This window comes from Calliopsis andreniformis, chromosome 12 (genome assembly GCF_051401765.1).
Source record: "Calliopsis andreniformis isolate RMS-2024a chromosome 12, iyCalAndr_principal, whole genome shotgun sequence".
NCBI classification, from domain to species: Eukaryota; Metazoa; Arthropoda; class Insecta; order Hymenoptera; family Andrenidae; genus Calliopsis; species Calliopsis andreniformis.
Genome location: NC_135073.1, coordinates 6,909,504 through 6,981,592, shown reverse-complemented (window position 1 = coordinate 6,981,592; position 72,089 = coordinate 6,909,504). Strand labels below are relative to the sequence as shown.

General features: G+C 39.8%; 1 protein-coding gene across 1 annotated transcript; it reads right to left on the bottom strand.

Annotated features, from left to right (window-relative positions):
• Positions 1 to 50,843: 50,843 nt before the first annotated feature.
• LOC143185709 (uncharacterized) lies at positions 50,844 to 71,467 on the bottom strand. Its single transcript, XM_076388917.1, has 5 exons — positions 71,128 to 71,467; positions 64,574 to 64,812; positions 55,708 to 55,848; positions 55,255 to 55,392; positions 50,844 to 54,349 (listed from the first exon to the last, which is right to left on the bottom strand). The coding sequence occupies exons 1-5, from the start codon at positions 71,465 to 71,467 to the stop codon at positions 54,137 to 54,139; spliced, it is 1,071 nt and encodes a 356-aa protein (XP_076245032.1). The 3' UTR covers positions 50,844 to 54,136.
• Between the last annotated feature and the right edge of the window lie 622 nt (positions 71,468 to 72,089).

Sequence of the window (72,089 nt, the reverse complement as noted above, 5' to 3'; positions counted from 1 at the left end):
ATCATCATACGGTCGAATCATCGGTAGGCGCAAGCTATAGTGCCCACAAAAATCCCGAGGCGGGTCTCCTGGATGGAAACCTGAGACCGCGGCCGTCGAAAACGTTTTAGAAAAACGCCCGTGAGTCGTCCGCATTTATGAGTCGTATGAATATAGGCTGCCAGGTATTCCACTGTGCGCATGCGACGTGGTGTAACCTTTGTTCCACACGCAAGAAGGTGTTCTCAACGAAAGGGGGAATAGAGCGCAGTCTCGACGGATGTCAAGATGTTGCGCGTCGTCTGTTTGATCACCATTTTCATACTTTAACCCCTTACACTTCGGTTTTTTAAAAATTTTCTTTTTGGTAACTCCCTATTATTTTAGGTCAATTTAAAACTGTCGAGGATCACTCGATATAGGAGTACCTGTGAAGAAAACTGATGTGTAGTTACACTCGATATAACAATACGCAGTATTGACAGTATGCTGTTGGATTGTAGAGGATCAGAGAATCACACTTCTTCTCAATAGTGTGTTAATTTACCTATGTTTGTCAGTGCTGTACTGTTTCCTATTGAGACAGAGTAGTAGACTACGGTAGTTCAATAAATTAGAGAGTGAGGTGACGAAAACAAACCTCAGTGACTATTAGTAGAATGGTAAAGGCTGATACAAACTTGGATACAATCCCTGGGAACACATGATAACTTGACGGCAACAACAATCGTCTTCCTTTTAATGAATAAGAAGAGAGTCGATGTACATAAGGGTGTCCTAGTAAAAGTTACTACCTTGATTATCTTTTAAGCTGTAAGAGTAATAGAACAATTTTTTAAATAAAAATTGTTTGATATTAAAGAGGTCAGTTGTAGGTGGAGTCACTGAAGACATGTGAAGGTTACTTCTATTTTTCTAAATGGCATCCTACATTTTTCTATTGAGTATCTGATAATAGCTCTCAAGACGAATACAAATACCTATAACACGAGATCAGTGAAGATCATGCAAGAAAAATAAGTAATAAATAAACTCATTTTTTTAGATGAGTTTAAAATGGAAGAGTTTAGATGAGTTTAAAAATTAAAAAAATGTTCTATTACTCTTACAGTTTAAAAGATAATCGAGGTGGTAATTTTTACTGGGATACTTCTTGAACTTTAGTTCAAGAAGCATTTCTCAATTTTATATATTCATAGAAAGCATTTGTACATAAGGCATCGTTAATATTCAATCAAAGAATGTGAAGGACAGTGAACCATTCGGAGAATAACTTTACCAAAAATAACATGACACGAATTTAGAACTACCGTGTCTCAGAAATGCTTCTATATGGCTAAAATTAGCAAAGCGGCAGATCGATATAATCTGGTCTAAATTTATAAGTGTCCTCTACATTCCTAGCAAATTACAGCTTCCTTGGACCTCGAACCGCAAAATACCCTATGTTGCCATCGCGAATACATTTCTGATCTAAGAGGATTAGGTAGCTAAAAGGACTGTATGATTAATCTCAAGCATATGTGGCCTTGCAAATTGGACGCATATTTTCTAGCTAAAATTACGCATTCAAATATGCGCTGGCTTTTAATTTTGAGATCAATTGGTAGTTGATACTCAACTCGTATGTTTGCATCCGACGCGTGTGCATCCCGATGTGCTTCGCCGACCGGTGAATCACGTGGCCTACTAGCCCACGTGCTCGACCCAGTCGGAAAAAGTTTTGTCCCATCTCGCACCGCGAGCGTCGCGCTCGTGGCATCAACCCAGGACCAACTTCACCGCTACGAGAGCATTATGAAGACGTCAATCGTCGATGCGAGCACTCCCACAGAGAAAGGTCACGCGTGCTGGTTGTGATTTGAAGCAACGTATGTGCGACTCTGCGGCGGAAACGACAGAAGTAACCCAGCCCTCGAACGGAATAAAACCGAGGGCGGACATAGATCTATCGTTGCCCGGTGGAAATCGCCAACGTGGCCTGCTGCACCGTGGCATTCTTCTCGTCTCGGCTTTTCAGGTGGGAGAGGAAAGTAAGAGTAAGCAAACGGCCCTCGAAATTTCAGGACCACCGGTTGCGAACACTACGAAAACTAAAATTTCTAATAGGATTTTGGAGTAACGGGTAGTATTATGGCTTGTATGAAATGTTTGAGTTAATCACAGTTAGATGAGAGCTTTTATTTGTCGCAGAAAATAAAATGCAATTTGGAAATATTTCGTTTCTATTTTTTATTCTTCTTTTTCCGTACTTGGAAGTTATACGACTTAGGAGATTAAGCCAGTCCTAAGTCAGACCAGGGCAACATATACAGGCAACTTCCTCCTGTGTATGTACAGTGCTTTTTCTTTTGCCTTGAACATATTCTAGTGTATGTTAAGATTATAAATATGCAAATTTTCACTTTTGGGTGAAATGTTCGGCTGAATGTTTTATTTTTGATTTTATACTAAAATGATGAGTGTACATATAGTAGTAGGACGATAGTTAGATATATATTTCTTGTACATTCTTAGCTTGTTACATGTACATTATTTATCAAATTATACATTCCTGCTCATTAGGGGGCTAATGTAGACACGTTAACATACTTGTACTTGGCACTTGCAATTTTATAGGCTGAACATACTACATCAATTAGAAAACCTGTTACTAAAATATATTCATCCTACATTTATCAGATAATTGCTTGTAATGGCAGGTAAATGATTCTTCATACTCACGACTATCTCGATGTACCAAGCTGGATTCTCGTCATCTTATTAAGACATGTAGCTAAGTAGCGGACAATTTCTCATAACTGGAATATTACTCGTTATCATATTCAGTATGATTATTTGAATGTTGAATAGGAATAATATTAACTTTTCATAAAGCTGTCGAAAAATGTAAAAATTGTGGTTCACAATTTACATATATCTGTAGACTTATAGAGTCATTAGGATCTTTGCAGAAAGTCTCATTCTTCTAAACTTAACATTCTCCATATAATTACCTGTTTCAAAGGAATTTTTATTTAATTATAAGACTGGAATAATAATATTAGCAAATCTGAACATATCAATTTCAAAGATACATTCTGCTTTAATTTACTACTTGCTATTATCTACTGCATCAGATTTTTAAAATATTCTGTGTGCAATATCTACAATTCTCTGAAATATTGAGCTAAAAATTTCTACTTAATAAATACTGGATACCCTGGTGCATACATACATATATTAAAATTTATCGCTTTTACTTATACGACTAATACTAAAGATTCAGGGTTCCAAGTGACAGCAAATGAATTATGATCTGAATGGTACCACTTCCAAAAGACCCGTTTTTTAATTTCTCTGAACCGTATTTCTACACAACTCTCAGATATCACTCATTCCTCCACATGGTATCAGATCTCAGACAAGATATCAGCCATCTATCGATAATATTCTCCTGATTCCATATTCTGGCAAACAAAAACAGCTTTAAGCAAAATCTCCCAGCAAAAGCTCCTCTTCGAACTTCACACGCCCGCAGCAAAGGCGCCAACGCATTCAAGAACAGAGCCACAGAAAAAGGCGAATAAAGCAGGAAACGAGGAGCCACAATCTCGTTAGGGTCTCCTTTAACAACACAATTATCGATCCCTCGTGGCAGAATCCCGCTCGGCAGAGATCCACCGAGGCGAATCGCTGAGCGATACGCGCATTCCGAATCCGATGTTACCCCCGTCCTAATGGCGAAATAAACGCGCAAGTATCTTGTAACGAGGAAGGCGATCGTCTGTCGTTATTAAGACGAGCAACGACGGGTATATAAGCGCGGCACTTGGGCGGCGGACTGGCCCATATCTCGGTCGCCCACACGTCGCTTCGCTCCGCATTGTCGTCGTCGAGTTTTACGTCAGGCCATTAACACTTCCACGACAAATGAAAGCCCTTTCTTCTCTTCCTGCTGGCACGGTGCACCAAATGCACGGCCACAGACGCACAGCCCCGGCTACGTGACACCTATATCGCGACGCCCCCGGAACGAGCAATTACGGGGACGCGTGTACGCACACCGGGGCCTGACCCACGACGCTCCGAGAATTATATCGCGGCAGCACGGGATACGGTTTTTACGCTTGAAATTCGCGACGGTAATGCTCAGGACGAGCGCACGATAACTGCATCTTACGTGTACCTTACGACCCGGTTTCACGGTTCGAGGGACGAACCGAGGGGGAGTGACACCGTTCGTAGGCGGAGAATTCATTCTACTCGAAAAATACGCCGAGTTTTGTTAATGTTTTTGTTCGCAAGCTGGTAATGAAATTTCGACCGGGAAAGACCGCGAGGGGAATTAAGGACCACTAACGGTCGATTTTTGCTTTTTAGTCGCGGGATTGCGTCGTTTCATTTGCCAATGGGGGATTCGCCAAATGGAGTTACAGGATAGAGATCACTTTTTTGAGGAGGGTCTTCTGATAGCCTTTTTGTGTTCTGTAGAGGTTGATGTCAAGTGAGAGATCTTGTTTTAGTGTATAGCGTGGGTACTGGGTAACAGTGATCAATTATGTACCTATATTGTTTTAATCATTAATATGCTATATCTGCTTCTAATTTACTTTTCTTTTAATTTTGACCATGGCCAAAAGTACATATAATTTTAAGGTGTACGTACATTTTGGTAGAATTATTGTACCAACTTCTAGCTAGGGTCTAGCATTCATAAATTAAATTAAACTATCTTGCACAATACCAGGTATTTTTTGAATTATTTGGTTTATATAATCATTTTCAAAGGACCGTATTGTACTGACTTTATGAATAGTTTAAGAAAGATATTTTCTCGAAGAATATTTGCAAACGCCAGGATATATGTGATATATTTTTAAAGTTATTAAATTAGAAACTACGTTACCGTGCAAGAATTCCTCGACACGTTCTAAAACTTTAATCAAAGTCACCGTCTACGTTATTACCTTTCCCCGTCGTCGTCTTACTTCATACACCGCCACATGATTACTTTAGTTTTATTATCCGATATCAGCAACTAAATTAGCAAGAATGCGTTTTCTACTCATGAATCATTTATAGAATGTCTCGATCTTGGTAGCCTATGTTGCTGCCCTTTCGCGCGTATCTCGCTGCGTCCTACACATTGAAATCACTGACTCATAAATAACACCTTTGAACCACTACGAAGAAAAGGCCACGAAATCAATGTGAACCACTAATTTAGACTTCCATATGTATTTTCCTTTTTCTACGACTGATTAATATGTACAAATTTCAAAGCAACATTCATTTTCTTTTATAGTTACAAAAATACAAGTAGCAATTATACGTGCATGTATAAAATATGGGCGAGAATAGAATCTACTTTTCAGATTAAAATTTTCCAAGTTATTAAAAAGGAATTTTAAGTTAACTATTAAAGAATTTATGAATACACAAAGTTATCACTTTAGCGCACGGAATTTTAGAAAATAAGAGGGCCATGTTGCACAGACATTTTATTTTTATAAAATTTAGCAAAGTAGGTTTATTTTACTTATTAAGGAATTGTTGTGCTTCAAGTAATTTTAATTTTTCAAGGTAGTATGAAAAATATTGCACTATGCATATTTAGATATTAAACAGGTGGGTCACTTTATCTCTATTGTGTTCCAAAGAGTTGTACAAATAATATATTATTGTTCCAATTATTTTAAACGAAGCAACATAAGTGTTAACACAAGAACCAGAGACACTATTCGTTTCTCTCTCGCAATTAACCAAATAAGTAGTCAGTCACAAGTTCCGATTCCCCTACTGCAGCTTAATGTGCAATTATTTGGACCGTGAAATGGATCGATAATCGGCAACAACAAGTAAGACAACCGTTTCAGTTCTTCAATCACGAGTAACCAACACGGATGGACAAGAAATAAGAAATGTTTCGGTTTCACTCTAGTTCGTTACGCGCAATAATAATCGAATGGTTTGCGGTCCAGGCCACAGCGATCGCTGCTTCCATTTCTGTTCTCTGGCCTTTTTGTGACGTTGAATTATTTGTGCAATGTACCCTAATATGCGGAAACTAATTAGACGGTGTTCGCGTTGGCGATCTCTGAAAAACGCATGACAGCAGCTTGGTAGGATTATACGAAATGAACACTTTTACCGCGTTAAGGGAATTTCGTGCCTAATTTCTGCAGCTCTTTGTCTTTCGACTGGTTTTTACTTCGGGTTTATGAAAGAACAAATTGGTTGTTAAGTAGGTTTATATGTTTTCACATAATTTGTGCTGCGGCACATGTTGCTTCGCTTTATAAGCGTTTGTTTCTGTTAAGGCTGGAGTTGCACGAGTGGTTTTTTGATGAACAATGCATATGTCTTTCTTCGTTTTCCTAGTTGAAAATAATGAAGACAGACGTATAATCGTCCGCTTTTTCAACGCTCGTGCAACCCTAGCGTAACTTGTTCTTTTATGGGGAGAATTGTCTAAAATGCCTTTAAATAATCTAATTAGAATTTTCTCTTAGTGGTATGCTCTGTAAATTAATCATTAGTAATTTGGCTCAGAAGTTTCAAATAAGCTAACAGGAAAATATATATTATGGGAAAACCAATATTACCAATAATGAATCATAATGGATATGATTAACAATTAGATGGTGAATGATAATAGAAAATTGACAAATGATCATGACGATTAATGGTAGTTAACACAGTGAATGTCAACATGAACCAAGACTATTAAACTGTATTGTTAGTAGGTCAGTTTATATTTAATCCTGCAGTAAATGCACACACAGCTAATGAATACTAAACGTTTGCTTTCATTGCCACTGGAACGTTCACAATGGAATCTATTAATGTCATAAAATGTTTTCCTCTCGATGAGCGCAGTTGTTAGAAATTGCATATCATTATCTTTAAGAATGAAACAAAAAGCGTTGCGTAAGCGCGTTTGACGGTAAGCAGGTATGTACAATAAATTGATAAATGAAAGTGTGTACTGATGATAGTTGATACCATGAGCTGTGCTCGCTTGTATGTGTACTCAAAAGATTATAAAATTAATGATATGTAAGCTTTATCCCATCTATTGAACATAAATAGTCCTCGAACTTCTTGCACCGTGTAACTGGATTTTTATTCTCTTAATCAATGTAGGCAAATGAACATTAGCTGCACACCTGAATGAAGTAATCACTGATATATATTCATTTTTTCACAGATAGGATGTTATTAATAACGTTTTAAAATTCAGTGAATTAACATTTGTAATAAACGGATGCTATCTACGTAAAAGATTAAGTTATAGGTATGCAGTAGCAAAAACACTAGTACTGTCAGTTGTACTAATGATTATCAGAATGTTTTCTTTTCATTTCAACTTTTCTTAAGGAATCATTATTTCTTAAAGCATGAACATATTAGGAAGGAATGTACATATTCAGAATGATTTACCACAATTCATATTCTAGGAAGTTATAAATTAATAATTCTCTATTCGTATTATTGACAGCAACAATCACGTGTATATAAAATATGAAAATATATAACTGAGAGTATCTAGTTACCAGCATATTTACTCCAAAAGTATATAGTCCTACTTCGAAAACATTTCAAATTTTCCATAGTCCTAAACGCAACAAAAGTCGCGCAAAATCACATAAACAAAGATGACCAGGCCAATGCTAGGGTTAAATATACTCTGTGTCGCATTAAATTGAACGAAGACGTATCTTATCGCGCAACTCCATATACGCACCATTGTAACAAATTTATTCGTCGTAATTCCGTTCTAGAGGATTCCCTTCGGCGTTTTATCACCCGCGCGCCATCAAATCCTACTTTTTCATCCATTGAGCGTAATCGTGATCGCTTTATCAAAGTCGTACGGTGGCGTATAAGGGAAGACGCTCGTGCACAAGAAGGTGTTGATTACCGAATGCAGTAGTCCCCCGTTGCATACGTGCACACGCACACCTGAAAGGGACCCTGTGTTTTTTTCGTTATCAAGGATCACGACCACCGGTACGACCTGGCCAGACAGGCTGGCAACATGTGTCGCCCTAGGCAAATGACGTCAGTCCTTGTAAACATACACTGAATCCTGCTTTCCTACGGCGGCCAATCTCGCCAACGACCACGCACGCTTCGGCAAGCTTTGAACACCATACATCCATTAGATCCTTCGATAATCGAACGACTAGAAATTAATTTGAAAATAATACCTGATATCTATGTCGATTATTGATTCCCTTAGAGGAGGACTGGAGACGTAGGCGGCCCCACCCTAAATTTAATTGGATTTTCATTTTTGGTTTTGGAAATGTGGATTTCTTTAGAAGAAAATAGAGGGGCTTTTGCATGTCAGTTGTTTCAATTAGGCAAATCAAGTTCAGAGTTTATTAGGTGGATGAAAATGTATATTGAAATTCTGAACGTCAGTCAAATTTAATATACTTTTCGTAATAAAGTTAAAAAAAGCAGGTTTCAGAGAACTACCTTATATTGTAATTTTGTGGCTGTAGAATTTTTAAAGCTGAAAAGGTTGAATAAGAGAAAAGCGAGGAATGTTAAAAAGCACCTTTACAGAAGAATTCCATGACATAAAGTCTCTACTATAATTAGATACAGCTATATGTTAGAGGTTTCAGTTAAAAATGAATTGATTCATCTTTAATTATTTCTAAATATACAATTTTAAATATAGTATGTTTAGCTAGTAGCCTAGTCGACAAGTTAAATTGTTTCTCAACTTCCTAACTCATTCACCAACCAGAAATAGATACGGCAAGCGATTTTACATGACATAGGAACGATAGATACAATTCCGCGATAAATTCAATCCCAGTCCCACCTCTTAATTGGTTGATTTAGCGGGGATCGCGGCGGTAGCCTAGCCGACGGACATTTAGCGGTGCTTTCCATCGGACAGGTATAAAAATGACACACCTGGCGAGGAGCAACGCGCTGAACGATACGATCCCGTGCAGTTGGCAATGCTAATTTAATTGCCCCACGGTCAGCCAATGACTTTCGAATTGAGACATATTAATAACCATTTAAGCAGGGACTAATTTACTGATACGCTAGGTGTCCGCAGGCTAACTAGTTGACGGCTCGAAATGAATCGCACACGGATACACACTTGTACATGTGTTCCGAAGCTAGCGCCGATAACTTGTAAAATTAGAACTGATCTAACCGACAGAATCCCATAGGGTCCGATACCTACGCGGGACGGAATCGTGCTGGTTAGTAACGCGATTATCGGGTGTATTGAATGTCAGTGATTCACCTGAAATAACCTCGACTGGTGGTCTTCGCCTGTCAAAAGGACCTACCGGATGAATCAGCTGAACCCGACCAAATTAACGTGTTCTGGAAACTTTAGCGATTGGTAAATTAATATTTAGATCGTGATACACTTACTTAGGGTAGTTGAGGTAGTTAGAAAGAATTAGGATAGTTAGGGTGAAATTAATCTTCTTTTCAGTGTACAGGAGCAGGAGAAATACATATTACGTTAACGTAATCTTTTTGCAGAGACATCGTGAACTGATAATTTAAAAAATATATTACTATGTATTAATTCTTGAAGCTATAAGAAATAAGGGTTAGAAGAGGCAAAAAATGGAATGGAAAAAAGAGAAAAGGCAAGTGAGAAGTAGGTGTGCAGTGGTAGGTTATAATAGATGGGATTAGGTGATAAAGACAGATGCTTAGGAATCCTTCAGACATGGGTCACAGGTAAAAGGTCACATCTACTGAAACTTCTTATGGGGTTGGGTAGAGGCCAAAAGTAATTCAATAATTTAAGAAAACTTTATGTTTTAAATTTATTAAATCCGAGTTCTATACAAAATTAGATATTGTTATGAAATTCAATTCAATATTGTTATAAAGTAACTGTAACATTTCTGCTAAATTAGTGAAAATTAGGAAGAAGCCATAAATTTCCAATATACTGTTTGTAGTATTAGAGTCTCTCTACTTTCGAGACTGTACATATCAAAATCAAATAATCTAGTAGACAATGAGACATTAATTTAATAGATAATGTGCAGGAAATTGACAACTTTCCAGTTCATTAGTTTTTATGTTTCTATGGATATTTTTTATACAAAACATAAAAAGTTCAATTAATATAATTACTAGGAACCCACCAAATCAGCCAAGTGATAATTAAAAGCACATATAATCGTATACATATTGAATAAAATTATTTTCAGTACTATATCGTGCCTTGTAGTGAACATTTTTTAAAACATATAATTGTAACAGACGTGTTGAGTACTTTTTATATTATAAGTGAACTTCTTTCATATCATTTATAACGAAGAGAAAATATTTCTTTACACAAGGTGTTTAAATAAACTGTTTAATACCCACATTATTTTAAATTTGCACACTATCTTCATCCTTTTTCATGGCCTTAATTATTGCATCTTCAAAACGAATTAATTTCATTTGCCAAATATGAAGGTGTTTCCGAATGACGAGTTAGCTTTTATTCCCCCAGTTAACAGGTTAAATGACTCTTGGTGGCGTCTCGAAGCACTCGCTGTGACTGGTTTAATGAATATTAATATGGTAGGTCGCTGTGGCATACATATTTTCAGAGAATTTTAGCTCGTGCAAATAATTTGTTTGAAAACTGATATTGCTCACAGCTTTGTGCTGAGGAAGTTGAATATTCTTGTTGAAAGTTGCACAGGAATCGTCGTGTGCTGTATCGTATTTTTATTGAATTAAATTATTCCTCGATGTATTTGAAACGAGGAAGAGCGACATGAAACAAGGTGTGTAATAAGGTGTGCTTCTTTATTTCAATTTTGTGTACTCGTTGCATATTTATATGCAAATCTTGAGCGACATGTTCTGTAATAAAGTGCATCCGATAAGGGAATAGTATAATGTGCAAACTTTGCATCTCTGGCAAACAGTTTCTTACTTTACTTTATTACATTATTTTAGTAATCTTAGATCTAATCGATTCCAATTCATTCTATCAATATTATATCAAGAAGAAAATTTTGAGTAGAACCAAGAATGATAAATCGGGCATAGGAATATTCAGAAATAATTCGTTGCTAAGTTTGACAACATTTTTGTTCAAACCTCAATAAAGCAACTCTGAATCAATTAGACACGTAATTATTGTTATATTCTTCATAGATGTGTCGACAAATCAAATGTTCTCTAGATGCATCATTCATTAAAACATAGAAATGTAACTTTCACATTAAAAAATAGAATCTAGATTAGAATTGAACACATTTCTGAAACATTCCATTAAACTTACCTCATTCTTGCTTTCAACTTCGTATCTTCCTTGGAATCTACGTACATAAATTGAACTAATAATGTGAATCAATGATATCTCACTTGTTGTCACTGCCAAGAAGTACCTACTTACGTCTGACCTCGGGACTGAAACTCAAGAAGACTCGGATCTCAATAAAATCGTTTAATCTGACGTCGTCGAGAGCGTAAAAGAAAATGAAAAAGGAAAAGCAATAAAAGTGACACGAGACACGGAATTCGTGCACGGCCGGAAACTGATCGCGTCGTTGAAAGCGGCGAAAATCGCTCGCACACGCCCGCGCGTTATGAATCAGCCGGTGGTAATTGCGGTAAGATCAGACATAATGCCTTGTTGCGTCGTCATTTATCCGCGAAAACAGAGATCTGGTGCAACGCGTGTTTACAAACGATCAGCACTGCGTGTTTTGTATCACAAAGTTCTAGGTAACAGGTATTAATTACACGAGCTAATTACAGGCATCCTTGCCTACGTGAGCGACGTTTCAATGATAGAGAAAGTCCGCGTCGAACGTTCTATCGATGTGTCGCAGTCGAATGAAAGGAAACTGTGTATTTAGTCTGTTTTGTTTTTTTCAATCCGAGAAACGTGTTCATTCCCTAATAAGACAAAAAAGAATGCTAATTGCGTTTTCATGTGTATTATTAAAGCGTTGCAACTTCCGTTGTACGATCTACGCCTGCCTCAAAAGAGGAAGTAATGGTACGAAAAAAAAATTCAGGTGTAATGGTATATCTTGCGATCGTGAGTTTTTCAATTTTCTTGGATATCTAGAAGATATTAGGCATTAGATCTAGAGGATGCTAGACGAGCCTCGGAACTGTTAATTTCAGAGCCTGTGCATGATCAGCGCTGTGCATAGTTTCTTGTGCTGTTAGCGCTGCGGTGATGGTATGTGGCGTCATATTTGTCATTTACTGAACTACTGAGTGATAAAGTGGAGTATTCTTCAGCTGTAGAATGTTATAAGGAACCGAAAAAGGTATGCATATACTAACATATAGTGCAATCATACACAGCCTCACAAAACAAGAGCAATGTTATTTATAATATATCATTATTAGTCATTAGTGTACATAACATTAACGATGGCAGATCTGGATCAAAAGTAATGTAGATACTCCCTGTTTAAAAACTTAGCAGTAGGAATTGTAAGTTCACCACTGGCAGTAATTACAAATTGAATATTTTCACACTTAAGTGGTATGGAACCAGTATCATAACATAATGTGATACACAATTGCTGCTACATATTTCATTACCAAAAATAATTAATAATAGTGAGCACAGAATTCACAACTTTTCAATTTATTATTACCTAACTATAAGCAATTCACTTGTATTTCACATAAGTAATATTAAAAATAAGAATAAATGCTGTGACCCCACTATACCACTTAAGGGACAAAATACCCAAAATTAAAAGACGGTAAATATGACATCACAGTCAACCACTTTGGACTATCCCCTGTCTTCGCCAACCCTAGAACCCACTAGAGAAGAGATCTCTCCGCGAATTTGTCCTTCCCATCCCCCGCTGACACTCGCACCGCCCTATAACCGTAAGTGGACACAAAAGATAGCATTCAGGGCAATCTGAAAAAACAACGTGACAGAATGGAAGCCGAACCTTCAGCATTAAATTCCTTACATCTATTTTCCCAGCAGTTACCACTTGGAAAGAGTCGGCTTTTGCTACGCATGCATTAGTAGCGATAGGGATCGTGCAGGTGGTATAGTTCAGACGTGACACGATTATGTCATCGGTCAGGATAAACTGTCGCTCCGAGAACGTTACTACCTCACTTGTGCGGCGTCAAGCTTCTCGTGGATCAGCATCGAGACACCTGCACACCTTATCGGCTCGGTTTACCATCTCGACCCCTCCCACCCCCTCGTCCTGCGCCCTTATCAGCGGACGACTGGTCGGTCTTTGTGTTTACCCTGACTGCGTCATTCACCTTGCGCTGCGCCTCGGAGAATCAGACGGACGCAATGAATTATCTTGGTCAGGGGAATCACAGGTCCTTTAATTGTAAACACGACATTTAATGCCAGGTCTTAGGGAATACTTAGCTGGCGCTTTGCAGATGACCAAAGGGGAATCACTCCGGTTCTATATCTAATGTCTATTTTTATCTGTATTATGCACTTAGGCAGTTTGGTTTCCGCCTCGAGAGACGGGGAATCCCACAGTGTCTCGCGACTGCTTTATTATTGTCGGCAGATGGAATTAGTGGAAACGCAGCGTGGATATGACGTTCGTAATTGTGCTCGCTTATCTGATCATTTCGTCGAAATGCTGTTGGAATGTCAGGATCACGTTTAGCGTGAAGAGGTTGTTTTAGATTTTTGTGATCTCTGTTTAGGACACTGTATATCACGAAGGAAGATTAAGACATACAAAATATAACATTTGATGAGCTGATAGTGTAAGAATGTGGGATAATTTAGGTATTTTTAAACTTAAACCATACTATAACATGAGTGCAGTAAATGATAACATGGAAAGATGTGAAAAATCAGTGCATTAACTATAAAATACTAGAATAGTCACAATTTCGGAACTACTCGCCATTAGTTATTAAAATTGCCCATATTGTATGGTAAAATAGTTTTGGCTTAAAATTGGTACTTTTAACAATACTTACAGTATTCTTATAAACTGATTCACACAGTTGGCTAGTATTGTAAATCGAAACTCAATCATGTACACCTATGAATATTTTAATATCTCAGCAGTAAAAATTTGGTCCTGTTACTTTCGCCTTATTTTTCCAAGACAAATTAGCATACTTTCTTCGTGTAACGCCAATAAACGATTAGTCACTTTCTGTAGCAAACAAGATGCTGCAGAATCAGAGAAATCGTGGAAGATTAACGAGGTTATTTGCACAAATAGATGGAAGAATCGAGATAAAGAATGTTTCTTCTTTCGAGTGTCGTAGGCGGTGCACGAAAAGTCACCTGACGTGGTGCCGGGTTGACGAACTCGCTGCACGTCTTTCTTTCTGTTGCTTACTCTCAAAACATGTTAATAACCTCTACATGTCAGTCTCCTTCTCTTACTTCATTCCCTTCACCCTCTCGGCCGAGATGGAAAAATATTTTTAATTTGTCTTGAATTTGGAGTAAATTCTTTGTAACTACAAATTCACTTTTGAGATCATAAATATAATAAGCATCCTTGTACGAAAGTGACAAGACCTTGGAGCTAAAACTGAGATATATTTTATCGAACATGGATATAAGTAACAATATTTTCGTAATGAACAATGTATCTTTTCCGTATGACGTGTATATAGATTTGTCTGTGTTAGTATTATTAATACCTATTAGTAACTGCATTCTCATACGACACTGACAGATATCGATGATAATAGCAATATTGATAGCCACGATAGCGATAAGTGGTAATAAGACTATAATAATTAAGATAAGATGACGAGATGATTAGAAATAACATTATTTGATAAATAGTGTTTATTTACTATATTTTGCTAGAAATAATTATCACTTCTTTTTTTCCTCATGTCTTTGGGGATATGTAATGTATCTAGGTTTTACGGATACTTTAGTTTCTTTAAGCTCATTTTCAAATAGAAAAAAGGATTGGAAACCGTAAATAGAATCGTTGATTAAAGTCAAGGACACTATTTAATATACACATTTCGTTAATTTATAGTTTGTAAAACAATTTTTAGATAACACCAATTTCTTGAAATCAATCTCTAGGTGATGGTATACGTACCTAATTCATATTTATATGTAAGATATTATCGATGGAAATTCCGTTTAACTTGCGTTTTTCCTTAAAATATGTGTCAATTGCAGAAATGTAATTACAGACGAAGTAAGCTAAAGATAACGTCAAATATACGAGCAGTACCTTACCCACCCACCTAAATGCATACATGAAACGAAAGTAATTTGTGATCGTGTTGAATATAAATTTCTTTTATAGTTCATCAACAATTCATTTAGTTGCGTTCAATATCCTTAAGCGAAGTATACTGCAAGAGGGAATCCAATTTGCATATCACTGATCGAATACTGCACTCGACATGGGGAAAACAATGTATCTCTTGAAAGGTCACGTACAAATTCTGTTTTGCGATTAAGATCAAGTAGAAACGTAGCAACACGATAACTATGCCATGCTTGTTCAAATATTATAAATAGTAGTGACATTGCGATATATTTTCTCATGAACTTTCGAAGTAAGTCAGTGATATACTTCAGTGATAAATTTCAAAATCTTGAATATTTAGCAGCATTTAATCATTTGAATCTTATTGAAACTCCTACACGAATGGTAAAAAATATTATACTCAATACTTAGTTAATTTTGTTGTTCTCGAAATCAATTTTCAAAGACAAAAATAATTTAGCAAGAACTATTATGAGAATGAACAAGAATATGAAGTAGGAAAAGTAGTTAGAAAAGAGTTCATTTATATACGTACCTTTTTCTGCCTAATTCATTATCAATTATTTTTAAAATACAATTTTAAAAAACACCTACTGATTAACTCATCGAAAACAAAGAAAGATTTCAAAATTCATAAGCTTTTGCGAAATACGACAACCTGACGCCACCACTGAAACCCAATTGTGTTCTTGTATCAAGCAATCTTGCTTAATTAATCACCGTCACGAGTAATTGATGCGAATAACGTGCAAAGTATACTCTACCCAGTAAATCGGGACAATTACATTAACTCAAAGTAGCGTGGTCGCAGGGATAGCGGTAATTGTCTCGCGGCTTGCCGTATCATCCAAGACCCCTCGTTTTTGGGAGGCTCCAGATGTTGCACACACATCAGTAGAACACGCGTATAGGTAAGGAGAAAACACCGTGAACGAGGGTACAGAATGAATTAACGAACGGTTAGCCGAATGACTAAATTGTCCATGCAAATGCAGCATTAATCGAACGGAGAGGCGCAAGGTGAAAAAAGACGGAATGGTAGAGGCAAAGAGAAAGGTAGTTGAAAGAGCAGTAAAGCCCTCCTCTGGCCTACCCACACTCGACGATACACTACCATAACTGGCATGACGTCACTGTCGTGACTGCACTCACCCATCCCACATTCCTCGCCCCTCTGCTCCCCTTCCGACTGCCCCGCCGAGTGATTATCAATATAAAAATGCGGGGCTGAATTTTGAACGATAAATCTGGGGGGAAAGTGATGAGCCGCGTGCCGTCGAGAATACCAATCAGCCAGCCCGACTAGATGTTTGCTCCCGATCTGCATAAAGATCGAGGCGCACCGAAAATTATACCGAAATGCACCGGTCAGAATGTTCCAAGGGGAGCCTCGAGACCCCATTTCGCCTGCTACCTTCTCCCCAGCCCCTTTTCTCACCCTTCCGCGGCTTCATGGCCGCGCCCTGCGAAACGACGACCTGTTGCCTCGAATCAGGATCCCTGTGCTCCAAGCGCACGCGTACCAACGCGGAATTGCGTTGTCTAAGCTTTCATGTCCGCATACCGGTGGCTTTGAAAACGCCATCGATGTGGTCTCAACTCGTTGCCTCGCAATGTTTGACGACTGCCGATCCTATGACTGCGAGTACACTTCAAACGAGAAGCGAAACACTTGTCAGAGGACTCTGAGGATAGCTCTGTTGGGATATTTTAGGAATCCGCTGTGTTAAGAATGCTTTTTCTTCAAGTTGGTCTCGAGAGTAGTTGACCTCTATTTGATGAACTCATAGAAACTTTTTTCAGATATTTTTGGTTTTAAGATATGTTTCTAGATCGACTAATTTATAATTTTGTTTATTTTATGACTTTTGATGCAGTAGGAATTTGAGTTCGACATTTTTATACATTTTACATGTTACTAGCTATGATAGCTTCTTCTCTATCCGATCTTAATTATTGTAATAGCCTACAGAAGACCAGTGTACTTCTCCGAATTGTACCTCAGAATGTTTGACTTTCATTCTTTGTACTAGTGATTGAAGCTTCTCAGATATCCATGGTTTTAACACTTGATCTCATTATCAGTTTATCATTGGGATCCCAGTGTTTCCAAATATTCTACTTATAATCGCATTACGAGTTTAGAACTTAGAATTAGATGCTTAGAGAATATACGAAATTCGAATCTTAGATCGTCTCTTGTGTCAGGTAACTTGACTTTGTATCTTCAAAGGCAAGTATCAAGCAAACTGGAAGAACACTTCGAAGTAAGTACAGCTATGCCATTAAGTTTGTATCAAGACGACACTATTCTAATAATCTAAGGAAGACTTATTTATACTTTTTTCCTTATAAATCCACGAATCATCAACGGATTACTAGAGAAAAAGTAAGATCCGAGTTCAACTCTTCCTACTGGTAGTCCATTTTACGTAAAATCAAACCAGCAGTGGACATTAACCAATACTTGTTTGCGCCAAATAATTTCAGGCTTATAACATGGACACACTAGTATTTCTTCTAACATCCTCTATCTCTACATCTACGCTCCAAGAAAATTCATTTAACTCTCCAATAGAGGTATCAAAGGGATTTGATCCCTTTCACACAAATCCAATTGCTCCTCATTGAACCTCAAAGACCACCTCAACAGAAGTCTCCCAACATCCTTAAAACACGAAAGCAGTTCTCAACGTTCGCAATCACGGTTAGCCGAAGTCCACGTTGTGTTCGAGGTAGAGGCCAGTCTCTCCGATAGACAATTATCTCAACAAGCAAAACAACGGTCGGGTGTGTTGAGGGGCGAACATCTGGAAGTGGCTGCTCGGGTTTATTTGTCACTGGACAGTCATTAAGCGACAGCCAGGGAAGCAGAAGGCGGTAGGTAAGCAAGAGGAAACGGTCCTCGGATGCTGGGACACCGACGGAGAAACGAAGGGACAGGTCGTAGCAAAAACGTAGCGCGCTTCTCAGAAACCGCGTAAACACCTTCGTGGCGTAGATCTTAGGATGCCGCGGCGGACAATGTAGGTATCCGTCTGTCCTGAACTCCCCCTGCGTCCACGACCACCTCTCTGCCGTGCTCCGGCTACCGAGATAGGCTGGACGGTGCCGAGATTCCTTCACCGATACGCGTAAATTGTAATTATCCGTGGCTCGAGCCTCGTTTGTAATTTTTCCCCGCCGCGCTTTGAATTTCTGCGCGTACGTATCGGCCTGCCTATTGGAAAAACCTACCCACCTAACGTTACGGTTTCACCTTCGCCTATACGACATATTCGTCGCTGCTCCGAGCGGCTGGTGTTTCGTGACAACAGGCGGTTTTATAGAGGCTGTTCCGGAATAGCATCAGCGGCTCACGCTATCCGATGGATCTGGCTTCTGATGAACGTTTCGTGTTACACCGTCGCAAAACGAGGCGCAGAATTACGAGGGGAGACTTTTGCTTTTAGTTTTGGCAGTTTTTAGCTTTCGAGGAGAAATTTAATGAACTTGGCTGGATGGAAAATGGTGGTTTGTTAGGGTGCTGGGCTGAGGTTCGATGAATTTAGTTTGATGAGTTGCTTGAGTTGAATTGTACCTGTGTATCGTAGCCTTATGAGAAGTTTTTCACATATTGAAAACGTAAAGTTTGTAGGATTTTAAATTAAATATTTTCACAGGGTGGACAGAAATGGATAGAACGTTTCGAAATTGTGAGCTTCGATTATACTATCTTATTACTTCTAAACGAAAGAAAAAATTTCCTTTACATTTTCTTTTTAATAAAAGGATAGTTTTCGTTTATTCTTCTTTTAAACTCGAATATATGAAAAGTTTATCAATTGAAATTGCTCAAGAATTGCAAAATCTATGTTATTCAGTAATTTGATTATTAATGAAGTTTTATTATTCTGTAGATAGGATTCTGTCTTTTTACTAATAACGAAAATTTAAAGGTAAAAAGTAGTTTTCCAGTTACACAACAGAAGTTGTCTGCAGTTTCGACAGTTCCTCATCTCTTATCTTGTCTTGTTCGGCATAAAGAGACAACGTAGGAGGGAAACAGGTCTGTACCAGTAAAATACGATGAAACGTCGACTTATCTGATCGTTAGAAGGTTATTAACTTGTCATATAGTTTTCACATGCTTCGAATCTGGAGTGGACACGATAATTCGTCGTAAAATACGACGTAATCTTCTCTGACGTTCTACCACAGCTAATCTCCTGATTGGAGACCATTATTATAATTAAGTGGAACGGCAAATTAGACATAATTTAATACATTGATTAACTGTCTAGTCTAACACTTCATATTGCCTCAATAGAGATTATAATACATATATTGCTTTTCCAGAAAGATTGGCGGGATACAATAAGAATAAAAAATTCAATTAGTAGTATTCAGTATTGCATCACCAACAATTCCAATAATTCAGTAATTTTTTGAAAATGCATAACAAAATTGTTGTGTGGTACTTATAAATGCAACATCTATGAAAGAAGTTATTGTTTATATTTGAATTACATACCAGTTTCTGGCAAAAGAATGTACCACATGATCTAAGAATCAGTGTGAAATGATGTACTTTAATCGCAGAAACCAAATTAGAAGTTTACAGTCGTAAAAAGTTGATAGATATATAAAATAAAAATAAAATTTTAAAATGACCATCAGCAGTAAGTAACATATGAATAGCGAAGTGTTTTCCAATTTATAAAAATAAAATACAAAATTTGAATACATATGGAGTGCAATCGGCATTATTTTCTTATAAAAAAACTTTATTATCTTAATATTTTATCTTCAAATCACTCCACATTTTGCACTTATACGCCTATTTTTACATTGTCCACACTTTATGACAAAATAGGTACTACATAAAAAAATACTCTAATCTAAACCATCTTTACACACTAGTGCACCAATGAAACCAAGAATGGCTGTGAACTGTCGTAATGAGGTAGCCAAAAATACCATTAAAACGTCTGGTTGCATTTTAAAATGGATCGCACGAATGGACAAAAGGGGTCACAGGTTGCTGAACGGGTAGCACGTTCCCGGGGAAGATCGTCGGACGGCTCCGCTGATCGACCGATATTCAAATTCGCGCGGTATCCTTCCCGTGGAATGCAGGCCACTCTGCCGTCCCCGAGGATGCAGCCCATGCGTGTGGCTCAGATATACATACACCGCCACCCTTCGTCCTCTATGGCAGAGTCGGTGCCATTATTCCGACCACGCCGAAATTGGAGCGGCCAAACTCCAATTTAAGATGTCGGTATATCATTTCCTTCATGAAAGAACGCCATTCGTGGGTTAAGCTTCCAAAGGATCAACACGATCGCCCAACAATTTATCAGTCGCCGCAGTTTTAGACCGTGAACTTCGTTGCCCCTTTAGAACTGGACAGAATCCTATGACAATCGACTCTGTTGCCAAGGTGTCACTTTGTCATGGTTACCATTAAAATTCTTTCAGCGAGAAAGGCCCGCGCAGAGAGAACGAGTCAGAGTAACGTTACTCTTGGATCTGTAGTTAGTTTAGCGCAAGCATGACAAACCGACCGCGTTGTGGCCGAAGCGTTAAGCGTCATTTTTGACGGCGAGCCGTTTCTTTTAAGCACGAAGCAATGAAGGTGGATTAGCATTACGCGCATATTGTCGACGGCAAAAGAACGCACGATCGTACGTTGGCATTTTCGACGGCTACGATATCTCGACCGGTTCAATGGCTCGCTGATTCTGTTCTGATCTCTGTTTACGGAGCACCATCTTTCTCGCTTCCTTGGAATCTAGAGCGACGCCGTCGAGCTCGGTCCAGTCGCCTTCTCTATAGAAGATTTCGTATTCACCGTGGCAATTTCATTCTGTTGTCACTGGGATATTACAACTCGCATTAGTGGGAATATTATGTTGTCGTTTTAGTGCTAAGATGACGTTTGATATTTGCGTGAAAGATGGCGTAATGCTCATAATAATAAAATTTCACGAATATTATAAAAGGGATTAAAGTGCTCCCACTTCATAGACGATCATAGACAAAAATTCTATATTAGATCAAAGTTAAATAGAGTTGCAAAATACATTTCAAGTGAAAACTCATCACAAAGAATAATAAGTACAAAAGGAAGCTGATATTTATATTTAGAACCTCAGCCTCAATGAAAAGCATCAGGCCATCTAGATACTATTTTCAATAAAGTTTCATTTTACAATATAAATTTTGTAGTCAGATGGCAAAATCTGAGACGCCACTTTTTTCAGAGTTGAGACATATTTGTGTAATTCAAGAAAAACACAAGCTTGTAATTTATGACATACAGGTATACCTATTGGTTTCCCTACCTTTAAAATCACCACACTAAAAAATTATAAAATCATTGTACCATGTTTCGCAATCAAACAATTAAAGTGAATCTCATTACCAAGAAGTTAGCAATAAAAAGTACCTAAAAGATCTTCGTCTTATAGAACAATCTTGCACAAAAATGTTCCACAAAAAATCCGACACGGATTCCTACCTGTTCCTTGACATTTCCCCAATCGATCGTTTTGTCGAACCAGAGTGGCCAACGATCGGTGCAAGGGTAAATATCACTAATCGTGAAGAATATGGTGATTAGAAAGCGGCGAGTTAGAGGTAATTCCGTGGTCAGCCAGCGAGCTCTCGTTTCTACGCGGCGGAGAGTCTCAGAGTTCCGCGGGAGGGCAACCGCAAAGAAGATAGAACCGGACGACTATCTTGGGCTAAGGACCAAGGACACGGTAGAACGTGGCGTAGACAGCCACCCATACTGATCCATCCGTGGCCGAGGTTATATTCCCACGTATGGCGCCCGGGGCTGCGGGCTCCAGCGAAACTCCTGAGACCCAAATTAAAGCCGTTGGTTACCTCCTACGAACTGTCCGTGGCCGGTCCACCGGTGCTGCATAATTAAAGGAACGTCATGTAATTGGACGTGAGCGCTTCCTTTGTTCGTCCTACCGAGGAGCCGCGCAAAGAACCACAGTGCTCACTTTATGATCCTGGCTTTTTTAAAAAATCTGGAAATCGGGACTAGTTTGTATTGGCGGAACGCATACAGCAATAAGTAGGTATAATGGGGAGGACCTTCATTAGTTGGAGTAACGCGGTGCTGTCGGGATCATTATAATAAATTAAAATGATTATCGAAAGGAGCAATCAAATCCTACTACATTCTGATAAAAAGATTGTTTCAAATATTGAGAGATGTCTGGTGGTAGTTACGATTTTCATCCGGAATTATAGTTACGCGTAACATCTTCGCGAGTTCGTTTTCGTTTGTTCAATGTGAACGATGTCAAATTTTCAATTTTATGAACTTTCAAATTTCAAGTTTTGAAGCACTCAGATGTTTAAACTTCTAAATTTTCGAGTATTCTAATTTTTAAGTGTTTTAACTTTCAAGTATTCTTAGAATATATAAAATCGCCTACCCCCTCACTAGTAATCCTACGAACAAACCTCACAAGTATAACTCTAACTGGATATTTCTGTGTTTATATCTCTAGTTATTTACTCTATTACTAGTGTAGAGATTTAAAATTAAACTTTGAATGCAAATTAAAAGTGTAATGGCTTCAAAAAGTAATGTATTTATGCATGAAGAAATGTTATACTGAGTTACCAAAGTAAAATTTTAACTTTATATTTCGTGCCACAATTAAAGATATTTAATAATTGAAAACCAGATTTATCTAAATCATAGAAATGAGTTTCTCACTGTTCCATGGATATGGAACAAAGAATTTTCGTACATACCTTTAAATAAGAAAAATAATTCAAAGATTTCATCTTAATAGATAAAGAATTTTAGTGAAAGAAATCTGTTAATACATATTGGAAATTAATATTCCTAAAATGTTTTACTGAGAATGGTTCATAGCTCATGATATTTAAAAATAAACATTTAAATGTGTTAGGAAACTAGTTTTGCAATCGTGATAGTGCAAGCTTGCTGGTTGATCCGGTGATTAAAACAGATGGTCGAAGGTAGACGAGAATTCCACAAATCATAAAATATGAAATATATCTTCGAAAGGCTAGTAAACCGAGAATTCATTTACTGAAGGAGACTAGAGGGGAGGAAATAAAAAAGGAATTTCTGTCTGTCACAAAGAAGTTACTGTAGAAGAAGGTTCACCACAGAACGACGAATGTCCATCGAGAGTGAGAAAGGGGCATCCACCAATATTTTATTGCCCGTAAATGGACGTCAATCGGCCCATGAAATCTAAAAATATTTTGAACTGTCAAACTAAATAGAAACGAAGGATGGTCCAGTAGAGCGTAGTCCAGTCACTTTTGGATATATACATACCACTGCATTTTTTACATCTTTCTGTTTTTTATAAATTTTAATTATTTTACGTGCCGTGATTTATTTGCTTATTCCTATGTAATATGATAATACACTGGTATTGGTTAATGAACTAGTAAGCTTCATGACCAGTTATGATCATTTGTTACATGTAGTGGAAGAATGCACTACTGAGCTTTATTGTTAACTGACCATGCAGGTTACATGCAATATTAAGTTTGTAGTGAATATTATACAGTAGGGTCAATTTGTGTGTTTTTACAGTAAATATAATAAATTGCTACAGAAAAAATAACGTAGCTTTTCTCAAAGAAGACTATTCTAACTGACAATAACTCTAGAAATTTAGAAATACTTTCAAAAAAGAAGACACTAAATTATTCGTTCATACTAGTAGCATATCGTATTTTTTCACTCAATTTACCATATTTACTGAATCACCTGAAATATACAAATTTCAAGCTCCCTAACTTCAGGACTCCATCCACCATTCCCTTACGCTAACTACTATCTCCCAATCACATTATACAGAATACTCAGCCTCTCCGTATTCAACTTGGACCCATCAAGTAGTCCAAAGCCTACAGCCAAGTGAAACGCTGTCGTGGACTGTATTTTCTATCCTCAGATCTATCAGGCTGCCGCGAAAGCGCGCAAGACGCCGCAGGGAGAAAATCCCTGTCCACGAACGCGGTTGCTCGCCGACACTCGCGGCAAAAACAGAGCACCGTTAGTGAGCTGCGTCAGAGACACGCCTCCTGACAATTCGCAAACGTCTCAGAAAGCAACGGGGCTGAATAGACGGGATAAACGGGTTGCGATCGGTTTTCGTGGAAACAAGTTGGTAAATCATTGTCGCCTCGCGGATGTCAGGTCGCGAGCGCTACCAGCGCGAGCGATCGACCGTAAATGTTGTAGGTAGCACCAGGGCTCTTTCCCACGATTTATTTAGCCACCATCGCGCTGCCCTCGGCGTAAAGTCGACGAGGTGCCCGCAGTTATCTGTGTACTATTCCTGTCCCCTGAGAAGTCCCCTGAAAAGCATTAGACGCAATGCTTTCCAGGGAACTTCTCATGGCATACACGACATACATTGTACGATGACCACCTAACAACGTCGATGGAGCGGCTTTTATGAAATTTTAAATCACTCGATTCGGGAATCGCGCGCTGTTTATTACCCATTCGGGCTCGTGACTCGCCCCGATGTACAGGGTCAGCCAACACTGGCCACCGCGAACAAACGAACGTGAAATATCGCTCTGCCAACCCTCTGACTGGACATTTACGTGCATTCGGCAGAATTTATTTTGTTATCGCGGAATCTAATTTATATATCTCCTTTAGCTGCTTGTCTGAAGCACCTTGGTGGCCTTGGTATCTTTGGATAGGAGACGAGTGTCTTCTCTTGGAAAAAGTGATGGGGTACTCTGCACGACAGATTCGTTCGATGAGGGTTCAAGGAAGATTCAAGAAGTTTTTATGGTATTTAAAGAGGTGCCAAAGAAAGTTATATAATAAGAAAATCGGAAGTTGGACAGAATTGTTATATATTTATATAGTGGGTACTATTATTTGGAAGTTTTAAGGATAAAGGGCTTATGGTTGAAAAGAGAAGCTATCTTGGGATAGGTAGGAACTTGAAGATGTTAACGTGGGTATCTTCGATACCGGTTGAGTATTGAGGTAGTTTCGCTAAACGACACGGCGGAGACTCTTTCTTATAGGGTGCAATTTGATATTAATTGATATTGATTAACTTTGATTGCTTTGATTATTACAGAGATATTACATTTTAACGTAGTCGTACAATTTATTGAATTAATTTAATTGATTGGGTTATACAATCTACTGGAATATAATTGCGAAATTCTGCTTCTTCTTGAAAGAGTATACAGACTTTATGCTATTTGCTAGTACATTGTATAGAAGTGTAGACATAGATGTACAATTACGAAGTAATCATTTTTATTATATTGTCAGATTCCCTTCAAACTCTAGTGTGTGCAGTTTAAATGTTTTTAATGCAACACCCTTTGAGGTGCAACCATGCCAACAGGAATGATAGAAGGGAAATGGTACTGTGGCGATCGTGAACCTCTGTAGTTATTTATATGAAATTATTCTTATAAAAAATATTATATGCAGTAACTTATTCTTCCTTAAAATTCGAATAGAATCCTCCATCTCAACAGGTATAAAAAATATGTTCGGAACAAATTCTTACACGATTTCAGTGATTCTTAAGTATAAGAGTACAAATTTCCCATTAGTCTAACAAACTTCGAATTTCAAACTTTAAGCACAGAAAAATAAGAAAATGTAAGAAAGTAAAAATTGTACCTATATATATGCTATGCTTAGAAATACTACAACTTCTACCAGAATATATTTAAATACAAATAGCAAATCTTCTAAATTACTTGGGTTTATATTATAGCCAGCAACGAACACATCAGCCCCATCTCCTGATGATTTAACAATTGAAACCAATGAAAGCTTATTTCACCGCTTTAACCAAGTCATTCAATGATGAAAACTTCAGTAAACGAAAGATTCTGAGTTTCACCAAACCAATAGAGTAATCAGCAAAGTCCTCGTTTATCCACTTGGACGAGCACCAAGTTCCCCCAAAGGTCGGCGCAAGCACTTCTGCGCGCAATTCCCACAGGCACCAATGGGAGCGTAACAATCGTACGGCGGTGCCAGTCACTAAACGAATTCGTTCAGTGTTCGGTTACCCTAAACAGTATCCAATTACACCGCAATGAGCGATAAACGCGGCCGCGCTACCAGAACTGTGGTTCGCCCAAATTCCGGCACGGTTTACAGTAAATCTGGCCAATCGTTCCGCGCGCCATGGAAAAGTATGCCTTATCTACGGTTCTTATTTGGCCCCGCGTGTGCTCTGAATGTAAAGGCGAGCCCGTTATCGCGGCGTGGCCATCTACTGCGGGGCGGTTTGTTTTATGCGCAATTACTTGATGAGTCATTTCGGTAATTGGGGCATATTTTTCCGGAATTTATTGGCCACGGGGCCTAGCCGTCGGCGAGATTAGCATAAACCGAGGATGACTTACACGTCCTGTCCAACGGCGACATTTTAACGAGCGTAAACTCGCCGAGCTTTATTCCCCGTGAACGTTATCAGTCTTGTCTACCTTGCCTCACCGTTTCGTCCTACGCGGCCAGAAACCTTTTTGGTCGCAGACCGGCCACCGCGGCGCCTCCGTTTGACATTTGATCGGCCCTCCGCTCCGTTCTCGTAATTAGATGAATATTCTCCAGTTTCTTTTTGTGAATAATACTGTTGCACACCATTGACATTGCTTTTGTTGCGGATCCCTCTGATGGTTGTTGAAGCAGAAATCCATATTGGACTATTACGAAAGCTTGTAAGTATTTCGTGTATATTGTTTTTGGAGTATTTTGAAAATTTTTGAATATGGTATATATTGTTTAATTCAGTGGCGAATAAGGATTTTTCTTATGAATGAATTAAGTAGAAAATAAGTTTTCTATGTGTTAATTAGGAGGCAGAAAAGTATGAAGAAATTAGTAAGAGAAAGGGAACTTTATTATTATTTTAATAATACAGTGTAAAAATACAGTGCTTTAAAAAAGTGGAAGCTTTTATATTTATAAACGTATGTTATAAATAAATTAAAGCACTCACTTCTACAGTGCTCGTGGCATAAAAAATATGGGCCTCCATGTAAAATAAAACACGATATTTCGGAACAATTCAAAATAGGACATTTTGAAAAAAGCTTAGTAATCACACCTCAGAAATTATTATAAGACAGTACCTACTGAGCCAAAAAGGTGTCAAAAATAGATAGAGCAACTGACCATCCCTGGTACATTCACAGCAAGACAATTGTTTGACCTCACTCAGTATTGTATAAAAAACTGTTAACCATTGAAGGTATACGGAAGGCATTATTTGACCAAATACCTCGGGACAAATCGGGAAAAACCCCATGCTTTGTCCTACGTTTATTACTTCTAAAGCCCATTATTTTATTTGGGGTATATAATGGTGTGTCCACTGATTAACCTCATCAGTCGAGTTTTCATTCTGAAAGTTGACATCACTACACTGCAGTTTGTTTAACAGGTTTGTGAATATTGGGTATACCTATTCTAACATGGTTAATAAAAGAAATTTCTACAGGTCATCAAAACTATAGCGACATATTATCTGTGAGAAAGTGCATTATTTAATTATTTCTACAAAGCAAGAGGTATTTATGTGAGTGAATACCTACAAATAGCTATTACTTCTTAAAGAACCAAGTGCAGACGCGTTTGCCACTTTCTTACCCACAAAAGGAAGAAATATTTTGCACTTTCCTGATATATTATCACTATTGCAAGCAAAGAATACTTTAATGACTAGGTTCATTAAAACCTTAGCCATATTTAAAAGCATTTAAAATCCACTTGTTGAGACATTCTTATTTACACTTAAATCTCTGTTTTCTATCAAGTCCTTATCTCTTCATCTAAGAGGATCCCTTTTTCTAAAATAATATGTAACACTCCACTAAAGACTTCAGTATTTAGTCTATACTAAAGTACTGTAAACGAATCCATTACGTACTCAACCTAATATCACCCCCGCTCTCCAACCCTTCCTTCCACCACATAAATAAACCTCTCAGGCCTTTCCTCTGGCACAGAGCGGGTAATGAACGCGTGTGAGTCGGGATCATCGAAAGTCGCGGTATCGAGAGTAGTCGGAGATGCGTGAAAGCCTCGAATACGGGACTTTCGTCGGGGCCAAGGAGCGGTATTTAACTACGGCACCTTTCCTTTGGCAAAAGTGCTCCTCCAATCGAATGAGATAAATATTCATGTCTCGGGGGGCCTTCTCCATTCGTCTTTTGCGTGCGATGCATTAGCAGATGGCCGATCTAGCTTCGAGCCGACCGATATAAACGGGTAAGCGCGTCCAAATGCGTACAAGGTTGTTATCTTAACTCGCCACCACTAAAAACGGGAATATGCGACGGAAAAGGAGAAAAAACGGATAGAGCGAAGAGAGACAGTCAGAGGGAAGGAGAGAGCTGAGGGAAGGGGAAAAAAGCAGTGGTCCGGTGTTGGAGGGACTCGTTGGGATTGAGTTGTCCCGAGGTGCCGGGTGAATCCTCCGTGAGTTGTTCCTCGGGCAGGTTAGGTATGTTAACAAGTTAGGCGATACTGAGATAAGAATCCTGCGCGATCCTTTGTGAAGTCCACGGTAACGCGACACCAGAAACAATCCAGCCTGAATGCACCAGCTAGCTTCACTCTTCCCTCTGCTACTTTGCCTCTTCCAACTTCTTATCCTGCTCCTGCTGCTGCGGATTGCTGCTGCGGATTGCTGCTGTTGCTGATTCTACGCGGTCTGTTTCTTCCTCTTTTCCCTGTTACAGTCTCTTCCTTTGCTCGTCCTCTCGTGTTCCTCGGCCCTCGAAAATGGAACGAGGCTGGGAGCTCAATGAACATGGCCCTGGTAGCCGTGGACCAGCGTCGTATCTCTCATTCATTCGAGCGAGATCAAAACCGGCAAAGCGGAGCCGCTTTGAAACGTTCGCCACTTTGCTTTCCCACGTTAGTTCCTTTTTTAGAGCGATGGTGCTAGCTTGGTTTTGGGGCTATTGGATGCTTTGTGGAAGTATTAGCCGTCAATAGGATGGGTTCTCCCTTGTGGTAGCTTTTTATTTAGCAGTTGGTTCGATTTGATGGGAAGTTTCACGTATCTTAGGATCTTTACAGCATCAGAAGAATTAGTAAAAATTGTTTGTTGGGTGGGGTTATGTGTAAATGTTTTGGCAGAGATTAATTGAGTTCTAACAGAGTTGACTCTTATGAATTCTCTTAAGGAATATTGCTTTTATTCTATAATATTAGGAATTAATTTGTATTTATGCTTAAGAATAAATGATGAGTTAAGAATATCTGTTTTTAAAGAAACATAATATTAACAAATATATATCTACATATATTCAAGAAACGTATATACATCAACAAAGAAATATAGGTAAACAAAAGGTTCCATTTGTGATATAGAAAAGGAATACATAATGATTCTTTACCAGAGTTTGGGATTTTTAACAAAAGGTTCTTAATGTGTATACAATACTTATTTTCTAATACAGTGAAACAACAAGATGTAAATTTTTTCAAAAATATTAAAACATTAAACAAAGTCATTAGCAGAGTACATAAATAAATAATTAATGAATAATTCATAATAATTAATAATAATTGATAGCAATAAATTAATTAAAAAGAATTTTTAAAAACACTGTTCATTATTACCTGCAGCTTCATATTTATATATTTTTTTAACAATTGTTAATTTTCTATATTAACATACTCCTATACATATAGAAGGTAACATTATTGAATAAAATAAATAATACATCTTGAAAGAATGTAACAATGTTTAAAATCCAATTTGTACCATATTAATTATCTTAGCGTATTAATCTTGACATGATGGCATAGCTTACAGGGCGTTGAAATGAAACTCACGCGTTCGTTCTGGTGTCAAGTGTTTGACAACACATTACGCTCGTGTAAAGTGTTCCCTGTTACTGATGCACTTACTCCTGTCAGAGTAGGCGTGCACTTGCGCGTAAAGGGACCACAGTGCACAGCGGCATCAACAAACGTTCGCTCTTGTAGCCTGCTTGTGGCCACAAATCACGTCGTTGCGCCCCTTTAATTTTTCACGGCTCTCAACTGCCATCAACCCTACGATACATTCACCTCTACACGCTCCTAAGTGTAACTTATCCTTCCAAATTGACTGCTCGTTAAAATTTGAGAGGTTTACAAACGACATTCGAAAAGATATCTGAAATTGCATTGAACTCATTCTTTATCAAATTTAATGACTGTTTCTTTTTTGGCTATATATGTATGTAAAGTGTCTTGCAAAATGTGTGGACAATATTTGACATATTCTCGAGGACATAATAAAAAAGTAGTAGAGCTAGATTCGTTGAAATAATATCTTCGGGACGAATTTCTATTAAAAAATTTAGTTAGAAAAATTCTATCTGCTAATTTCTACATTCTTCATTATCTCCTGACGACTAATTTGATTATTTTCGGTACACTGTTATTAAGCCATAATTTACATTTACTACTGTATCTATTCTACTGTAGCTTTATTTTCATTACATGAAGTAGACTCAATTCTAAAGGCAATTGAAACTAAATTGATCAAGGCCCTACTGTACTGCACACAATACTAACATTACATGGTAGTAAAAATATAACACTATACATTAACACCTATCGTTAGCTACTTAGTCATCTCGACGGTCCAACGTCACAAGACTACGACCCAGCCATATGAAGGATAATAAATGATCAGAAACCGATCGAATCCGATTGATTATTCCGCGCGTTAGATCTGACACACGATCGATTTGCCAGAGTAATCGAGCAGCATCGTTTGAAAAGCGGTGCGTGGATTCGTGGTGTCAGCGAGGAGGGAAAGGAACACGGTCCAGAGTGGACCACCTTCGGCTCGACGTGAACCGTATAAGCCGTGGATTTACGAGACTCGTAGGAGGTAGGACCCTCTCATTGGTACAGCTCGAGCAAACGGCGTTAGCAATAGTGGGAAGTATCAGCGCCAGGGTGATTTCTCTATTAGCTTTGGGTAGACCCCCGTGGCGCGGGCCTCGAGCCCTCCTCCCAGCTCGGGGGCCACCTTGGAGCTTTGTGGGTAGCCGCCTTCTGGGGCTGACAACATCATGATTTTACTGGTTTTTCTTCTCGAACGATCAGATAGAGCGGACCTCACGGCCAGACTAGTCAAAGTGGCCGCTTTTAGGGAGCGAACCGAACTTAAAGCGCGAGAAAGGCGAACAAGGAGGTGGGAGTCGGAATGGTTAGCTTTTGTCGTCGCAGTAAACGCGTTTATGTTGGTTCCGTGGCCACGTCGGCTCAAGAGACGGCGTCGAAGGGAAGGGTGGGAAAGTGGCACGGCACCCTCGCGAGACAACCACATAGCTTCACGTCCCGCCCTTAGACTGTCCCACCCGACAAGGAACCGTGACATTTTTCGGTTTAAACCGGATCGAGATTACGAGGCTCGATATCGTTTGAGGAGCGCGAGAAAACGTAGCCCACACTTACCGGGGGTTAACTGCTTTTGATGCTTCACAGAGTTATCAGCTTCCCTATACATACCGCTATGTCATCGTCTTTTTGATCCTTTGGACGCTCCTTTCGTGACTACCGAAATTGGTACTTGACTGTGTGTTTACTTTGACTTACCAATTGATTTATAGAAAAATGTGTTATTTCGATTATGTAGTAGATTATAGATAGCTTTGCCTTCTGGTAGCAAACCTGGAGAGTTAGATGGATCATTGGATAAAAACACCTAATGATTAAAAATTTGACATTATTTTGATTAAAATCGGATTGTATGCTGACCTTGTCGTTCAGTGATAATGATAGTGTTCATTTGTTTTAATATAAATCAGAAAATGATCGTGATTGTTTGTCGAATTATTTATTTACATAATGAAAAAGTACTTATCCTTTTAATTTTTCTGAAGCATGAAATTTCAGACTCGTGATTAACTGTATAGAAACTGTACAAATGAAGGCAAGCATAATATCTGATAATGATGCCCAAGATTAATTAATTGATAACTGTTTTAAAACATAGAAATCTAAAATGAAATATAGGTATTTTAAAAAAGAATTGCACGAAGTGGATACAGTAGTAATAAATACTTTCTGTTTCATCTTTTTTCACGATTTTTTCATAATATTCTTAAACAATACGAATAAAAAATTATAAACTTGCGATTTTCCTATAAATTTGTTTGTAACAAAAGATATTACTTTTAAAAATTGTGTTTATTATAGCATCTCATTCTATTTTACAAAAGCAATGATTGAATATTAAAAATGAAAAACACTCGTTGACAATGATATATTAGTAAAAAAAGTTAGTAAAAAAGTTATAGTTTTTAAAACAAACAGTGAATTGAAATTTACCACTAATTTCCAATGAAGAATATAAGTTGATTTAGTATCCGTCAAAAATACAAACAAATCGTGGGTACGGTAACGGAGAGAAATCGAGAGTTAAATTATCACAGTGTCCACTTAGGGAGGGCGGAAAAAGGAATAGAATGAAACGAGCAAGGTAGAGGGCCCGAGGAGGAAAGAGATCAATCGGATACCGGTGTGGCTCCCTCAGCCCATAGAAGAATAGTTCTGTTTGTTTGCGTGCTCGTGTGCATCCGTGTCCGATCGTGTTTCACGAGGTTTCGGTATGTGTCCCCCGCGGGCCCGACAACTCAATAGCCACATACAACACCGTGGAATAAGGCACTCTTGGGGCCCGAAAACCGTCGTGTTTGGTCCCGACGATGAGTCCCCGGGGCTACTCAGGTAGGTCCCGACGAAACGACGAAGACAGCCACGGAAGATCGATGCCTCTCTGTCTGGCACGCGGTATTTCTGTCCTTCCTGCAAAACAGGGATCCTCTGTCCAATACCCCCTAACTCTACCATCGCTCGACATTCTCACGCTAATTGGCCGGCAGCGCCCTCCCTGTAATTTCATTAAGGGGGCCTCGTGCCCATGGTGAGTTTAAGGCCCCGCCAACGCGCCTTGCTTTCTCACTTCTATCCTCCTCTCTTCTACAAACCAAATATTTGCCAGGTTTGATGGCTTTACGGAGACCCAATACAAAGGTGGATCGGGGAACAGCGGGCCGATGTATCCTCCGAAGGATCTCGGTTTCTTGTACCTTGTTAATCCTGCCAAATTGTCTGGCTGATGTGTTTATGCTCTTGAGAGAGACCGCTTAGAATTTGCTGAACACAAACTAAATCCCTTTGATGAACCTGAAACGTGACACTTGAAACGTGAGAAACGCATTGGTACAGGTGCAAATGTTATTGGAATTTATTATCAACATTCAACATCGTGTTTATTAATTGATACGTGTCTATGTGCATATTTGTCATGATGTTGCCAAAAAGACATGAATTCCAAAAAATGTAAAAATAAAAAAAATTATAAAATCATAAATCATAAATCATAAATTAGTAAATTAATTAAAAATTACATCCACCAGAAATAACACTATTAGCGCTAACTCATGTATCTCCAAGTTGCTTAACGAACTGATATTCCTAAATAATACAACAATTCTATTCAAACTCTTCTCTATTTTTAATAACCACACTAGGCCCAAAAATTCTTCCAAACCAGTTACGCTATATGCCAGTGAACAGTTTGGTTAAGAAACACGATTAAGCAAAAGGCTAAACTGAATGATTTGGCAATTGGGCAATTACCAAAGGCCGTTCATTAGATCCATAAGTATCTATGACATCCGTTTATTATTGACCCAGTTGAAGTTCTCGCGCACCATTTGCTTTCACGCGTTTTGTGCCGTTCGTGATCTCAGGTAGGCATAGGCATTTTCGAAGGTACTAGGTTCCTCTTTCCTCCTCGGGATCGCCGTGTGGGGTCCAGGGGCACGCCGATGAATGGCGTTGAAACGACAATGGGGCCCAGGAAGTGTACTCGAATGATCCACCGATCGTCCCGCTGGTTCCCCGGGAATGCGCACAACTCCTAAACTCACCTTCCTCCTTCTCGTCTTCTTACCCTCTTTTCTTCCCTTTTTCCCTCCGCCTTCCTTTGGCGGCACTTAACTTTAAGCCGTCGGATACAATGCACACTTCTCGACAATGCGGGCCCACAATCCGCCTTCGTTGGGATGCGATTTTGATGTACTGACTTTCTTCCCTTTCGCTTTGAGTTATGGCCTAGCTTTCGTACCACGCGCATCTTTCGTTTTAATCATCGCAACCGTTTGCTTGTTTCGAACGCTACCCGTTACAGAACGTGCTGGATCGCGTGTGAAATCTTGTGGGACGCTATCTGGTTCTTGGGAAATGTCACGTAGGTCTTGGGCGCAGCCGAAAGCGACAATTCTTTTTGTAGTTATCTGTAGTAGCTAATTTTGTGAGAGCGTATTTTAATTAATAGACCCATTACGTTTATTAATTATTAAAGTAATGTATTAAGTTAATATATTCAGTTAATAATTAAAATTATTTTAATTAGTCTACTTAATTAATTATTCTTTAAATGAAATCGTGAAAAATATTTCTACATTGGGATTAAATGAAAATTATGGGAAAACTATTTAGCTTAGACTTTCTAATTAATGTATAAAAAGGTGTATATCCTACAGAATATTTTATATAATTTTTAGATTCAATAAAATTTCACAGTGAAAATCTATTTAAGTTTGTAATATAGGATCCTTATACTTTTTTCTATGATATGTGAAAAGCCATTACAAAGAAAACTTCCTTCTTATTTTCCGAATCAATTAACTTAAAAAATTAGGTATTCTATAAAAAACAAATTAAAACAAAATTTTTGATAACACTTTTTTATATTAGATGCAGTGTAATAATATTAATTTATTAAATTGTATTAAGCATACAATTTGCATAATATTATATAGAAGCATGACTAATCTTCTTTGTGTAGACCTCTAGATCCTTTTTGTATAGGTATTTAGGTATATCATGTCCTTTAATGCTCACTTGTAATAACTTTCCCTTTGACATAAGATCAGTCGCAGTACCTAACAAATATCTATCAAACAAACTATCGTAATACACTTAAATTATCACTAAAATATTGTACTTATCAAATTACTTATTATATCTCTTTCTGACAAGGTACGAATTGCAAATCACAATAGACCGATTAAAATTACCTCCAATGAAAAGTCTAATCCTGCATGACATGTAACAAATTAAACCCTTTCATAAGGAAAACATTTTCAAAGAAAAATTCGGAAACTGAAAGTTCCTAGCAAAAAGGCGTGAAGGAACGATGTTACGAAACGTGCAAAAATGTCGCAAGTGCGTGATCCCGTGACGTCCTATCCGTCGGACTCCTCGAGTAATCATGTTCATACCGCTGATTCTGACCGTAGTTCACGACTGGTCGTCTTGAATGCTTCGTCGCGAACAATGTACCAGAGCGTGCATACAATTTGCCGGCACGTTGTCGCCAACGTCGAGCAACGCGCATTATTGCATCGTCTGCTACGTTGTATGGGCCCGTTCGGGGACCTTTTCACTGGCCTATGTGGCCCAGACGTGCCTCGGCATACGATCTGCTTGCTAGCAAAAATCGCGAGTACCAATGCTCACGACCGCGACGCTGGTACACGCTGCTCGACAAGAATTTCTCCCAACCCACATTTGACGGTACTCTGACAATTTTATTTCTGATTCTGTAGCTTTTATTTTAAGAAATCCCTCAGTCAGAGATTGGCAAGGAGTTTGTCGTGTTTTTCTATTTCTATGGGATACCTATTAATTCCGAGATTTTTGTGAAGTGACATAGGGTACCTATTATAGGATGTGGTACTGTTTGGTGTTATCTTGTGGTTTCAGGTAGTTAGAGGTATCTTTCTGATGATAGGGGATGTGTTTTATTTTGAACTTATTTTGTCCATAATTGTTGCTTTTATTTTTATGGTATTTCAAGATTGTTCAAGTAACATAAGATGAGCATTAGTGCATTCAATTTATGGTAGTATCTCAATATGACTCTACTTTTGGGATATAAAGAGTTAAATTAGTATACTATAACCAGTAATCCCTTTCTATAAACTCGTTGTTACATTACCTATATCTTAGAATTATTTAAATCTACTAAGTTTTTTATTCATTATAAGTTCATAATTTTGATAAGATCAAACTGAGCTATCGACACATAAGTTGCTTTTAAAAACATTTTTCTCGCTATAAACTCAAATGAGCCAAATGTCTACATTTTTTCCTCTGTATAACTTTTTCAATATTTGGTGATACTGTTAACAATGGTTGTTATTGCTATTGAAATAAGACGTTAACAATTAAATTTCAACAATTATTAAGAAATTTGCATGAATGAAGACTTATCGTTAGAATCTGGCACAGTAGACGTGCGGCGCTAACAAGTTGACGCTTTATATGTATAGACTACATTTCTAGCGCTGTCAGTTAGAGACATGGCAAAGGCCAACAGTAGATTTCTTGAGAAGCGACCACAACAGCCGGGCCGTGAAATCACGATTTGTTCGCAGATTATGTTCGCAGATCGACCAAGTTAGAAGAGCGTGAAACTGAGAGGGCGGAGCGTGACGCCACTTGATGCCGCTAGCCCTAGTAGCGCGAGCATTTTTCACGCCATTACACTTGCCTAAAGTGTTATTTATGTATACAATCTGTGCGACAGTGGAACAACCCTAATTACATAGGCATTATGTCACAAATTAGTTGTAGTTAGTGGAGTAAACTTGACGTATCAGATGAAAACCAAAAATGGGAATACGAACACATTTGTTGCCAGGAAAACGACCAGACCAATATATAAAAATATTTATTTATTTATTAGTATTCTATAATGAAATATTTCAAATATAGAAGAGAATACAGTCTGTATCTCTTTTTTCTTTCATTTGAGTTTTTATGATAAATATTGAGAAAATATAAAGAAATAGCAGGTTTATAATAATAGTAAAAAAGGCCAGAAAAATAACATTTTTAATATTAAAAAGCCAGTATCCCTAAAAAAGAGACTACCCTATTTAATAAGTTAAAATGTTAATGTACTTATCTATCAACAATTACAAAAGCATTTAAAAATATTTTTATTTTGAAGTTACTATTTTTACTCCATCCAGTAGGAGAAAAGATAAATAGCAAACACTTGAACCTCTTATTCAAGAACCCTTATCTGAACCTATTCCTACGTCTCATAAATTTCATCCCCTCTTAATTACAACAACTAGTTTCAATATATTATCATATTATCAACATAAATTTCTGAATTCGAGAAAATTAAAATTCACCCGAAAGTTCCTCTTATCTCGCCGCAAATGGGCTACCAATTGCCAGAGTGTTCGCAATTTGAGACAAACTGATGCAAAGATGGTACGATAAAACTGGGGGCAGGAGAAAGGGCGTGCATCGAGAAGGAAAACACGACACAAAGGAAGGCGCTTCAGTTTCCAGGGTGAATCGAAGATAGATGATAGCCGGTTAGAGTGGTAAAAGAGCGGGGGATGACCATCCTCGGTGGACGAAGCGTTGAGCCTGCCCCTAAATCATACCCTAAACAAGCCTATTGTTGCGCATTTAGCATGTGAAGGAATGTTGCTAAATCTGAAAGGGATCGTCGGCCTCTTAGTACCGAGATAGAAGGGTCTGAGGTGAGAGACAAGTGAAAAAGAGAAGAAACGCGGAAAAGAAGATGAACGAGGGTGAGAGGGTGGGAGGGATGATGGGAAAAGAACTTGGATGGGCCTAAAGTGGCGCCAGGTTGTCGTGCGTTGCTATGCTTCTCTCTTTCTGTTGTCAACTCGCGCCCTTCTCCCTTCCTTTGACACACCGGTGTGTATATTATACTTACACATGTAAGAATTTGTCTATGTGTGTACATGTAGAAAACAACCCCCGTAAAATGAGACGCGATCGATCGTGTCTGTTAGCCGGAATTTTTTTTTGGATAATCGTATACCTTCCAGTAGAATGATAGGAATCTGCTAGTTAAGGGCATTGTGGGGCGTTCATGAATGAACAGGACTTACGTTCATCGAATCGAGCGAACTCAGAAAGGGGAAAACGAGAAAATCATGAAGGAGATAAATGTTCATCCAAGATCATTATAGGATAGGTGATTTTTGCAGTATAGGATACAGTAAAATATATGTAGGAATTTATACACACGTTGCAAAATTTTCCATGATATTCGATGTATGAAAATTTTGATAAAACTGCCACTAGACCAACTATTTAGTTTTGATAAAACTTGGAAATGGCTTGCATTAACACAGTAAGGGTAAACTGATTGTTTCTTATATTTGAATATTATGCCACATCTTCTGGTGATATTTAATTTTATAATTGCTAATAAAAACATTCGTAGTATATATTATATAAATTATTAAGCAAATTAACTCCATTTTTACAATTAATATTGATTTTAATTTATAATTTTGTTAAAGTAAGAACGTATACTTTAATGTTTTGAATGATAGAAAGATTATTTACGATAACAAATTTGCAGAAACATAATCTTCATCAATTTATTATAATATATTTAGTAGTTACTGTTTGTATCTATAAAATATGTTAAAGTGATTTATTCTCAAACTATAATTGAGTTTCAGTTCTTATAACTTTACAAAATATAGGCAAATATATTCCAAAAAATACGTTGCTATGGTAATTTTGAATTAAGAGAATTCGATAATTACATATATTTAAACAGTAAAACTACTGTTCTAATATTTAATTTCTGCTTGTGAACCACATTAAGTATTTCAAAAACTACATCTATCTAGTGTGAATATTTATATTATCCATAGTGATTAAATAAAAATGTAGTTAATAATGATTTTAACAGTAAAACTTATAAAAAATTTCAAGAATTTTATAACATTCTATCGAAATGAGGAAAAGGTATTCATTCATGAAATTATAAACTTGGTCAAACATATTTATATTCGACGAAAACGGCCAAGCATGTGTTCACATATCACAGTATTCTTCCACGTTCTGTCAATACGGCTACTTATATTTGGTCTAGCTGGCAAACGTACATAAAACACACATCGAGCCTTCGTGCAGGTCATCAGCATCGTCGTTGGCGACTCACGTTCGATATCGTCGCCTTCGGATCTTTGAACGTCTCCTGAAGCAGCGTGATAGTACCCGACCCTCTCACGAGACTAACGAGAAACGAGATTCTCTCGCCACCCAACCACTGCAATTGATGACGCGTTTGATATACACCTATGTACTGTGTCGTCCGTTGTGTGAAGTGCAGAATCAATCTTCTATCTAGCTGGATTATTGGGTCGTTCTTCCCGGATGGCACGAGCTCACAATATCCTCGTGTGAACGATTCGTTAGACTCGTCTAATCGCAATTAGTTATGTCACCTTTAAGAGGAGAACTGTCGTTAAAGGTTGCTGAAGATCAATACCCCAGAAACGAAGACCTAACTTCTTATAATATCTTCAATAGCCAATGTACCATACCTCATGCATCGTCTTCGTTTTTCTCACCACGTTTATTGATTACGAGTATGCTATGGATGTGTTAAATTCAGCACTCCAAAATATAAAATTAAAGTAGAGATAGAAACTGGAAAAATACTCCAAAACGATACCTACATTTTTTTTCAATTTTGAAGTACTGTTGTATCAAAAGATAACACTAATATATATCTACATTTCGTTATGCTTGGAAGAGATACTTATTGTTAGCGTACAACGAGTGCTTTTGTTCTTATTTTACCCTTATTTTTAGGTACAGTGTTTAGATTAATTTTATCCAAAATGTAACTTGAATATTCAATGTTTCTTTAATCAAAATTTAATTCACATAAAATTTGTAATATATCGATTATAATGCTTAAAGTACAAGGTACTATGTATCTTGCACTATTTCATATAATAAAATGGATTGAATCAAATTCATCTATGAGAGTCACTTAACAGTGCACAAGGGTTAAGGAACGCCAAGTCTTATATCAGTTTCGATGAAAACTATATACAGTATAATTCGGTCACTGAACAAATTTAATCTCCACACCGTGAATAGTGGACAAGTTGAACTAAAATTTTCACGCTTCCCACGCGCAGGGAAGAGTACAAGGAAAGGCGCGGCATTCACTTTGAGAAATCCAATAGTCGCGCTAATCCTTGCGCGCGATAACTGAATCCTAATTCCAGAAACAGACTAAAAAGATGAAAGTGAACGGTTGGGGGGAAGGCTTTGGGTCGTTAATATATTATCGCCTGCGTCGTGATATATTTGACACGAGCGTTGGAAAAATTAAAGCAATCCTTCTGTGCGTACCGCCGGTGGTCCAGGCCCGCGATCCGAAAGCAGACTCCGCTCACGGTAATCGGAGATGCCTGGATACAAATATGCGTGAATTAATAGAGGGCAGTTCTACGAGCATTATAACAGTCGTGTTCTGTGAGAAACGAGGGGAAGAAAAGTAGCCAGAATAGTCTAGGCTTCAAGAAAAAAGACTACGAATTCCCTGCGGTGTTACGAACTCGAGCTGCTCGTGTTTGGTACATATTGCAAACATTGTATATGTGTACTGTAATGATTCTTGCAAATAAGGACAATTGTGTTACACTTCGTTGCAGCAAATTGCACAATACAGTTAATGACAGCGATGTGCCGACGTTTGAATTATGCATGATCCGCTTCACTACTGAATCTCAGGGACTTGAATGCGTGGTCGAACGTTGCCGGAGGTGGTACGGAGCGAATAAAAACTGCTTATGGGGTATAAGTCGACTAAATTTTAGAATTTCAGTTCATCTTCAGTTTCACCTTTATTAGTAACAAAAATGTTTGTAACACTTAGAATATAAGATAGTACAAATTCTGTTGAGACTTATGTTTCAAAAAACTACTTAGGTGCTAAAAAATCGTCTGAATCTTTTATCATAAAACGAAGTGGAAACTAGAATCTTAATTTCAATATATATCTCAATTATCACTTTTTTGGTTTCCTTTTAAGAAATATTTATTTTTCAGTGAACTTTATAGACATCTACAGATTTGAAGCAGGTATTCCTAAGTCATGAAAATAGATATACCTATCTAATAACAAGTAGACACACTTATAATATACAATTAGACCTAAATAGAAACTATTTCACCATGATAATTCACTTGTACAAGTACATTTCTATTACTATATCTTCGCGGAGCTTCCCATAACTTTCTCTACCTTTTAGAGAACCGGTCCATTTCCACTGTATAGTGTCTCAGAAACTCTGTATCAAATTTTACATTAAATCCATCCTTCTCTTCAGATCTCCACTTTGCAAGTACCCTTTGCATTGTATTATGAACAATTTACTACTAAACAGTGGATCAGTATCATACAATCAAGTATTCTCATTGACGTTTACCATCTCCAGCACGTACTTTCCCCAATAAATCGTTTTGAATTTTCGCCCGCCCAGGCCAAATCCTATCGAAAGTATTTATCAAGCCTGTTGCAGGCAATGGTGTTCGTTCATGCGCGACAAAATGGCGGTCGGCGTGGTTCCACGGTGTTTATACAGACGCCGTTATGAAGGGACTCTAGAGCTACCTACCGACCGGCTTTTACCTCGGACAGCTTTGCCGAAAGAAATACGATTCCGCATTGCGGGGACAGCTCTGTTCTGGAAGCAAAGAGTGGCCGTGGTGGAGGGGAGGAAGAACGGGAGAGGGTACAAGACGGGACAGGATAGAACAGGACCAAGACCCCCCACGGTCAAACCTCGCACTTTCCCACGTGCGGGTGATCCCGTTTCATCCCGCCGACGAGATCTCTCCTCACCTCGACTCTGCATATTTTGCGCCCGTCGCCCGCCCCTGGTACCCCTAGCCAAATACCACAAATGGAAGGGCACTGTTAACTGTCTTCTGTTCGCAGGATTTGACCGGGGATTAGATAGCTTATACTCCTACGCGATTTGTACAATTAGCTGAAGTTGTAACTTGGAAAAGATGCTCGGTAAGCTCTATGCATGTTATTATATGCGTCGCTGATTATGAAAGTGGTTTAAGTAAAAAATTTGAAAAAAGTGAGCTTATCACTTATTTTGTAGTTTAAATTGATACGGGACCAAATGAGTGATAAATTCTACTTTTTCGAATTTTTTACTTGAACCACTTTCATAATTAGCGGCATATATTTAGTCCAATACTGATTATTAATATCTATCGAGTTTTAGGACTGTTAATTTTTTTAAGAACAAAAGTATATGTTTTAGTAGATATTCTGTTTCTATTGTACATTTTTTTCTTATAATTATTAATATAATGAACTTAGGAAAATTGAGTGCAATAGTAAGTAGAATGTTTAGAAATGTTGGTAGACATAACTGCGTAATTGTATTTTGTTATTCAATATTAACTTCAAAAGATTAATTGAATTTGAGTATTCGATTCATGATTAAACATTTAGTGTAAATCAATCTTAATAAAAACGACAGTTTCTTGCGTTATTGCAAAAATTATGCATAATATGATGTAGCAAAATTACATTAAAATACATGAATTTTAAATCTGTTTCAATATGTATTAAATATCTAATATTTAGCATATTATTGCTGAAAATTTCATTTATTATTTATTACGGGGTATATTATAATAAACAAAGAACTAATAAGAAGATAGACTACAATCGATTGGGAATCACAATACAGTTACAAAGCTATACAGATGAGAACAAAATTTCATGCAATACAGGTCAAAACTATAGTCCCTAACAGAAGGCAAACTCTAAACTTCATCAGTGCCAAATTGCATTCTCGACCTTCTAATATTGTAATATTAACTTAATCATCTCCATAAAATCTCCATAAGGGATCCAATATATTTGAAGAAAAATCCTACCCGGTGTTACTACATCACGCGAGTTCATTACACTATATCCACTCTGCTCGTAAAACCTCGTTCGCCCCTAAACGCTGGATCTTTTACAGTGTCTTTTATAGGATCGTTATGCAGCATCCCGATTGCCAGATCTTGAATAACAAGAAACATCGAATTGTTTATAACCCGCCCCTTTATCTGTTCCCATTACCCGAGTTTCGAAATTGCCAGCTCATAATCTCATAGGAATCCTTTTAACATCGTTCAGGCTGTAGTAGGTAATACATGGGAGGGAAGGCAGGCTATATTATTGTGTCTGACAAATCTACATGGAAACTAGTCACCCGAAGCAGCTTCTTCCTTCTCCCGGCCGGTTCTAATGCGGCAAGCTCTTTGGGATTCTTGATGGTCGTTTCGCGGATGTTAACAAGGCATCAGCATGAGCCTCGTGCCCGGCTGCGGTCGGCAACAAGTGGGACGATGAAGTGAAGAGGCGCGGCAGTCAAGACAGGCCTGGCAAACTGGACAACATCGATTCTGAAATGCTCGATTCACGGCAGGTTTTGCGGTTTGGCAAGCCTTTCCGAAAGGTCTTCATCTCGGCCACCTTTTTTCGTTTTAACATTTCGCGTTCTGCGCTATGCCCCTCTTCCCGCCACCCTCCACGTCGCTTCTTTCTGATTATTCCCCGACGTGTCGCGTGATTCCACTACGTTCCACGTGAGTGTCTGCTATTGACTGCTAAATAGTTCATGAGTATTTGGGTTTTAGAGTACATCCTTATATTCACGTTATTTGTCACGTTCGAATGTAATAAAATATGTTTAATAATAAATAGGTATTATTGTGTAGTTATTGTGGTGCTTGAGTGTAATTGTAAAATAGACTGTATTATAATAGATACGTTGATCTGTAAAATTTTTAAGTGTTGGATCCATTTTTTAAAATCTAATTTTTATTTTAAATTTAAAGTTCATTAGAGCGTAGTGAATTTCAAATATTTCAATGTAGTAGTTAAAGAATACTCGCCAAGAACGAACTTATTTATTATTACATTTTTTTCAAAATTGAGTACTGTCTCCGTTTTTTAGATTCACTTTATAAATTTACTACAAATTTTGGATTTTGCTGAAAATTGTAATCTGTTTAAAAACCCCTTGCGTGTCTTGAAATTCAGTTTCTTTGTGAAAGTAGGTTCTGAATTATGAACCTGTCTGTGGGTGAGTTAGGGCCAGTTATGTGGAGCATTTCCGCCGCATCTTCAAAGATTGATCATTTTTCACTGGGTCTAGTTTGCTAGTAATTTATTGTTTCTTCCTAAGGAATTCTTGCTAGTCGAATTTTTATGTTAGTCATATACTCATCACTGTTATATCTACATAATACGTATACCTACTAATATGTATTCAATATTTATGTGGCAAATTAATTACAATTTCTGCTTATAATTCCCTTCTGTTATTTGTAATACAATTAGTACCTAATCATAAATAAACTATTTTATGCATTTACTTTCCTTTATGAAGGAGATTCTCATATCTTATAAAAATTATTATCTAATAATTCCACAATCAATAGATGTGAACTTACTTCACTATTTATCTTATTGCAGAAATAGAAAGAAATCTTTAAAGAAGGTGATTGTGCAATATTGTTAATAAAGAACCTAAAAACTTCCTTGAAATATCATAAAGTGTAGAATATTAGTACAAAAGAAAAGGTACAAAAATTAGTCAAAGAAGTGACTTACGGTTGTATTTCACTAACACCTGCCTGTTACAGTAATATGTCGTAATTAACACGACCTACATCAAAATACAAAAGGTTCCAAAAGCCCCAAAAAAAGTTCACTGGAGGATACACTCTAAAGTTCACTGTCAAAGCAAGAATTGCATAAAGCGTGTTGCACCCGAACCCGCCCTTTGCATGCTTCGTCACGGTTCGAAAAGTAGAGAAAAAAAAAAAACGGCGCCTCGTGTCTCTGCATTGTCGTGAAAATCGAGAAACTAAACGGGCCAAGGCCTCTCGACTTAAGGTCAAAGGAACGCATCGGTTCACAGCCGGTGCAATGCACAGTTCTACCTGCAAATGTTCGAGCTGGTGAAACCCTTAACCTGCTGTTTCATTATTCGCAGCACGTCGCAGTTTGCTTACACGCTTTTGCGACACCTTAATCTGCTGCTAGGGGTCGGTTTTACAGCTCTGCTTACCATCGGGCGCCTTCTACGCATCCACCTGGCTCTCGGGGGTTGCTCGATGCTTCTGTAATCGATGCCCTACGGCTCTCCAGATCCGAGGTTTTGCCCCGAGAAGAATGGGGCGAAAGAGCGTGCCAATGCCTCTTCGACTACCTAACTGGCCATCGCGTTCATTTACATTGAATACATTTGAACGGTCATTTAAGTGAGTGACGTGTTGAAAGCAACAAATCTTCTTTGATTTCATTAGATAATGGAAGTTATGTGCTTAGAATTGATTGAGCTATTTTGCTTTTTTTGACACTGAAGTCATAGGTTTGAGAGGGATTCGATTTGAATTTTGTGCAATTCCTGAATGATGCAAAATGGAATATAATTTTGAGTAGATGATGTTCTTTAACAGAGGAACAGTCTTCGACTTTTGTATTCAAAATGAGAATCTTTTTAAATAGAAATAATTACATCTTTTTTATGAAATGAATTTGAAATGAATTTATCGCCATTCACTTCTATTAATAACAATCATTTATTACAATTAAAGATACACGATAGAAGCTGCCAAAAATACAACTATCAAATTCATGATAAAATGTCATTAAAAATAGTCCTAGGATACATTGTCCTGAATAGTCCTTCATAGCGTGTCTGTCCTCTAAACGCAGGGAAACAATTGGAACAGCAGCGTTCTTGCACGTAGAGAAGTCGTTTTATCGTGTAGGATCAACGATGCACGAGCAGAAGAATTTTCTAATCAGCCGATCGTCGGCCTTGTCCGTACAACGTCGGATGGAACGACAGAAAGGGTGTCGCCGTTCGAAAAATGAGAATGCATTACCCCGACGCCTTCTCCCTGAGCTCTTGAGGAGATCGACGTTGGTGGCTCGGTGGATAGCCCCGGCGTCGGGATCTGGACGCTATTACGAACGGGCCAGAGGAGAAAAAGGGAGCCTGGCCGAGAAAAACGAAGAGGGAACGTTCCTCTCCTCGCTCTCGGCAGGCATTCCAAAACAAAAAGCCGCGATGCTGGTTCACCGGTGGACAATATGTAAATCAGTGGCTGGCCGTGGTCACGATGTCGCGACCTCGTCGTCCCGCTTCGGGCTACGTTCTTAAACCTTCGCCACCGTCACCACCACCAAACCGACTACCTTGCCGCGACTACTTCCCATAAGGGTCTGAAAGATCTGTAACGATTCGTCATGGCTCGACGAAGACACCACTGAACTCGAATCATTTTCCCTTTCGCGAGGAGCAGTATTCGCTTATGAATGAATGGACTATCATTGAGCAATTATACCAGATGACTGGCTTGATAAGTACCTATACAATTTGAAGATTATGTTAATTGCCCCATTTTATTAAAAGTATAAGGAGGAAAATATGAAAGTGAAATATTTTTGCACTGAATAATTCCAGAAAATTTGGAAAATAACGATGAGCTTATATTAAGAAACTATGCTTAATAGCATCTCTACCATATCAGTTAATACTACACCCAGAAGTCGAGGACCTCCTAAACGCACTATCAAAAACAAGTAATCATAAATATCTTGCGGCCCACGACGATCACTTATCAAACAAGCCAGGCTACAGTAATAAAATCTCCAGAATCACTTTATAACGACGCCGACGGGCTGGCGTTATTCGTCATTCGGTGTGGCCGTTCGAAGTGGATCGGTCTCTCATGGCTGGCCGTCGTTTCTCCCAACAACGGGCTTATACACGCGGATCAAGATCGTTATGGAAATCCACATGGATACAGCAATGATGACGCACGCATCGGAGTCAGATGACTCCGGTTCCCATGCATTTTGCGAGGACGATCAACGATATATACCAGTTCCACGCCCAGCTTCTTGGCCGCTCCTATCTACGGCAATTAGTCGTTAAAAGTGTTCGTGTGTTTCACCGGTTATCGACCGTCCCACCCACGCGCCCAAATCGTCCTCGGCGCGTTATCTCGCGACAAAATGCATCTCGTTGGCCCGGAACAGCTGGCCGAAATCTCGCTGGGACCAACACGCGGCTTCGATCATCGTTCCGCGGCAACCACGTCGACGCCTATGTTGCGAAAGGGCCCGAATTTCCATAATGCTGATCGGGCTCATCCTCGTTCCCGATCGTTCCATCTACTTTCTTTTTCCAGACCAATGTCTACGTAGCGCTCCACACTTCTCGGAAGCGGTCTCATGGTTCCCACGAACGACACCTCTTTTCTCTGAAGTCATCTCGACGGAGACCGAGAGAAACCGTGACCCGATGCGCCTTGGATGCTCTGGTTATCACGAAATTAAGCTTTGTGGAGACCAATTTAGAGGTGTTCTCTTGATGATACACTTTTATGATCGATGGCAGTCTGATAAACTCTTAGGGAACGCTGGGATTTCACTGGATGGATCGATCGTAGGTTTTGGAGATTGGTGATGATTAGGTGTGTAGAGTCACCGATTTTTTGAGGAAGTACTTGTAGATTATGTACCTTCTTGTGTTTATAGAAAGTAAAGGACCGTTTCATGAGATAGCATTGTAGTTTTTGGTTGTCTGTTAATATTTGGAAATTGGAAAGATTTCTGTACGAGTATGAGGAATTTTGTGGGTATAATAATTCTTTCTAAAAAATACAAAGACTTAGTAAGTCCCTTGCTGTGATATGTTCACCTGACATGGACTTTATTAATTAGTGAAATAATTGCTTATTAAGTGCTTGTGAAAATTATCGTACATCTTCATTAAGGGAATAGGGTGATGTTGAACACAGAAGACTAATTTCTGTTGATAGTGAATTTCAATTAAGGACTGATCTCATACCACCCTTTCTTCTTCCAATATTTCCAATTATGCTTTTCAGAACCTGACATTTCTCCACAACTTCAAAGACTTCGTCTGATTAACCATAGAGATAAACCTCCTCAAACATCCATAAACCAAACAAAACAATTTACACAGCAGACATGAACATCCTCCAACTATTTAACACTAGTTGCTCACTGTATTTCAGCAATATTTTACCCATACTTAGTCGTAAAATAAATCCATACCTCTTTTGAGCGGGATGTCTGCAGTAGTGAATCGGTGGATGGAAGCTGTGAACACGGTGCCGCCCTTAAGTCAGCAGTAATTATAAATAACCCAACACCTCCTTCTTTTTCATCGATCCTACGATATTCACACATGACCGAGTCACGGCATCCCTACATACATGGCTACATCTCTCTATTTGTTCCTAACAAGACATCAAATTGGCTTGACACCTGTATTAAACCCGTATATACTAATCAATGAAGGGGAAAATCCGTTGCGTAGCCAGCAACGTTCGATCGAAGCGAAAGATCGAAGCATGACCGCGTCCGATCACCGAGGCGTCCTCGCCATGGCAACGATGATCCTTTTAAACGCAGAAGATGGACAGGGGCCATGGTTGAATTGGGATCGCGCGCGAGGCGTTGCGAGTCCACACACGCAAGGACTCAGCCGTCCTCACGGCGCGGCGCTCCGCTCGGGGACCACTCAACTTTGGAAGCCTTTTGTCTCAAACGTTATTGAAAGTTGTCTCGAGGGTCACTAGGAATGTAGCGGCAGGATGCCTTCGGGTATTCAAGGACGGGGACAGAGGAAGGGAGAAAAGCGGAGAGGAAAAAGGAGAGGGACCTAGGGGAGGAGGTAGAGAGGTAGAGAGAGATAAAGAGAGACAGTGTAAGACGGAGAAAGGCAGGAAGGACGAGATAGCGGGTGTTGAAGGAGAATGGAGGAGAGATGGTGGAGGAGAGACTCCGTCCAGCAGGCCATGCGGGCGCACTGTCCTAATTACAACGAGGCCTCTTATTTTTTTCGAGCTGAAAGGAGCCGAAGTATTTGCCCGCGGCAACGGGAGGCTAGACGATTCCGGACCGCTCCCAGGATTTGCTCTTCGAAACGAAGTGCAAAAGGATCGTCGGCACTTCGCCGTCATCGAGGATCGGCCAAAACGAACAACACACCGACTCGGAGAAAAGGGAGGCGAGAAAGAGAGACAGGCAGAGGGAGCGAGAGAGATACGGCACATTCTCCGCGGGAACGTCGCAGTTTTCCCAGCCATTCATGGTACCGACCGATTTTTTTGGCCTCTTCTCACGACTCATTCATACCTCGCCGCATGAGATCCGATCGTCGATCCCTACCTGCATCATCGCCGAAGACACCGGCGCGTCATCCTTTTCGGGGGCCTCTGGTCTCTCTCTTAGGTCCACCGGTATGCATGCGCTGCTGGACCTTTCGGATTCCACTGTTCGCTCTCGCCTTGTTAACCAGCCTTAAATACTTGTCGGCATCCCGATCATCGTTGTATAACGGGACGTATGAATATTTATACGTACAATATTTCAGAATGAGGTGTTCCCGTGACTCAACGCGACGTCTCTCGCCTTCTTTGTCCTGTTAGATTAATTTTCTGTAACTCGCCCGCTTGAGTGAGTCAGAAGGAGCGGGAATAAAGAAAGAGTCTTTAATTAATGCATAACCGCGACGATCGCCTGTCGCTGGAATACGTAACTGGGATAGAATCCTGGACGGCTGTGAATCGTTCGACGCCGAATACTGCTCGGCGATGCAGGAAGAAGGACTAACGATCTTAATGGCTAGGCAAAACATTGACACCTTGGCGGCGCTCGGGAAACCACCTGGGCGAGGACGCAGAAGGGAAGACGGGCAGAGATCGTCAAACAGACGGTCAGCACGAGTGAAGTGGAAATCCTTATGAGAAGGTAAGCTGGAAGAGCGATGACAACGAGCTAACACCGTGGGCAAACACGGCGGCTTGGGACAGAGCCGTGCCCGGGATGATGATCATGTACTTACGCGTTTCCTCTCAAACATCGACGACGTAGGCAGCACCGAACACACGACGTCTCTTGGACATTGATCATGGGAAACGACCCAGCCTTTCTTGCTTGGACAGAAAATTTTTCAGCAAGATTAAGTAGCAATCAATTCCAGACATGATGTAGCTGGTGTCTTGTAATCTAATACTGCATGGTTGTAGCCGAATTTTATACCTAATTTTGCAGTGCCTATTTTTACGTCAAGTGGATAGTAGATTGTGGTAATATGGGGATCAACGTTGATTGCACATTGATTATATATGATGTGATACTTCAATATGTATAGTACTTAAAGTAGCAAAGTGATAAGTATTGGAGCAGGTTTTATTATGTTGTTGGATTACATAGAAGAGAAAGCGAAGAATGTTTATGTACAAAGTAGATATTTAGATAATGGAATACTGAAGCTAATTCAGAATTACTTGTTTGTCCAAAAATCGTGAACTTAAAGTAGCAATTTCTCTAGCAGAACTTACTCATCTCATACTCTTTGAAGCAACTACTTCGTACTTACACTATACAGTTTATCACCCGTAGGGTTAGGAAACAATAAAAAGAAATGCATTATCAATTAAAAATTTAAAGTCGCATTTTTCCTAATTCAAAGCTGACACTTTCGTTTGCAATACCTTTCATTTTTTTGCAGTAACATGAATTACGACATTCTTCATTTGAAAGCATCAATTCAAAAAATGATTCCACACTTTCCTTAAAAAATACATCCCACCTTGACTGAAAGGAAGAGTAGTAGAGGAATATGGATAATGGTAATAGAAGAGTCAAATAAATCAAATAGATATTCATGTTGAACTGTCTTTGGTTTAATATGATACAACAGAACAGGCGTTCTGTGGGGGGAGGGGGGGCCGTGTACATATTACATATTCACATATAGAATTATATTTTGCAGCTTCTATACCATCAGATTCATTTATGTACAACATACACCAAGCAATCGATAATTACTTTACACGAAAGAATTTCCCGTGATAATCTCGCACGTATCGATCCCGTGGAATGTGCCTGGCTCCGTCACACTGGCAACACGACGTCCTCGTGTTCTATGGGTCAACGTAACCGCGATATCGCCTCGTTCGAAATTTCCATTCCGCGAGTTCAAACCGCTCGAGGAAAACGCAAACAGTCGGGGCGCCATTCCGCCTGGCACGTTCCACGTACCTTCACGCGACTGTACACGTTGGAGCTCTCGTAACAAGAGACAGAGAGATCGCTAGAGAGCGTGCTCACGCTGATCCGACACGAACAATTTTGAGTAACCGATCAGATATTGGAAAACAGAAACAGACGTTCCATTCCTGAGTGAGAAACGAAAACGGGGGAAGGGTTCTATTCATCGACAATCGGTAGGATAATCTTGATCGATGTTCGAACAGGCTGCGCTGCTGCTTACGATCGAAACGCTACCGAAGTACTTTCCATCTATTACAGGCCTAACTCGATTTCGACGACCGTACACACAATTTTTCAGAGTACCTTCGATCGAACTAAATGGCAGTCTTACTTAAACAAAAGAAATACTTAAAAAGTGTTGAGTACTTCGAAAGGATCAAAGAACCGTGTATTAAAATAAAACTATAAAATATATATCGTGATAAAATGAAATGCGCATTGGAGATCGATTCACGAGGTCGACTTTGCCACTCGAATTGGCCCCTCTCTCTCTCTCTCGCTCTCACTCTCACTTATGCAGCATACAGAGACAGTGCCTCTTCCACTCTCGATTTCTTTCTTTCTTCTCCCTCTGCAGAAGAATCAGGCAGTTGGATTCAGCGTTTACTGATAATTCGCGTGAGGCTCTTTCTACGATGCGTATCACAGACACGATAATATGGAAATGAAAATGACTGTGCGTACTGTCGTAAAGGGCACGCGTGCGACCAGCCGAGTGCCCTTTCGCGCATTCGTGCAATCTATTATAAGCTTCTAGTCCGCCAATCACACGAGAGATTTAAATAAAGATCCTACGCGATCCGACCGATGGCACCACGATCGCAGCGTTTGATTACTAATTAACCACGGCTAACTGACGGATTGTAAGTACGAGAGAACTCTGCGAGGTGGTGATTACCCTCGAGTGACATTCTCGACGCTCCCTTCTTAGTCCGAAAATTTGTGAAAAAATATAAGTAAATTAGGTAAAATGTTTGAAAGAATATACGGTGGTAAAAAGAAAACGAGCTTCTATGAATAACTTAAATGATTAAAATTAAAGAGTTCGAAAAGTAAAAATTTAGTTGTGAATAAAAAACACTTTCGAGGTGCTGAAGGGTGCGTCCTGAACGCTAGAATAGAAGGGGAAGTATTGACTTTGTTAATAAGATAAGAATAAAAAGAAAGATTCCTCTAAAAGACCATCGAATAATTGCCGGATAAAATCGATTATCGAATGATTTAAGAATTAGAAATTGCTCTAAAAGTACGAGAGAATCGGGCACCGTTCGCTATTTTCTCAGTGAATTTACATATTACGTCGAGTAAAGAGAGTAGCAGCAGCAGCGCGGCGTGTAAACGTAAAATGGCGACAGCCGCGTCGATGCGTTTCGTTCTTCCTCCGTCACGGAATACTATTCCAAAAATTCTACTAGTAATATTAATAATAATATAATAATAATATATATATCATTCTGTTTCTCTCTTATACTCTAGGCAATTTTAAGCTCAACTAGACGCTTTAAATACAGTTGATCGGTCATGTAAAATCTTTACAAAAATAAAATAAATAATCTGAATAAATACTAATATAATAATATTACAGTTAGTCAATAAATTATTATATAGGATTAAGAGAAAGGCGCGGATGTTTTGTCGGGAGTGACCTACCTCCCGACCCAAAAAACTATTCGAAGTTTCGACGTTGCGAAGAGTGTCCTCTACTCGCGCGGCTGCCACGCGGAGAATCTTTCTTGCTTCCTTCTCGCTCCACGCGAATAGTCTAACTTAAAGCGCGAATACTGTATTTTCTTGTATACTTAGGATATAATACCGCTGCGGTGCACAAGCTCGTTTAGACGGATTCCATTGGAATCCCTTTCTCTCTCCTTTTCGTACGCTCTCACGATTTCTAAACTCCTCCAAACATCTCCCATCTCTGACCTCTCAAAAATCGCGACACGCTTGTCAGTACGGCCGCCAAAGAATTTTGAAAAAACTATTCCAAAAAACCAGAAATACTTCCCTTTACCAAGTCATGTTTCCTCATCTCAAATACTCCATCGATAAAAAAGAACGAAATAAAAGACTTCGATCATTAATTAAAACAGGACATCAGTAGATAAAACTCATCTCACTGAAATACCGAAAGGTGCGATCCAATGTTAAAAACAGCGACGGAGAATGCAGGAATTTATCAGAGACCGAAGTGTTGCATAGAACAAGGCGCTTGTAGCTGACAGCGTGAAAGAGATCGAAAAGAAGGAGAAACTCGCGTACGATACGGTGCTGGATAGCGGAGAGGAGGACATCGTTCAAGACGAGCTGATCCTCATGGTGGGTCTTGTCCATCTTCTCGCACGTTGATTACACACGTTGGTTGTGTCAGTGTAGATACGCGACGCGTACCGTAGTTGGCGCAAATGCATACAAGTTTGCACGATCGTGAACTGGGCGGCGAAAGCCAATGGGCTGTTTGTCGTACGACTCTGTTTCCCTTTTCTTTTTGGTCACGTCATGGAGTACTCATGACGGGGTGACGTTGTCGACGAGACTCGGCACTGATCTCCGTTTCGACCCTGCTCTCCGGGCAGGGACAGTGGTCGGGTTCGATAAAGATGCACACGCACACTTTCGCGACACGACGATAACGGAGTATCTATCAGTCTCACGGCGAGGTGTCCCCGGAATGAGCAACTGATAGATAGGCCAGTGGTCGTCGTGGAAACTCATCTCGCTGAAACCAGGACTAGGGCGGGCCTATGGGCCTGCTTTCCAGAGCACGCCCAGGCGTTTTACCCTGTTACCCGCTATCTTCATAGCTCTTCAAGAGAGCTGCCTAGCTAGCCTGGGTTGTTCCGGCTTCAGGAGATGGGCGAGTCGTCGCCTAGTAGCCCTTCTTCGGCTTCCGCCTTGCCATCCTCAGGACTGCAGCCCACGGCGAAGATGCTCGAACACCTGCACCACGTACTCCAGGCCGTTCATGTAGTCCCGAAAGATCAGCCAGTCGCGCAGGTTACGAAACGTTTCTGACGATGACATCTCGCGGAATTCGGGCTTCATGATGTCGCGGGTGACGTCCGGCCGCGACGAGAGCTGCCGCTCCACCAGCGCCACTTGCAACTCGCAGAGAACCTGGAGATTAAATATTTTATGTTATATTTAGGTAGTTTATCTTGGAGTTGGGAGATGGTGCTAAAAGATTGTTGTGTTGGTAAGCTTGAATGGGAGATTAGTGATAGAGTTGCTTCAACCTCTTGGAAGGTAGGAATTGTTTTATTGTTTTTTTCATTCGTTCTTGAAGCAAGTATAGTATTGTTGCTTGAAATTGTTTAGAGAAAAGTAGTTTTATTTGAGTGCATAGTTACTGATAGTTCTGATAATATTCAGTAGCATGAGTTGATCTCGGAGATGTGTTCTATGCTATAAACTTATCAGTGAAGAGGGAGTCTATATCAAAGAAAGAGTATAACACGAGAGTATAAGAGTATAACACATTCGTTTTTTTATAATACCACTTTTTCTTTTCTTTTTCTTTTTTTATTTGCATTAATGATGAAAATGTATTTTATAATATTATAAGTTGTACATTGCAGATGGGATCGATTATGTATCTCAGTTGCATTCTCAGTACTCCATATTATACCTACAATTTTCTACTTTATTGTTTCAAATACACAATTTTGCTCCCAACGTAAATCGTTCTAGAAACAATATACCAACGAAATGAGAGAAATCGCATGGAAACTGACTTGACAAAGTTCAACGGATAATAAAGCCATAAATTCCTTTGCATCGCGACTAGTTTGTTCAGGTTTTACGTAAAACTCGTAAAGGTGCCACTTTTTTCCTATCCCGTTTGTTACAATGGAAAGTAGCATGATTTAAATTGAGATAGTGTACTTAGCTCGTGAAAGTTGTATGATCTTGTTCTTTTTTTTATACAGTTTGTAGAGGCTATACAGAGGGAATAAGGAAAGAAGTATTGCAACCGGGATGACCAGTAATGAAATCAAGTTCAATTACGATTCCACACTTACCGTTCGCAGCTTATTTTCCGTGTCCTTAAACTTCTTCCGGAACTCAAGCTGAAGATCCTCCTGATCCCAGACTATCTGTTCCAAGCCCACTGCATACTTTTGCATGTATTCATAGGCGTCTACAAGGGCCGTGTCGAGCTGTGAAAAGGAATTAATCATTTTTATTAAAGTGGACTACGCTTGTAATATAAGATAATTCTCAATGAACTCTACAAGAGATAGTGGTCTGTATTAATTTTCTGAATGAGTAGAAAAAATAATGTACAAAGGTAGTCAAAGAATTTGCAGACGTAATATTCAGAAAAATCGTTAGAAAATATATAAATCAACCGTAGTAAAAATTTGATTCATTCGTAAATTACTCTGGACTTCTTGGTCACGTAATACAAATTTTTTATTTCTAATTCTTTTTAGAAGATAAATATAAAATGTTTTTCAAATAATTAGACGTACTTCCAATTTATCGAGATACTCTTGATCCAGCTGTTCTCCCAGTTGTTTAGGAATCTCCTTCGGTCCAGGGAGCCAATCATAATGATTGTCCTTAAACGTCGAGTGCAAATCGGCGAAGTCGATGTTGAAAGTACGCTTGGCCTGTAAAATCAAAAAGAAAAAATGAAGAAAACAATTAAATAACTTCACAACTTGAAAGATCAGATAAAGAAACACAAGTGCAATCGTCATCCTTGTCTCTCCAAGAAAATGCATCCAGAATTATAATAATTACAATAATTCTGTAATATGGAACATAATTTCACTAACCTCCACCATCGTGTTACAAAATTTACGTACGCATATTATCATGCCGATTGCTTCTTTCGTATAAACTTTTTACAAGCCAGAAAAAAATCATCCTTTAACCAGACTGGACTTAATGCGCGGTTACAAATCAAGAACTACTTCATACGCGAAACCAATAAATTACCCGCGATAAAAATTAGAGCGTAAACTAGGGGAAGCTGGTGAGAAAGGGTTCGCGAGCGAAGCGCAGATTTTTTTTCATAACTTAATTCTTGTGTAACGCGCAAATTACCTGTATTCGCACACCGAGGGTAGCAATAATGGATCATGAAACCCTGAATGTCTTTATTTTAGAGCGTTGGCAAAGTGGTTCGCATCCAGCTTGCGGTATGCATGCAAAAATCAGCACGACTCCTTCATTAGGGGAGCAATATGGTTCAATAATAGGTTGGTGGGGTTTAGTCACCGGTTAAGCGAGCAGCGCCTCGTGCTCGCTGAGACTCTCGATATCCCTCGTTCCTGGTACGATGGGAATGCAGGCGAACGCGCTGATGGATGAGTAAGCCCTGGATCACAAATCCAATGCGAGCAGCACGCGCTCGCCTTGAGCTGCGACGCTTACTTTTTGGGAATACCGAGGTGGGTCACCTCATGGAAGCTAGACCGTTACTCTGAATCTACTTGGAAGTCTGGGGGCCAGGTCAGACGCGCTAATTGTCATATCCGAGTGATTGCTTCCATTGTTGGAGATCATCGTGAATCATCGACAGCCCACGAAAATTAAGGAAGTAGAGGAGAGAAGGCTCGATCCTGGCGTGGTCCATCGACCTACGTTTCGTGAAACTTCGATCGGGGATGCAAACGGTCGCAAGGTCGAACTAGCACGCGCCAAAACGTCACGAGGATGTGGCGTGCGAGAATTCACGGTTGATAGCGTTGATAGGCATTTGTCAGTCTATTGGTATTGCGAAAGAGGGGAGTAATTTATGAAATTGTATGAAGCTCTTGAGTGTACAGCTTAGTACACCTATTTGAGCAATAGTATTTAATCAATAGTCGATGATCTTAGAGACATTATCGATATTCATAGAGAATGAGTTATTCAAAGATTGTCCAGCAAATGTAATTATCGGATTATGTCATCATAATTGTGCTAGTCAAGTTATGTAAAAAATATATTTCAATGAATTTATAGCGAAAGGTAAGTTTCTGAGATCTCATATTCAAGCAAAGCTGTTTTGCTCGAAATAATTTCAGGCTAGAGTGAATATAACAATGAGCTCACATTGAGAAGTACTGTATTTAGAAAGAGAATAATTATAGATCATAAATATGCTGATCTTATAAATAAGTAAGACCTGTCTCTCGTACGTATATCAGCGAACGTGTCTTCGACCTCTCGTCTTGGACCAGCTGGCCGGCACAGAGATAACGTGGTTATCCAAACCTTTATCTGGCCCAGGAATGGAAATAATCATCACGCGATACTACACTTACGACCTGCAGACTGTGATAATGCCTTTACAAACAAACAACATTCCTGAGAACTACGCTGCTGCCAGGAACAACCTGGCATTCAGCTTGATAAATTATTCCTTCTCAAAAATTGCTTCCTAATCCCCCAACATTGCATACATAGCCCACCAAGAAAACAATGTTCAACAAGGCCCTCAAAAATAATATTCAAATACCACAAAGATTTCAAGGACCACAGAATACAAGACGGGCCCATTTTGCTGACTCGAATTCTCACGCTAGCCATCATCAAGTCTCGTGTGTCCAAAGCTACCCACTCTCTCCGATCGGTAATCGATCCCTCTCCACGCCCAAATCGTTATGAAACCCTCTAAGAAGACTAAGCACTCCTCAAAACAGACACTTTGTATGAGGAACATTAAACGTCGATGATTAAATCCGAGCGGTCATCGATTGCGTCACGAACTGTTATTATCCACGCAATAGCAACATTGTCTATCGGCGGATCTCCATATCAGGCGATTTCATGATCAAGAATCGAACCAGCAATTAACCAGCTTTACGATTATTTCACGCAAACGGTCCCTTAATGAATACGTTAAACGCGGCCTCCACGCGTTTCTCCCGCAATTGATCTTCGTGCCTTCCCATTCCCTGCGGAATTAAAGTGTCCGAAAGGACTACTCGAATTCCATCGGCGCGTTTTATGACTTGTTTTCGGATGCCGATGCTCGTTAGTTATTCACGACTCGGCCCGGCGGATCCTCCACACGCTCTCACGTGAGTAGAACAGAGGAGCTCTCTCCCGCGCGTCTCTTAAAGGTCCAGGTTTATTCGATTTCGAGAGGAAGGTGGCGAGCATCCGCAGGGGTCTCGTCGCGCTTGCTGTTCGCTGTTCGAGGCAATCAACGAGATGGTTTTAGCGGGAGAGCGGATAGGAACGGGCGAAGAAAAAGCGAAGAATGAAAGGAATTGTCGCTAACAACCACTGGCGGCGAACAAATCTGAGACGCGGGCCTTTTGTGCCTCGTAAAAGTCTCCTCGGCCACACCGGGGCACGAATAATCGTAAAACCGGGCTGAAAACTGACAGGAAGTAGGCTGGCAAGAGTAGGTATGGTCTCTCTGCGGTACTCCCGAGGACCCGTCAAAATCAATTAGCCTCTCAGTCTTTCTTCTAGCGCGGCTTCAACGCTCCACCGCTTATTAGAAGTTATAAAATTTCGGTGCGACGGCCTCGAACCGATTGAATGGCTCGCTGCTCTCGCGAGTGCGCCGCGCCGCGGTCAGCGGGATACAAAAGGAACGCGACAGTTTCTCGATCTTCACGAATTTTCTAATTTTGTCGATCGTTTCGCTACTGAGATTTGTATTGATGCCAGTTGAACTGTTTTTGAGAAATATTTTTGTTGAAGTTGTTCCTTAGCTTTCTGGCTGATTAGAAATTTTGTGTCCCGAGTAATATGAGGTCTGACACGAGAAAAAGAAACTGTGGTTACGGTCCTTTTTCATTTTTTTCTCTTTTAAAACATCAAGCCTGTGCTTAAGGGAACCTATTTTTTATTAGCAAAAAGAGTGAAACTAGAAATAATGAATCTCTTTGACAGGTTTATGAAAAATAGTCTGCTCAATTGCTTTGAACAGTAGCAACATAGTATAAATAAAAGAAGAATTGTGCATTTTAAAGATGTACATAATTCAGTTACCTTTAATTAAACAAGAGTTCAGATAAAATGTTCACACAGAGATTGATGCATATTTTAATCCCCATTAGATCAACAAATCCTTGAATCACTCTTTTCGAAAACCTTGTAGAAGCAATTGTGAGCGAGGTACATATGAAAAATATGTCAGCGGCGACAAGGAGCGGTGTGGCAGAAAATACGTGCCGTAGTGAGTACTGAATGTATCGAGGCGAGTAAATGCACTGGCGGGTTGTATATCCGGTCTGCGCTTTAGTATGCAGGCAGAGTGCCGCTGTGGTGTATAGATGCCCCATCCTTGGCGGGGAGGGGCAGCTTCCGATTCTGATTTATTGGAATCCTCCGCTTCCGATATTTTATCCGATTCCTTCACGTACCGACGCGCGTATATGCGACTCGTAGACGTCCGACTTCCTATCTACGAGGAATAGTATATCGGATATAACCGCATGCACTTGCTTACGGGCATCTCGCAAGGACGCGTCACACAATTCTCTCTCCGGCGCGTTAACCATAAACGTTTTGCCTTTGTATTTTACGTCATCGATGTATTTTTGCATCGATTAACGATTCTATGCGCGGCACGTTTCATAACCGAAATAATTCATTTGCGCCCCCGAATGAAGGCTGCGTTAAAGGATTGTCGATGACATAGTTTGCTTCTTGGCTTATGATGATGAGAGTTCGGGCTAGCTGGCTTAATGGATTGTCAAAGATTGTAGGCTGAAAGTAACTGAAGTTGGAAATTTCGATTTACAAAAATTAGATAACAATTGGAAACTATTCTGACAAGTGTTTGTTACTTGTCTAATGGTCTAGTTTTTCATGAAAAACGTTAATTTAGAAAGAATCAAGCTTTGAAAAATCAAATAATTTCAATGCAATCTATATTAAATAATATACTGTATAACTCATACATAAAATTTCCTACTATATTAAAAAGGTCTTAAAACGTTAAATATCACTGAACATTAAACAAATGAAATATTATTAATAATATTCAAAATAATTTGAATTAAAATTCGCATGAGTGCTTACTAAAACATTTTCCTCTAATGATCAATATCATTATCTTTCAAAGTATCGACGCCATCTCTGAGTCACCTTGCACATTCATAAAACTAGACCTCGACCTAGATAAACGAAAGCTTCTCAAACCGAATCCCTCCATTTCTAATCAAATTCGAACTATGAAGATACTCCGAAAGAGTGCAAAGCTGCACCGTGCGAAGGTAACAGTCGCGGCAGCTCCAGGAACAAAGGACGACTCGAAATTGTATCGCAAGACAGGCCACGTGCAACCGAGAGCAATCAGTCTCACGAAACTTCCTCGGTTCCTGGTATGCCTCTCTAATCTACTTTTCCTCCGCGGAGGTGTCCGCCGACGCTAAAACGATAACGAGACCTGGAACGTGACGTCACTGGACCACCAGACAGTGCGTCGCCCAGAGTCGTTCTCAGCCGCGGGACGTCCCGACAACTTGCTACCGAAGGCGACTCCCAGTTCGCACCAATCGGAACAAAAACGTTTTCTTGTCGTGAATCGACACACGCGTTGTACAGGGTGCTTGGCTAGAGGTGGTACGATACTAGACGTCCAAGTGATACGAAAAGCAAGAATAACGAAGTTACAGTTAAGCCTTCGTGCATTATTTATGAACATTTAAAAAAAGTGTATCATAGTTATTGATGTAGAATGGCAATCGCCTTATCCAGTTACCGTAGAAGTTTACAATACTGATCTCGAGTAGTGGCTATTCATGGTCTGATCCTTACTATCAGCTTCATACTAATAGTGGAGCTACTCGATTTTCTGAGTTGTAACTTCATTTTATCACAATCCCTAGCCATCGAATTAGGACCACATGCAAAAGTTGTGGTTTTGTAGTTACGGCAGTATGTTAAGAATGACAAATTGTTCCTAGCTAGCAAAACCTATTTACTAAATACGTAGACGATCACGTATACACAGCAATTCTTTAAAAGAGAATGTTTCATTAACTTGAAAATCTTGAGCTGTCTTAATTCCATAATTAGAGGTTGTAATTCTGGAACGTTTAGAATTAATAAATGATTAACCCTTTCATAATCCGCATTGCTTATTCACAACATTGGTCCTCATATAGTGTAGATAAAACTAAATAACCTAGAGTTACGAAATTTCATGCATAAAGCTTATTTGAACTTCCATTACAAATAACCGATTTGACTTCACAGTTTAGTTATTCTTAGTTGTCATCTTATTTTATCGCTTGGAATCAATCCTTAAATTCTCTTCCACCTGTAGACGAACACCCTGTGAAGTTTCTAAGCAGGTTGCCTTGCCTGTACCGCGCACTGCGTTCATTTTCCCAAGAGGGGAGGGAAAAAGGGGCAGCCGTGGAGGAAGACGAAAGGGAGAAGGACTGTTAGCGAACCAAACGATATCGGATTATGCGCTGACTTAGAAAACATCCGTATCGAGTATCGTCGAGCGATGATGTAACGGGGACCGTTTCCACGGTGACTTCGGCGGTGCCACAGGGCGGAACGGGCCCTATGCGTACGGACAGACACAAATACCCTTTGTGGTCGCACGCAATGAATGCTAATTCCCCAGTCCATACTTGCTTCGCGTAGGAGGCATAATATTGGCCACGCAAACACGTAATCAGGGTCTTTGGCCATTTTCAATGGAAGTTTACCAATTGCCGAACCCTTCTGAAGTGCATACGCCGTTGGGAGTAGTTGAGAATGAAGAATGGGAGTCAGAATATGTAATTTGAGATGAAATGATATGTATATATGGGTCAATCTGTTATTTCGTCTTGAATTTGCGAATATTACTCTTGATCAAAGGTTTGGAGTCACTTATCAGTTTTTATTCTGTTTATATGTTTCTCTGCATTCGACGTTAATACTTTCAATGACGACCGCAGTGTTTTTATTTCGGAGTAATTTTAGAAATTAGGCTAGGACTTAAACTGGTTCCTGTAACGAGAAGCAATTTCAAGTTGTGTAGAAATAGAAACACATTTCAAATAGATTAACAAACTTTCCCGTTGCTTCCTGTCACTTCTCAGGTTCACTCTTATCTACTCCCAGCAATACTTTGAAGTCATGAAACGTTTCTGAACGATATTCGATACGAGAGCCTTGTCAATGAACTCATTTGATAAGATTGGTCATAAAGTTTAATTTTTCGCAGCTGATTGATCCTTACCAAACGTTAGTACAGTGGAACGAAATCATAAGAGATAATTTATTTTCCATGATATTTCACAAAATATAATTTATAAAAAAAAAAATAAAAGACAAGATCTGAAAATATTAAACAAAAACCATTTTACCAATATAAATTTGCATAAATTGGATTAAAAATTCACCTTGAAATGAACATTCATCTCTGATCTATTTCTCTTAAAATTAATTCACAGATACAAGTTAATAAGACATACTTCGCTTCCTTTAACCAGTATAAAGCGTTAATTAAAGTTTTTTAAGAAACATGGGGCCTTTGCGGGACACTTGATACTATGTAGTAGTTTCTTGAACAGATACTGTAACCCAAACTGCACAATGCACACAACGATCCCGAACAAGTCCCGGGGTAATGGAGAAACAGGAAGCGCGTAGAGCGGCCGCCAAGGATGAGTCAGGTGAGTCCAAGAATTTGGCGGGCACGTAAGGACGTTCAGTTGTAGACCCGGAATCATGTCGACACGTGTGCACGATGCATAACTAGGGGGACAGGGTTAATCTGTCCTAAAAAACGAGAGTAAAGTTTCGCATGTGTAACCGTACCTTCGATCCTGCGGTTTCCACGTCTCTTTTTTCGGATCGTTTCAGAAGAGGAACCTTGAGTAACGGGCCGAGGCCCGCTCCGTGATTTATTGTCCTTGGTTAGAGATAATAAGGCACGATCGGCTGGGAAGATTCTTTCGAAACGAAGGATCCTCGTGCGCGGTCGCACGGATCTATTTCTTTTTTTCCGTCAGATCGCTTACACATTTCATAATATTCACGAAAGCTACAGACAGGAAAGGTAGACAAACGCCCAGCGGCGATCATAATGCAAGAGAGGAATTGAAATTGTTCCTGTCAACGATACTTCTTATTTCTGTCGATCCTTGCGGTCCGAATGATCCGATGTATGCAATTATGGGCGATAAAAATTATACCATGATATTCGAAGTACGAGAAACAGAGCAATTCTGTTATAGCCACTCTCCGATCATCTTGCGCCAAATATTTAAATATTAATATGTTCAGGTGAACTCGCTTGATTGCGCAATGGGAATGAGACATTTGTCTGAATAATTGCATGGTGAGGAAAATTAGTACCAGGTACGGAAATATGGCACTGCGTAGAGTGCAGAAGAAGTAGATATTCAATCGATCATTTTTTCTTTATTATAAATTGGAAATACGTTGTAAAATGTACTCGATAAATGAGATGTGTCTAGTATTTTCTAAATAGCAAAAATAACAGAGAAACTGTGGATTACAGACACAATTATTTTATTTTATTTCAAATTCCTTCTATATTACACGTACTGTATATTTTCACTTTCTATATGCATGTAAATCACGCTTCATAAAGGCGCAATTCCACTGAGGCAATACTAGACGACCAATAGTATGTCACAATATTTTTTAACTTTAATAGTATCTACCTATATTGTACTGGTTATTATGAAAGTGCTAAAGTCTAACATTTAAAAAAAGTAATTTTACTAAATGAATCGAATGGAAATGCGCCAAATCACAAAAAAACCAAAACATACATTTCAGAAAAAGTATTGGACTTACACACATTTTTATAATAACCGGTGCAAGATACATTTTACAATAATTGAAAAATTATTTACAAAACCATAGTTTTGTTTAAAAGTTTTCTAAAATTATTTTTCAATTATTGTAAAATGTGTATATACTATTATATTTAAAAACTATTGTGACAAGCCTCAAGTCGCCTAGTGTTACCCCAGTGGAAATGCGCCTTAAGAAGCTAATTTCTCTACAATTATGAAAAACCACAAAAACACAAGGTTCGTCCTCATATAGCGTGATACAACGTCAAATGAAGAAGCTATATCATCGGTCGGGTACAACAGCCGATTCGTAAGTCCGAGATCTCTTTCGAAGGTCTATGGAACTCTACGATCAACGTCCGTACGACCGGAAGTACTGCCATAACTGCCTTCCGCTCGACGTCCCCTTTCCCCGTCCGATCCCCACCAGAAGTCACGTCAATAATTATCGAACCATTGATGAACTTAATCTCCGTCTCCGATCGCCGATACAAACGTCGCTGTACGTTCTCGAAAATCGTGGATACACTTTCCCAAGGCGAGAAGGATGACGAACGCGCAACAAGTAAGCGAAAGGCTCAGAGAACAATGGTCTAATGGTACTCACGTAATCATCACGAAAAAGCTCCGCGTGCATCTGCGCCGTTCTCGCCTGAACGACTACTTGGTCTAGGAGTTGCAAGTCACTTAGCTGCACCACGTCCAAATCACCGGTGAAGTCTTCAGCGGCGAGGCCGCACGGGTTCACCCACTTCGGGGGTGAGCTCAGTCGTCTTTCCTCGAGGGTCATCGTCGGGGCCCCGTGCACCGAGACTACGAGCAAGGTCACCAGAAAACTGCCTAACCCTGAAAGTCAAAGCAGAACGATTAAATCGTTATTATACTAGTGTAACAGAGGATAGAGGAAACAATAGGTGACTAAATTGTACCGAATTGCAAATAAATTAAGTTACACAGTTGGAAAAATAAGGTAAATGACTGAATACCTGGCCGCTTAAGATATCACATGATTTAGTAAATGTACAACCTAAACAAACATGTCCCGACACTTGAATTGTATTCCAGTAACTGAATATTCTATTTTATGACACTAGTTTTTGTTTTCTGTTGTTCTTTATTAGGCACATTAGAATTTAAGCTTGAAATTAAATAAAATTAGGGGTAGTGTCCAGGTACCGGGACATGGTTGGCTACTGGGTCATTTACCTTAATCATCCCTGATGAAAGGAGAATCAACAACCGGTGGCAAGGTATACCTATGCACAAACGACTGGTTAAAATCGTACTGTCAAACTCTCGCGTGACACCGTGCCGTTGTTCCACGGCGCTACGTTATGACTCTCGGTCAGCGAAGAAACGGGATGACCGAGCAAGAGCATTGAAAAGGTAATTTTCCGTTAATTTCGGCGGCACCGCTCGCACATTCCGACTCCGATCGTCTTATTTCCAATTCATGACTAACTGCCACGGTACGTTATTAACAGAATCGTTGGCGTATTAAGAGGCAGATAAGGGGCAACCACGGTGGCTGGTAGCAATCAACGATTTGACGTGAGATGCGCCAAGAGAGGATGCCCTCGAGAGAAATCATCACGGGAGCTTCCGGCTCGTTGCTTCTACCTTCCCCGTCCGTCCTCCCCCCCTCCCGCCGGTACGCTGTTCATCGATAGTAAGCGCCTAAATGGTAGATTTCGATCGAGACCGTCTTATGATCATCCGGCAGTTTCGGGATCACCGCTCGTCGAATTACGTCCACGCGAATTCGTCGTCACATTATTTCACGAGTTACGACCGTTGATGAGGGGCCTGGGATCACGTGCACCGCTACGACGACAAACCATCCGCAGTCGCGTACGCATTCGGAGGATGTGTATAACCACCGCGGTCTACCACGTACGAGTTCTCTTTTCCCGTTTAAACACCACCCGTCTTCCGACGCTGATGCTGTCCAGTAGACTCGCTCCCAGCGAATACCTTGTGCCCCATCTGTAACGCGACCCCCTCTGACACTAGCGGATTAACGTTCTTTCTTCACCTGGGCTTTAGAACCGATTGGACACTATTGCAGACTTGGTTTGTCTCTGACGATGGGAATATTGTTTCTTGTGAATCACTGGGAAGTCTCGCTGATGTCTCTTCTGCTGTCCGTTTTGATGAAATAAGCAAGAGTAAGAGGAGTGGATAAAATATTGCTCTACAACTATTTTCGATACCAGTTGTTGGAAGCTTCTTGGAGTTTCCGCTATCGTTGATTTCTTTTTAAGTACTGTTTATAGGAGGTCATTCATCGTAATGAATGACGTAAGACTGTAGAAAGTAAATATATACTATGATAACTATGTATTGCGTGAGCAGTGATCGATTGTTCCTGAGAAACTTCATTACTTCCGAATCACTTCGTGTACCTATTAATATTTTTTCGATTTCGGCGAAGTGGAAAATGGATTCAATTAAATTCGTTATAAGTTCCCCAGGCAGTCTATTTTTGGTGGAACTATTTTCCCATTTTTTCTCACCTTCAATTACAGGATTTAGACGTCAAAGCCTTGACCCTGTATCTGTAACTTTCTTTCTCGTATCAACGTGCAAACTAACACCGACTAACCACTTTGTACACTATCCAATTAAGTTCTTGTTATCAGCACAATTTGGCGAAAAGCTCAGAGGTCTAGAAGCCCGTCAACTGCCTAGCGAATGTAGGTATGTTGTGCGACGGTACGGGCGCTAACGAATTTAATTTTAATGTGCAGCGCCGCGTGATGCAACGTGCGCGACGGACGCGTTCCCGAGTCGCGAAGAGAGGAAAATAAGCGGACGAAGAAAGACAGAGAGAGAGGCAGCGAGAAAGAGGGAGGTAGGGGGAGAACGGGGTAGACATCTCGGACACTTAACGCATATTAATGAGCGGCTCTTAAGTGCGTTTCGCGTCGCGGCGACAGAGCAATTCGCCGCGGGGAAGTTCGCGCCCCGAAGTAACCGCGAAAACCGTGTCAACGCGCCGACACACCGTCTAACGGTGATATCTTTTCTTACGAGTCCCTGGTAATTACCCGAATCCCGCCGTCTTCATTTTTCGAGGACAGCGCGTGTCGATTCGTTGTAATTCGACGGACGGAAATATTCGACGACAAGCTGGCAGAGACACGCTCCTCGACTTCGACCGAGCCGATTATATTGGAATCCAATTGAGAATAGATAGATCACACTCCGAAGCGCCGAGGCATCGACTTTGGAGGAAGTTTCGATGGATGTCACGAGAATTTGCACTCACGCAGGTTACATCACTGCACGTGAGCTAGATGTTCAGACTCGTCGATTTCGGCCAGGCGATGTTTCTCGCGTCGCTGAAAGTCGCTAACTAGGAAGGGAACGTTTTTAATGGAATGACGATTGAAACGGTGAACGCGCAATTAAGATCTAAGCAACAGCCGCGGGACGATATCATTAGCGGCAGAGAGTTTCCGACAGCGCGCACATAGAGCCGTGTACACTTTCGAAAAAATGCCTATTCAATAATGCGGCAAGTATTTTTATCGAGGTAGAAGTTGCCGTGATTCAGGTAAACGATCTCGGCATCCACGATTATATTTCCTTACTTGTCGCTCGTATACGTATAGCGTACTTTCGCCAGTTTCTTTAATCGCGCCACGTTTTTGCTCTACTGGAATTTAATTGCCATACGATATGTACGTCGCGGACGGCCAAATTTGTCCGAGAAGGGAATTACGAAGATAGGTGCACGCTTTCGAGCAAGTTCGCATTCTTAAGGTGTAAGAAAAGAGCCACCTGTGGCTTGCAGCCTACAACCTTGCCAACTGGAATGTATCATCGGATTTGCCTCGTGCTCAGGCTACCTCCTTATCTCACTGTCCCAAGAGTTTAAAGTCTTTTCGTTTGCTAAGTTTCTTCAATGAAATTGATCGCTAATTTATTTTCATCTTGGAAGAAATACATTTCTTTCAAAATTCCAGGCAATCGTTTCCTTAACTTCAAACAGGATAGATTGTCTGAAGCTAAATCCTTCACATTCTTTTAGATCTCATATTGGAGCAGAACAAAAAATTAGAACTATGAAGAGTTCTATATGAATAGCAACCTTCCAGCGCTTGCAATTTCACTACCCCTACAGTTCCACTGTCTTGGAACATGCTGAACTGCAAGCAATAATATTTTCTTGACTACTTTTGAAACTACTACCTCTATCTTTTGAAACTTTCGAGTCACTAGCACGCATTAGGGATGAACTCGACTGTTCTCTTTATCTAGCCACGCGATTAATCGGGGATATTTGGTAGGCGGTCATCTAACGGTCGGTGGCTCTGATCTTTTATACTTTCGCCCCGTGTGGCCTGGACGGTGTCGACGGTACAGCTAGGGCCTACCTCAACGACGACGCTCGGCGACGGCGTTCCAACGAAATTCCTGAGAACCCGCGGCTACGTGGAAAAAAGTAAGGCGCGCAAAGCCGGTGAACACCGGTGCAAGGAGCATCTCTGCTGTTGGCTGGCAAGAAGATGGTGAAAAATGCGGTAATGATGCACTGTCCTCGCATTGCTTGCGACAATTATACCCCATTACTCCCGTCCCGCCACCCCCTTATCCTCCAGATCGTGTCCATGCCCAGACCGAGCGCGTTGCGGTAGGTCGCGGTATACGCGATCCGTGTATACGGTTTTCCAATTTATTATACGCATTTCTTAATCCATTTTTACTTCAACCTCGATCACGTGAGCCCTACGCCACCTAGGACCGTGATATGGTCCTTGGCGGCGCTTTTGGATAGGGTTAAGTATGACTCTAAGGCATCTTTATTCTAGAAGCTTAAGGTGAAGCTGCTTCTTCTCTCTGGAAGTTGAAGAACTCGTAATTCTGGGGAGATGAAAGAGTTCTGAAGTTATGTTGTCTAATTTATAGTGAGTGGCTGGATACTGGAAGATTGAAGGATCTTTTTCTTCTGAGCGGATAGTTGACTTTCATATACGGTAGGAATAGCATTGATAGATTGGTGTAGTGTTGGTTTATGGAAGTATAGAGTAATAAAGGTTGTAGCTCTTGATAGTTTCTGGTGTTCAATTGATGGTATATTATGAGAGTTAATCTTATGGTTTCCAGTTGTCAGTAATATAACTTTGAGGAGCCGACAGCTACCAATTACAATTATTAATAATTGTACAAGCTGCCATAGATGAAACTTGGTCCCTCTAGTGTAATCAATTCCAAATACACTCTTTTTAACCTATCACCAACCGAACCAAATGGATACAAAAAGTATCATGTAGAACCAGTCCTAGATTTCACCTGCATCTCAGCAGTAATGTGTTCCCAATCAATCTTTCACTTTGCTACTACTTAAGAGGTTGTAAAAATTACATACACATTCGATGACAGCTCAAATTTTTCGATTGCAAGTACGCCCACACCATACCTGTCTCTCACATCCTCGTATATAACTCACGGCATGAACAGTTTATTACCAAATTCGCGAAATTACTCACTGCCAGGTCCGGTATGAAGCACGGTGTGACGCATGGAAATTTCGTGAGTCGTGGCATTGGCCAGGACTGGCCGTATGCTAGCGGACGTTCAACAGGTGGGTGCGCTTTGAAGGCGCGCGTCGATGTTGGAATCGGTGTCACATTTTTCATCGACTTCGCGACCACATCCATCCCGCGACCGATTGAAGGTTGCGCGACGAAGAAAAGGCGCGAAGCGTAGCGGGGCACGCGAGAGAATTACTTTCGAACGCACGATCGAGGAGGAATCGATAAGGACCGTTACGGGGATGGTGACTAATGCGTTCATTGACTTGCTCAAAAGTGACGTCAAACTAAGAAAGGGAATGGTGCGAGGGACAATGGTTCGACGAGGAAAATATTGCACCATCACGTTCGCGAAGCACCTGCTGCGTCCAAGCTCCAGCGACGCGTGGACTATCTTCAATTTGGATACTCGAGAATGAACTCTTGCAACGTGATGATGTCGAGCGTAGTTTATCATCAATTCCACCGAATATTTTATTCGTGGATTTACGTCTTTATGTTGTCCCTGTATGTTTCTCGCGACAAGTAATCCTACGTAGAAGCTGCGAAGAGAGCATGTGAAATTCGAAGTTATAAGTTGCACTTCTTTTTTGTGGTTTGTGATCGAAAAGGAATAAAAGTATCGAGAACGAAGAAAACAGCTGAGAGAAGTTAAGGACGTCCATTACGTAAGAAAGCATTAATTTTACGTGAGTCAGCGTCATATGTGCAGATGCAGTGTACTATACACCAAAGCTAGAGACATTGAAATGACAGTGAATACTCTGACGTTTATCTCGTAACTGTAACTTTTACGCTGTACGAGTCTTTTGACACAGGACTCAACTTATAGACTTTAATCCGATTCAGATGAATATTACACAAACACAAAGTGATGACAATTTTTTATTCTAAAATTGATTAAATGCCTTCAGCTATTTGCTCAAAGTTTGAAACAGTCTAACAAAAACTACATAAACATTATCGGAGTAAACGATATGTAGGTAGTCTGATATGGTTTCCAAATCAATTCGGAGAAGTCATTGCAACCGGAAAGAGGATGCAGCTTTTGTTCTGACAATAAACATGAAGTGAAGATAGAGAAACTAATCGTAGCATAAAGAGTGTCTTCACCTATAATTATATAACACTCATTTCAGAAACACAATGAATGACAGTGAATGAAACCTGACTTTTGCGGGACGATTCAAAATTTGCCATTTAAACCTTAGTCTATATACAGGTACATACCTCGAAACTAGGTGATTTATGACACAAAACGAGCATACGGTAACACCTGCACCTTTGACAATGTCTAATTGTTTCACAAGCAAATCTCTGTGGAACGATTAACTTCGTTGCCTATTCTCATTAAACCCTAGCCTAAATCCTCTTAGCACCTGCCCTAACGGATCGTCATAAACATAGCGAGCAAACAAACAAAAGAAAAGTGTCATATCCGCGAAATATTGTCCTCACCGAGTGGTATCAAAGAATGCATAGTAGCTTTAGTAAATTTTCGAATAATTTCATGAGGCTCACAAATTAAGAGAAAGATCGAAACGACAGTAACGGTACAACGTTTCCATGACAATCTCTTCAAACATCATCGCGTTCTGTAATCAGTAGTAGTTGGACTTACTCAGCCACGTGGTCGCAGTGATTGATGCGTTGTGTCTCGACCGTATCCCCCGATCATCGTAAAGCGCAGGTACGAGGTACGAATCACACTCTAAGTATCTCTGTGCGTGATCATTCTTGTCTATTCTTGGCCCGATTACTCCCGCATATCGGGAATTCGCTTCCGGGCTCGGTTTGCGCCGCTTCACCGTCCTATTGGCCGCTGTCATCGTCATTATGCCGTCCTGCGTAACACGGTGGTCGAGTACCCGATGGGAAGTGGTCCTTTGGTCACGAGCCAGTATCGCTTCCATCGTCATCTGTCGATCACGATCCATCGCTGTATCCTCTACAGTCGTCATGTTCGCATAGCACTTAATCACTTCTCGTCGCACGCAGGCACTCACAGTGGCGCGTGGCAGGCAAGGAGCAAGCAAGATATATCTATCGAATCTATGTACGATAATATAGTCACGTTGAGTCGACGGAGGCCGATGGTACCCTCTTAATCAGCGTGTCTAATGAAACTGTCAGGGGACTCCACTTGTTAGGAAGACGTGCGCGCGCTCGCCGGTACTCGTGCGAGGAAAATATGCAACGAGCCGGGGAAACGAGACGGTGTACCGGTGCCGTCTGCTGTTCGATCGCAAGATGATTCACCGGTCACTAAGATAACCGGGAGTGATCACAATTGAAAAACTGTCCGCACAGAATCACAACCCGTTTGGCACTGGTCCGACACACGCGGTGCACTGATTCTTATACGAGGGGGGAAGGGGGGTTGCGAGAGCTGTTTCAGATGGTGAAGGAGTAGAGGGGGGAGGAGGAGCAGTTAGGTGCTTAAGAATGGCGGGGGATACTCTGGAGGAAAGGAAAAAGAATCAGCTCGGTACACCGTTAAGGGTGGTCTATTGGCGCGGTACCCTTCTCTATCTCTCTCTATCTCTATCTCTCTCAATCTTTCTCTGTCTCTCTTATCGTCCT

Coding starts and splice junctions, on each gene's coding strand:
- LOC143185709 (XM_076388917.1), bottom strand. CDS start 71,467: ATGACGACTGTAGAGGATACAGCGATGGATCGTGATCGACAGATGACG. Junction 55,849..64,573: donor AGCTTTTTCGTGATGATTAC/GTGAGTACCATT, acceptor TTGATTTTACAG/GCCAAGCGTACTTTCAACAT. Junction 54,350..55,254: donor CGGAAAATAAGCTGCGAACG/GTAAGTGTGGAA, acceptor TTTAATCTCCAG/GTTCTCTGCGAGTTGCAAGT.